The sequence below is a fragment of the Tiliqua scincoides genome, chromosome 3, assembly GCF_035046505.1.
Source record: "Tiliqua scincoides isolate rTilSci1 chromosome 3, rTilSci1.hap2, whole genome shotgun sequence".
Taxonomy (NCBI): domain Eukaryota; kingdom Metazoa; phylum Chordata; class Lepidosauria; order Squamata; family Scincidae; genus Tiliqua; species Tiliqua scincoides.
The window spans coordinates 135,250,207-135,322,295 of NC_089823.1; the positions used below are offsets into that span (position 1 = coordinate 135,250,207).

At 45.2% G+C, this 72,089-nt stretch overlaps 2 pseudogenes; both read left to right on the top strand.

Annotated features, from left to right (window-relative positions):
- Window positions 1–9,995: 9,995 nt before the first annotated feature.
- Window positions 9,996–10,109, top strand: LOC136646565 (5S ribosomal RNA; annotated as a pseudogene).
- Window positions 10,110–52,583: 42,474 nt separating this feature from the next.
- LOC136646882 (5S ribosomal RNA) lies at window positions 52,584–52,697 on the top strand (annotated as a pseudogene).
- The last annotated feature ends 19,392 nt before the right edge of the window (window positions 52,698–72,089 follow it).

Sequence of the window (72,089 nt, forward strand, 5' to 3'; positions counted from 1 at the left end):
CTCCATCCGTCCTAGTTGAACACACAATCCCTGCTAACTGGGTAAGAGGCACTGTTTCAAGTGGGTGCTCCTCTTTATAGCAGGGGGAGAGTAACTGGCCCACCTCACCCCAGCAGTGTCTTTTCTAGTGGCTGTCTGTTGATGTTCTTTTGCATCTTTTAGATTGTGAGCCCTTTTGGGACAGGGAGCCATTAGATATTTGATTTTCTCTGTAAACCGCTTTGTGAACTTTTTGTTGAAAAGCGGTATATAAATACTGTTATTATTATTATTATAACAGTAATAATAATTACTCCTCCAGGCAGGAGGTCTGGTCTAGAGGGTAGAGCCTCCATTTGCCTGAAGATAACATCCACAAGGTCACCAGTTCGAGGCCACCGGCACCGTGCGACCTTGAAGCAGCTGACAAGCTGAGCTGAGTTATTCCATCTGCTCTGAGCGTGGGAGGATGGAGGCCAGAATGTGAAACCAGATCAGAAAGAAACATCTGAATGTTGTGGTTCTTGAAAGATAGAACCTGCTTTCAATTGTTAAAATCCCTACGGGAATTTAAATAGCCTGCCTATGTAAACCGCCTTGAATAAAGTCTTGAATAAAGACCAAGAAAGGCGGTATATAAATACCTGTATTATTATTATTATTATTATTATTATTATTATTATTATTATTATTATTATTAATTTGTTTAATGAAGTCAGATGATTGTTCCATTCATCCCAGTACAGTCTGCCCTGATTGGCAAAGCTTCTCCACAGCCCTCCCAATCCCTCCCAACCCTATTACCTAGAATACCAAGGATTGAACCCAGGGTATTCTGCATTCAGAGCATATCCCGTAAGCGATACATTCTCTCACCCTGAGCTGTGGTTCTTCCTCTTGCCAGTGTCCCATGAGCTCCATTCTGTCTTTCTCACTCCTCCAGACTTCAGTACCATTTATCAGTTCAGGAAGTGACTCTAAATTGCCATGGGGAGAAATTGCTTCCAAAAGACATAATTGGTGGCTAATGAATCAAATGTGATTAATTTGATTAAATCTAAAGAAATTTGCATAACTGTTGTAATAGATTTGGGGTGAATTTGAATAGAATTTGGAATAGAATTTGGTAATAGATGTTTCTGTTGCAGTAGGGGTTCAGGAAACAGAACAGATCAGCTCTCTCTTTCTGTCATCACCCTTGTTTACTCCCCCCTGCCCACCCCTGTCACCTTTAACATGGAGAGCTGTAATGTTGTTAGGCACTTATCATTGGAACAGGCTAGATGGAGGTGTTTCATTTAGAAGAAACACATTTGGCTGGTTCTGCCTCTGTCAAGAAAGCTCTTTCCAGGATCAATTAGCAAGTGTTGCTTCCCAAGAAAGGAAATCTCAATACTCCATAGATGGCTTGCAGAACTCCTACAGAATTTCTCTGCTGAAACTGGAGCCTCAGTTTGGAGACAAGTCTGCAAATTAATAATTAGTGCTGCAAACATGGAGCAGTGCAGAGCAGCCTTGCTGCTCAGGGCAGCCAAGTTTCCTTAAGTCATTCTTCATTCATTACAAAAGAAATATGGAGATGTTTCAAGTGAAATCAGAGGCACGTGCAATTTCTTTTATTCAAGACTAACATTCATTTTTATAATTGGGGAGTGGCTTATGTGTAGCATGGCAGAGCAATGAGCTTCTTCCACCCTTTTGTTTAGCTATTGTTCCACCCTTTTGTTTAGTTTAAAAGCAGAGGTTTTTTTTTGGCAGGTGCCATTTTTTTTCATAGAATGTTCTGGGCATTGTATCATTCTGAGGGGGAAAAAGAAGGGGTGACTGCAATTTTTTTCCAAAAATGTCCTGGAAAAATGCAATATCTGGGACATTTCAGGGGGAGAAATGCCAAAATGAGCTCTGCCTCTCCTTTTAAACTTTTAATGGTTAAAACCAGTGCTTTTTTGTAAATAAATAAAAAAAAAAGGGGCAGGAACTCACAACTTGTTAATCTTTTATTTATTTATTTTTAAACCATTTTTTATTGGAGAAATAAAATATTTTTTATGTGCTTCCCCCCTAAAGATGAACTTACTTCTGAGTAGACATGCATAGGATTGGGCTGTCAATCTCCATATCCCCTTCCCCCTAGCTACTTTTTCTACACTGGGGAAAAATACTGTACAGGTGCACTTGTAGCGTGTAGTATGTAGTGTGGCACTACTTCAAGGAGAGGAAGCAGTGAATGGATTCCAAAAAATGGCTTACATGAGTTCCATGTAGTAAAATTACTCTAAGCAACTGTAGGAGTAAGAACAAAAAAGGAATTCTTACACGAGAGGGATCCTTAGGTGCACATAGAAACAGCTACATTTGCAAACAAGCGATTAAATATGGTTTAATTCAGGTATCAGAATACTCTGTGTCTTTGGGAAGGTGCTTGGCATGCAATTGTATGTTCTCTGCTGCCCTGAGTAGCTACTTTGCATTGCTGGAGAGGAGCTGCAAACGCTGGCTGGCGGATGGCATGCTTGTGGGGGAAGGACAAGGAAGATCTCTGGCAAGGCTGGACAGCACGTTGTGTACAATCCCTTTTCACCTGCCCTTAGCATGTGAAAACGGGTGCAGATATATATCTCTGCCAGGATTAAGAGCCCAATCCTAGGTATGTCTACTCTAAAGTAAGTCTCGTTCTAGTCAATGGAGCTTACTCCCAGGAAAGTGCCTAGGATTGCAGCCTAAGAGCCCAATCCTATGCATGTCTACTCAGAAGTTCACTTTAGTGAATGGGGCTTACTGTGGATAGGATGGCAGCCTTAGAGTCCAATCCTATGCCTGTCTACTCTCTGTTTTGCTCCCCCCCCTTCCTGGAATGCTTCTGAAGGGGAGGGGCCCCTGCAAAAAGGTGCCGGAACTCCGTCCCCTCACATTCCATTAGAAAAAAAGCCCTGGTTAAAACAAAGGGGAAAATAAAACCAACATTTTGCCATGCTACAGGTATAGCATCAGTTTAATCATGCAAATTATATTTAAATTAAAATTGAAAGATTCACAATCCAATCCTCTGCCCCCCCCCCAGGTAATCAAGCCAAAACAGCTTGCACTGTATCCTACAGGAGGAGAGTCCCTGAGGTCTCCTTTGGGTAAGGAAAAATTGTTCCCTTATCCAGGGGTAAGGCTCTGTGGTGCAGATGGATCTACTCGGACCTGTACCAGCAAAATTGCTGGCACAGATCCACATGGACCCAGGCCACATGGACCCAGGCCACATGGACCCACATGGCCACATGGACCCAGGCCACAGGATCCAGTCCAGGAAGGAGGCATGGATTCAACAGCAACCACTGCCACCAAACCACTGCCACCAAACCCACACCTTCCCAGACCTGATTTGCCCTCCACCCGACCCACATTGGTACATCAGTCCTCCTTTCCCCTACCCCATTCTAACCTCCCCTGCCCCATCCTTCCTCTGAACTACCTCGCTGAACTACCTAGGTCCGTAGGCCAATCTAGAGCCATTGCCATGTGCGAGGTCATTGTGGCATCCCTGAAGGATACCCTTTTGTGAGTGATGTAAGTCTGTTGCTACTGGCAGAACGCTTATTCTGCCAGTGGAAATGCCCAATAGGATTGGGCTGTTACTTGGGTTTAATGTTGTGAGTCCCACTGAGCCACAGCATGTGAGAAAAATGGAAAAAAAATAAAAGTAGTGCAGTAGAGAAACTGTAGCAGCAGCAGTGCGGATTCCGAGCCAACAGGTCCACCACTGATATGGTATTCTCCCTTAGACAACTGCAGGAGAAATGCAGGGAACAATGACAGCCACTCTTTATAGCCTTCATAGATCTCACAAAGGCTTTCGACCTGGTCAGCAGGGACGGCCTCTTCAAGATTCTCCCCAAGATCGGATGTCCACCCAGGCTACTCAGCATCATCAGGTCTTAACACAAGGACATGAAGGGCACTGTTGTCTTCAATGGATCCACATCAGACCCCTTTGACACCCGAAGCAGAGTGAAGCAGGGCTATGTTCTTGCACCAACCTTGTTTGGGATTTTCTTCACTGTCCTGCTGAAGCATGCCTTTGGAACTGCAACAGAAGGCATCTATCTCCGGACCAGATCAGATGGAAAGCTCTTCAACCTCTCCAGAATGAGAGCAAAGTCCAAAGTCCAGCTGAAATGTCTGTGTGACTTCCTCTTTGCCTACGATGCAGCTGTCACTACCCACTCTGCCAAAGATCTCGGGCAGCTCATGGATCGTTTTAGCAAGGCCTGCCAAGATTTTGGACTGATGATCAGCCTGAAGAAAACACAAGTCATGGTTCAGGATGTGGACTCACCTCCCTGCATTACAATTTCTACGCATGAACTGGAGGTTGTCCATGACTTTGCGTACCTTGGCTCAACGATCTCCGACACTCTTTCTCTCGATACTGAGCTAAACAAACGCATCGGTAAAGCAGCTACCACGTTTTCCAGACTCACAAAGAGAGTCTGGTCCAACAAGAAGCTGACAGAACATACCAAGATCCAGGTCTACAGAGCTTGCTTCCTGAGTACACTTCTGTACTGCAGCGAGTCATGGACTCTTCGCTCACAGCAGGAGAGGAAACTGAATGCTTTCCACATGCGTTGCCTCCGACGCATTCTTGGCATCACCTGGCAGGACAATGTTCCAAACAACACAGTCCTGGAACGTGCTGGAATCCCTAGCATGTATGCACTGCTGAAACAGAGACGCCTGCATTGGCTCGGTCATGTCGTGAGAATGGATGATGGGCGGATCCCAAAGGATCTCCTCTATGGAGAACTCGTGCAAGGAAAGCGCCCTACAGGTAGACCACAGCTGCGATACAAGGACATCTGCAAGAGGGATCTGAAGGCCTTAGGAGTGGACCTCAACAAATGGGAAACCCTGGCCTCTGAGCGGCCCTCTTGCAGGCAGGCTGTGCAGCATGGCCTTTCCCAGTTTGAGGAGACACTTGTCCAACAGACTGAGGCAAAGAGGCAAAGAAGGAAGGCCCATAGCCAGGGAGACAGACCAGGGACAGACTACACTTGCTCCCAGTGTGGAAGGGATTGTCGCTCCCGAATCGGCCTTTTCAGCCACACTAGATGCTGTTCCAAAACCACCATTCAGAGCGCGATACCATAGTCTTTCGGGACTGAAGGTTGCCAACTATCTATCTATCTAGAGAAACTGCTGCAACCCTATATACATTTACCTGAGAGTAAGCCCCACTGGACTCAATAACACTGAGTAGATGTATAGGATTGTGCTGGAAAACATTAAAAAAATAAATTTAAATGCAGGGATGGGAGAAGGGGAGTTCTATCTCTTTTGATTGTCAAGGCAGTATTCATTTAGGATGAAGAAAACCAGCTGGATGTTATGCCAAGCATTCATGCATCTGATACAGTGGACTCTAGCCCATGAAAGCTTGTGAAACAAATCATGTCACTTTTTAAGATGCTACAAGGCTCTTTGTTGTTGAAACAAGCTAAGAGGGCTACTTCTCTAGAAATAGAAGAGCAGTAAGAGACGTGGGTTCTTCATATATACTGCTGCCCCAGAAGGGCTAGAGTGCATCTTCTCTAAATATACATCAAAAGTAGTTTATATATCCCCTGAAGATGTCGACAGCAAGGATACCGGCAGACTCAAAGCTGAATGTGAGGAAGAGATGGCTGAGCTTGAACAACTACAAGAGATCCAAAGGGCCGGGCAACACTGCAAGGCAAGACATATGCTCCAAAGGATGCCAGCTGTCTGATGTAGCTATAGGAGGCTGATGGAGGCCCAAAAGCTTTGCCACAAGCCACAGGCTCAGGTGGAGCAGATGAGAAGAGGTTGCCAGGCTGAAGAACTCCACAACTAGTTGGTGAGAGGTAGCATTGTGCAGGTGGGAGGGAGAGAGCCCTGGTTGAATATTGGTTCTAGAATACTAAAATGCCTGATGAAAGCCATGGATGAATTTACCCAGGGAATAGAGAATTCTCTATCTCTTGCTCTTTAAAGTTGCTATTTCTCCTCTAGGCACAGTTTAGTCCAAACCTCCTGGTCCTGGAGTTCACAATGAGCCAAACAGCTTGTTCCTACATGGGAGGGCTGTAGTTTGCAAATGTTTATACCACAGGGGCAGAGCCAGATGGCAGTTCTGCAGGGTTGGGAGGGAATGTACGGTGTCCACCCCGTGATGGATGGACTGATGAAAACAAAAAACAGCAAGATTGGGGAAGAATGGGAGAAGGGGAGAGAAGAAAGACCCAAATCGAAACCGCCTTGCAGAGTTGTCAGCTGAATTTCACAAACTACTGAGAAATCAACGATGTACCTCATTATTCTAGGATAAAGGTACACTGCAAAATGGGAACTCGGCATCTGCCAGTACAAGGTCATAGCAAGTGCAAAACAGTTCCCTGCAGATGGAAAAGGGAAAATCTGCAGTAAAGACTTTGGCGGCCTGTTGGGTGACACTGGACAAACCGGATTCTATTGTTTCCTTTTCGATGTATAGTCTCTTTTAAGGGTCAGAGAAGGTACCACTGCCTCTCCTCCTTCATCATTGCTATCCCCATTTTAGGGATCGTTGGCTTCTGGTGACAGCCAACCTATTTGCCCATAGCCACACAGTGGCTGAGCTGAGACTTGAACTGGCCTAGTAGTGAGAATGGGCAGAAACAACAGAGAGACAAGTATCAGAAAAACATGGACTTAAAAAAAACAACACCACACACGTCATCCACTTTAATCACTGACACTGTGTCTACCACTCTTTCCATCTGGGGTATTTCTGAGTATTGAGTACTCTAGCAACCCATGTAGTATGTATGGAAATGGAAATGTACAAATGTGTGTGTTGAATGACCCAATCCTATTCTCAGCCAGCAAATACAGCAATACTGACATAGGCTTCACTGAATGTTATGGGCCAACCGGGGACTATGACACTATACAGTGGTAAATAATAGAAATTTTTACTTACCTACCCTGCAACTTCATGGTCCCCAATGGGTCTATTTAGATCTGTGCCAGCTCTTTGGCTGGCACAAGTCCAAATGGGCACAAGGGGGGCATGTCAAGGCTGGAAATTAGGCATAGAGTGTAGGTGGAGCTGCTGCTGCCGCCAATATCCAGCTTGGGGGTTCTCCTGGACTCGCAGCTACTCCTGGATGTCCAGGTGTCGGCTGTGACCAGGAGTGCCTTTGCCCAGCTTCGGCTGGTGTGCCAGCTGCGGCTGTACCTGTCTTGGGCAGATCTGGCCATGGTGGTCCATGCCATGGTGACATCAAGATTAATGCGCTCTACGTGGGAATACCCCTGAAGATGGTCCAAAAGCTACAGCTAATGCAGAATGTGGCGGTTCGTGTTGTTGCTGGAGGTCGGTGGTTTGTCATGCTGCTGCTCTGTCGACTGCACTTGCTGCCCATTTGTTTCTGGGCTAAATTCAAGATGCTGGTTATGACCTTTAAAGCCCTAAATGACTTGGGACCAGCATATTTGAGAGACCGCCTTCTTCCGTACGGTCCATTCTCTGAGGTCATCAGAAGGGGCCCTGTTGGTTGTGCCATCATTGAAAGTGGAGAAGGGGATGGTGGCCAGAAACAGGGCCTTTTCAGTGGTGGCAGCTGCACTATGAAATTCCCTCCCCTTTGAATTGAGGACAACTTCCTCGTTCTTAACGTTCCAGCGGGGCCTGAAGATTTTTATTCAGGAAAGTCTTCGAGGCCTTATAAGGGCTGCTTTTATAAATAATGTCTTTTACTGCGCGCTTTTAAACTGCCGCTGATACATATTTTATCTTGTTTTAATTGTTTTTAATTTTTTTTATTTTTAATGTTTATTTGTATTTTACTTTGTTTGTATATTAAATTTGATTGTTAGCCACCTTGGGTGCCCTTTGGGGAGAAAGACAGAATACAAATCCAGCAGGGAGTGGAGAGAGGGCAGGGGGAGGCGTGACAGGGAGGCAGGGAGCGGGGAGGGGGCAGGCAGGAGGTGTGCAGGGGGAGAGTGGGGAGGGAGAGAGGCGGGTACAGGTCTGCTCCACTGGATCCAAGGCATTCGTGTGGGGCTCGGCGTCCTACGTGAACGCCTTTACTTTATCACCAACCTTTTGGTCAGTAGTAAAGTGAGTAGCCCCATTGCGGGGCTGCTTCCCTTACCCGGGAGAAGGGGACAAAAGTCCTCTTTTCCCGAGGTGCTGCCTGTGGTAGCCAGAGGCGCACAGGAACTGGCGGCAGCTGTTCTCGGTGCTGCCAAGGCTGGTCGCCCCAGGCAGCTCAGGATTGGGCTGTAAGTTGACTGCTTTATGCATTTATTTATACTGGATATATATTTATATCCAGTATATACAAAGGGATCCAAAGTAGTGGGCAATACTCATTGAAAACCACCTTGTTATACCCTGAGGCTTCAGAACAACCTGATGGCCTCAGGCTTCATCACCCAGACACTACCATGTGCTCAGCCTATTGAAACTGGTTTCACCCATATTTATTTAATATACTTCCTGCCCACATCCATAGCCTCATCATACTCAACATATAGTGGACTGGACATGTTTGTATAATATAGATGTAGTGTTGGATCCCACAATTTCTCTCACACATAAAAAAAAAGAAACATGTTGAGGGGAGGGAGAAAAACATAAACTAAAATTGACCTGTGAAATTTCCTTGCATGGTATGTAGTCTAAGCTGAAGATCCAGTTCTTTCCTGCAGTCCCTCCTCTCAAACCATTTCCCCTTGTAGGGTTTATTTCTAGTCTCAGAGCTGACTGGAGGGAAAGCAAGGGGGGAGCTGTCTAGCGGAAGTGGTACAGCAAGGATAAACAGACAGGCAAAATGGTTAATACTTCCCCATCACCCTTGCTGGAAACACATTTTGTCCCCCACATTAGCAGAGGAGGGGAAAAGACAGGGAAGTTTGCCTCATAACATCTCGTTCTGCCCTTAGGGCTTCCATGAATGCTTGGAGTGTTGCACTGATAAACTAGGGGTGACAGCACAGAACAAAGCACTGTTATTAATCTGTGCTTTTTAAATGTCCTGAATCATCTGGCTCTCAACTGGCAAAAGAGTAGTGGACAAGATGGATCATCAGTCAATGCTAGTACGGTTCTTAATTTAAAATTAGAGCTGAGAAACAGGCTCCTTAGGAGAAAGTTCCAGGAGAAGAGCATTCTTGTGGACTTCCACCAGCACCCCATGCTTTTCAACCTCGAGTCAGAGTAGGGAATGTGGGTGGACTTATAGTAAGGCAGGTTGAGGACTTCCCATCTTGAGGGCTGTTTCACATGCAGCCACTTTCTGTCCAGGGCTACTTCATCTTCTCACCCAACAAACAAAATACCATATTGGTTCAATGTTTGAACTGCACATTTGAAACTATTACCATACATGGGATATGGATATTTTTTTCCCCCCAAAGTTAATTATGGGTAACAAGGAAGTATTCTTCTTGGATCTGGATCAAAGGGAGTCTAGTCATCTCTGGCATTTGAAAGGCCAACCTGCTACTCTTTAGTTACCATAAAGATGTTTGCCAGAAAGACAGGTGTCTAACAGGAGAGGCATTTGGGACACACTGCAAAGCAATCATGATTTCCTGTTTTCAGCAGAGCTGCTGCGATAGCACACGGACACTTTGGAAAAGCAAAATATAATTAGCCAAAGAAGGAAGCAGGTGTCAGGGACTCAAAACATGGGAGGGGAGTTGTTCTGGCTGAACAAGGGAACTGTAGCCTATGGCTCACAATAGCATCCACATAGCCTTGTTCAGAATGGTTGAGTTTTCACATCATGTTGGCCAGGAATTAACCTTCCAGGGTCATGCTGACAGATGGCATAGGCTTTGGTGGAGACTGCTGAAGGCGACCTTTCTAAGGGAACCAACTTTTGATTTCAAAAATATTGGTCTTCCATGGCAGGTCTAATGAACGGGGCCAGAGTAGGCAGAACCCAAGCAGAACCCAGCAGCTCAAGAATAGAGCCAGGATAGAATATGATGGTTGGATAAGGAGCAGCATCAACTGTTACCCTGCACATGCCCTATCACGTCTGATCTGGGAAGCTAAGCAGGGTCAGGCCTGGTTAGTACTTGGATGGGAGACCGCTTGGGAATACCAGGTGCTGTAGGCTTATACCATAGTCTTTCAAGACTGAAGGTTGCCAACCACAGTGGAAAGGGGTGGGATCTGGCAGAATCCAGTGTTTATTAGCTTTTCAGACAAGAGAGCAGGTTACCTGATTGAATGTGGTTTCAATGGTTGAACTGACCAAATAGGAACGGTTGTAACACTGTCGACTACTGATCTCTCCACCATGCTCAAGACCTGTTTGTATAGAAGTCTTGGTATTCTTTTCATTCAGTACTGACCCACATCTTCCAACTACGCTTAGTAAAGAGTGATACAGAGACTGAAAAACAATCCTTGGCTAAGTTGATGGTTTACAAATCGGCCTGGATATTTGGTTGACACTTCCTCAGTGGAAGTGAATGACAAGAGCCCTTCTCCTGAAGGTTAAGAAACTCCCTCCACCACAAGCTACAGCTTAGGGCCTTATAATCCATTAGGGCTTCAAAAGATTTTCAGAATTTTGGGGGGAGGGGTGGCTTAAAAAATTTATGTGAGCTAAATATAAAGTGTTTTTAAATGGCTTGTGCAGCAAATTTTGGTGTAATTTTTTTTCAGGAGGCCTCCCATTTTTTTTAACAAGGCACCTCCTAGCTTTATACAGTTTAGGGCCTCACCTAGCCTAAATTCGGCTCTAATCATCAGAGTTAGGGAAGATGATACTCTCCAGCAAGTAGGAGTGAGCAGAGAAATGGTCTGGACCCAGTGTTTGTGCTTTCCTTTTAGCGAAGAGATAGCTTCGGCTGAGACTTTAGCTGCTGTTAGCTAAACATTAAGGTGTCGCTTTAGAGGTGGGAGGCCTGCAACAGCTGTTCTCTGGGAATCTGATGCAGACTCAGCATATAAGACTGCCTGCTGCAGAAGACAATTTGCTTCCAGTGGGCTCCACTACTTGTAGATAAGACAAATCTGAGAAAAACACCATTAAATTTCCAGAACATTCTCATTCAAAGGGAACTGAATCCTGCAGCGTTGTCCCTTGAATATCTCGTTATATGGGGAAATGGGAAATGCTTATTGATACTTATCAGTACCACTTTATCCATATATGTACCAGCGAGTGAAGTATGCTCAGTGTGAATTTTAAATTGAGATATATGTGCTCCCAAACGACCTGTTTGGCTGATAGAATGTCACATTTCTTGCTCCAGTACTGGATTTAACAAATATATGCTGAATATGGAAACCAGGTAGATGAGGCTCGTCAGCCTGGGGAGGCAGCTCATCTGAGAGAAGGAAAACTCTGATCTCAAACCTCCACTGCCTTGTGGCTACATCCAGTTATGGAAAAGGCTTCAGGAGTCAACCTCGAGGCAAAATCCGGAGCCCCTGAGGCAGTTCATGGCTGAACACAGTCACGTTCTGGCAACTCCTGTGATGCCACTGGAACCAACCGTATTGGCTTCTGCCTTTCCATTGGACCATTTCAGCGATGTGGAGAGGGGGGATTTGCTGCATGGGTAGCAGTCTATCCTCCATATCTACATTACCCAGGCGTTGCGCACTGGAGAGGACACTCTGTTCCAGAACCACCATTCAGAGCGCAATACCATAGTCTTCCGAGACTGAAGGATGCCAACAGATGGAAACTCTAGAAAAATCTATTTTTGTGATCTAGATTTGTATAAAATGCTGTGTTGCTCCTACTAAAATCACCCAAATTCTCCATCAGAGCTGTGCCAGCCAAAAGATTCCATTAAACTAACAGCTCAATCCTATCCCCAACCATCTCCCACCATGCAGCAGGGCTGACAGAGCCCATGCCACACGCTTTGGTGTGTGTGTGTGCGTGTGTGTGATCAGTTGGCCAGCAAGAGAAAAGTAAAAATCTTTTTTACTTACCACTCAGTAAGCTGCCTGATCACCTATGGGTCTCCTTGAACCCACACCAGCTATTTTGCTGATGTAAGTTGGAGAGGAAGGGAGAAGGCTGGGTTGCCTTTGCTACCAAGATCCAACCCTCCAACCTAGTCCCTGTCCCCTCTCCCTACCCCTATACTCCCCCAAACCACCCACAAACTGCCCCCTCTGCTACCTTATTTGGGCCGGTGGAGCATCCTGGTGAATCTGGTATACACAGAGCCACTTGTCATTTCTGCCACCAGCTCCATCGCATGCAATGGTGGCATGACATTTGTGTCCTTGCATGGCCATTTACAATAGCAGATTAATAGATCTGTTGTCATGAATGGCCCATAGGACTAGGCTATAAATTTACTAGTTCTCTTCCCCTCAGATTGCCACAATTAATTTCTTGACAGCAACTTTGTGTCTGGCAGATTAAACAAAATCAGCAAATATAGTATAATTTCCTTTTACTGGATTCCCCTCACTGAGAGAAGCTGCATCTTCTGGATGTCTGCCTGTCATGTATCTGTTACAGGTGTAGAACATAAAACACTCCCATCCAGACAAAATGTCCCTAGTGGGTCACTCTTATAAATAAATAAAAAATTCCTTTCCCCCTAACAAACAGGAATTGGGAATTGGGAAAAGTGATTGGTTGAGTGAGCTAGTGATATCACAAGTGAAGCCATACATTGATCTAGCATCATCATAGCTGGGAAGGAACAATGGTTTTGAAGTGATCTGTTGGACTAATAAAGTCCCAAAGTCATAGCCGCATATACCAGGCAACAAATTTAGCTTAAGCCTAAAGAACAGGTCTGAATCTGGTTGGCACCTGGATGGTAGACTACCTGAGAACCCTTTGTACACCATCTTGGGTAGGCTTGGGTAGGATAGAAGAAAGGCAGGATATAAATGTAAGAAATAAAATGAAGAAATACATAAAAGTATAAATAAAATTAAAAATGGGGTGTTCAGAGTGGGGACAAAATCTCAGGCCACATTCAGTTTCCAAGAAACTACTGCAAAATGTATCACACAGTGGCTCTGACCCAGCTCTAACAGTGCTTTGTGACATGTAAATATTAACCCATCTGAGGGGACCAACCCATCTACACTAGACAGATCTGTCAAGTTCAGTGTGGACTAGATGTGCCCAGTGATCAGCCACACAGTACACTCATGGATTCCCCTTGCTGGATGGTTTGAAGATAATGATGTAATGAGACAGATAGGAGCACGTTTGTGACAGTGCGCACTGGCAGTAAGTCGGGGCACACTGTTCTGGACTGGGCCCAAAGTGGCATGTTTGGATATGGAAGGCTTAAGACAGATTCCCTGATTAGACCCTTTTTCCGGGCATATCATGTCCATCTCCCACCACCACAACTGCAGAGCTGAGCTGAACCTAGGCTTCCTTGTCTTTGTTCAGAGCCAACTGACAGTGGGATCCTCTTTTCTGCTATGACCAGAAACTACAACCTGCCACAATCTTTCCTTAGGAGAGGGAAAGGCAACTGGATTCTTTCTAGATCCAGTTTAGGGTCTTAAGATGGTTTTTGGTTAATGGAGAAAAGTGTGAGTTAAGGGATAGAAACTTCACATTTAATAATAGCTTCTTGGGGATGGGACTGTCTCCTCATTCCCATTTTGAAGGCAGATTTGTGTTCCCCGGTCTCTCTATTCTTTGCTAGGCTCAGCCGGCCTAGAAATTTTATTTTGGAGATTAGACCCAACTCCTTGCTGCTCCAGATAGGCATTCAACCAACTGCTATGGCTCCTGCCTGATGATAGCTCATTACTTACTGGTTGTATATACGGTAGGAGAGCACATTGCAGCTTATATTAGGAGGCCAATGGCGCCTCTATCAAATCTAAATGGTACAGTACATTCCCATTAATAACATTTCAAGGCTGTGTTCCTCAACTTGGGTGTATAGAAACAGCCTTCATACTGCAGAAACCAAAACACTGATTCCTTGGGAAAAATTGTGAGCTTTATGAAGACATGGCACTCTTTTTCTTTCTCTTATTAAAAGAGAGATGTTCCTGTCCTTACTATGAGTTGTCATTTGAGTTGTCTGCCATTATAACACTGATGTGATCAATGAGAGAGAGAGAGAGAGAGAGAGAGAGAGAGAGAGAGAGAGAGAGAGAGAGAGATTTCTGTCTACCTTGCTCACAAATGAGTTCAGTCATTTGCTCTTGGTAATTAATAAAACATACTTACAAAGAAGCTTCTGACGGCCCCCAAAAGTGTGAAAAAGAGCATCATAAGGCTCACAATCCTTCATTTGTAAACTTAGGCACCTCTTTGCAGAAGTATGACAACCACTTGTGCGATCTTGGTAGCTTGTGAAATCATGTCAAGGCAAATGGACACTGGGCAAACTGGTGTTCCTGACTGCAGGAACTGGCCTCTGGGAAGTTTAACTAGAATAAACTGAGGGGGAAAAAGCAAAAGATGGAATCCCCTAACAAACTGTAAAAAAGATGAGGATGGGGAGTGGAAGAGAAACTTCTGGGTCCCCCTAAATGAAAAGATGCCTGGCAAATTCAGTGTTATCCCAGGGACAAAAGACTCCAGCTCTGAATCTTAGGTCGGGGACTGGAAGACCCCTGCCTTTATCCTATCTTGTGATCACTGCCTATGGTTCATGGCTCAAACCAGCAGCCCAATCCTAACCTACACTAGAACAGGCAGACCACAGTGGCCTGCACACTATCCAATGTAGGTTAGGTGCGGTCTGGAGGTCTCCTTGGTGCAAGAGGATATTTTCCCCTTACTCCAACCATCCCTATGGTCTACTCAGCTCTGCACCTGTTAAATAGCAGGCATAAATCCGAGCAGCCCATGTAAGGCTGCTTGGGCCAGGGATGTGGGTTAGGATACTACCTGCACTGCCATGGCTGATCCTTCCTCCTCCTGGGCCCAATACACCTCCTGTTCCATCCTGCCCCCACCCAAAAACACCCCTCCCCACTTCGAGAATGCTGTCCTGCCACCCTCTCCCAACCCCCACACTGCCCAGTGCACACTTACCCTGTTTGGTCAGCACAGGGTCTGGATCTGGCTCAACCAACACTCAAGTCAGCTCAAATGTGCTTTACGACATGTTTGGAACACTCTGGAACTGGCACAAGGGGCCTGTGCCGGCTCAAGTGGTGCTCTGCATTGCGCCCCACAAGTATTTGCATATAATGGAAGACTTTTCATAGTTGATGAAAGGTCCCTAGCCTGCCTAGGTATGAAGGGGAGGATGAGGAACGCCTTGGCTGCCTTGGCTGCAAGGGGAAAGGCGGGGTAGAAGGATTCAGATAAATACACGAGTGCCATTCGTTTCCCTCATAAGGACTCAAGAGTTGGATTTCTGGTGTCCCAGAGAGATTAGTGTGGCTCCTTTAGCCTCCTCTCAAGTAATGGATTTTGTGTAATGGCAGATCAGTCAAAAGTCATGCCTAGCCCATATTAGGCCCACATACTACCAGCCATTGTCTGTCAACAACCTGACACATAGGGGATAGTCAGCAAGGTTAGCTCAATGGATTCCCTCCATGATGTGTTACCCTGAGTGAGGGAGTACTGCAGATCTTGGCACCAGAGCACTGGTGTTGCTAGGGGGTGCGGGGGGTGCGGGCTGCACCAGGTGACGTGCTAGAGGGTGACATGCCCTGGGGGTAGGATGCGCTAACATCGCGGGGTTAGGAGCTACCATGTTGTGCCATAGACCGTTGGATGTGGAATGGCCAGCGGAGTGCAATGCAAAAAAGAGAATTGCAATAGCGCCTTTTGTTCAAAAGTTATGGCCAAAAAACCAGAAGGGAAAAATGCATGGAGCCCTATGGAAAGTGAAAGTGAGCCGTATCGCACGTTTACTCGCGAGTAGGCCTACTTACCCTAGTCCGTTGGAAAGGGAAGGCTGAGAGGAATCCAATGACACCAGAATGGTCCTGATACAATGAACGCAGCCCCCCAAAAACACCCGAGAAGCTCCCCCCCAGCTGTGAGTCTGAGCCCGAAACAAAGTCACGTGGCCGCATTTATTCACAAGTAGGCAGACTTGCCTTAGTGGAGGCAGGCTGAGAGGCTCCAAGGACATCAGAATGGTCCTCATCCAATGAGTGCAGCCGCCAAAAATACCGGAGAAGGAGGTTCCTCCCTCCCAGCTGCCTCCCTCCCAGTCTATGGAGCCCTATGGAAAGCAAAGCAGCCTCACGTTGCGTTTCCTCGCGAGTAGGCAGACGTGCCTTGGCTGGTGGTCAGGCCAGGCAAAGGGGAATGTGAGGACACCAGAAGGGTCCTGATCCAATGGAGCTGCTCCAGAAGGCAGCCTCCCTCCCCCCCTAAAAAAGAACAAAAAAGAGGTTTGAATGATAAGGGGAAAGTTTTCTATTTTGCACTTGCAAAGACAGGTGGGTCTTTGTATTGATATACCTGAAACAAAAGAACTTTAAACTGGGCACTGGGGAGGGCTGGAAATCTCACTGATTCTTTTGGGGGGGTTGTTATTGCAGGCAGACTACAGAGTAAGCTCCATTGACCACTATGGAACTTACTTCAGAGTAGACATGCATAGGATTGGGCTCACAGGCTGCAATGCTACCCACACTTTCCTGAGAGTAAGCCCCATTGACCACTATGGGACTTACTTCAGAGTAGATTCACTTGGTGGAACAGGACTGGCTCCCCCTTATGTAATTATTTTATTTTAATGTAATTATTTATAATTATTTATTTTAATTTGCTTGATGATGTCACTTCTGGCCATGACATCACTTCCAATGGGTCCTGGACAGACTGTCATTCTAAAAAGTGGGTCCCAGTGCTAAAAGTTTGAGAACTGCTGCAATAAGGTGTTAGTAAGTTGACACGGGGTGTGTGTAAAAACACTACAAGTTTTCAAAATCACTAAAATCAGAGTCTGGAGGAATAAGACCATCATGTTATATATCCACCAATGCGTCATTTCATGCAGAATGCAGTGAAACAAACCACATGGAAATATCTGTGGTATAACAAAAGTTACAGCCAAAAAACTGGTGGGGGCGGGGCGATGGTACATCACCACACCCACCTGGGGCTTTGCCCCGCCCACTACATGGGGTGACGCACAGGACTCCCGCACCGGGTGACGCGAAACCTAGTGACGCCACTGCACCAGAGAGCAGGCAGTCACAAGATTGGTTTTCTGATATCCTCTGATTCCCAGCACTAGAGGCATTCTGGTCTACAGTGTTAATGTCCTAGCTTGAACTTCCTGCAGTCTCCTCCTCCAACCAGTGGGGAATTGGTGCCTGGCCCACAGGGCTCCTCATGTGAGCCCAGTGGTGACTGACACCACCCTAAGAATGTGTATCATTTTGTTTCTAGGCCTAATAAATTATCCGAGCCCCGAACGAGCATGCTTAAATTATACAGTGATTCATAGTATGGGATTTGTTAATAATTTAGAGAACTTAAAAAAAAAAACCCAAACAACTAAACGCTTTCTTTGGCATCCCCTAAAGCAAATTTAAGCCTCTGATGTTGATTGTTTTCACAGGTGTTGGCAACATATGAATTAAATGAAGGAAGCACGTATGACTCAGTAGACTGATGTCGTTTTTCTATCCTGTTCTAACAACTGCAAAGAAGGTATAATTTATGTTGGCTGCCAAATGCTGGTAAGTAACATTATATTTCATTGACACGCAGAGAGGACTATTCCAGATGACTGCTGTGGTCAACTTTTGTAGTGCTCAAATCTGAGATTTTTTGGTTTAAAGCTATTGGTATGTTTAAAAAAGCCAAAAAAAAAAAAAAAATGCAGGAATGTGGGGAGATACCAATATACTGTGGTTTCAAGGAGTTATGAAACATGTACCCATTTAGATCCATAATAATTGTCCCGTTCCTCACCAAAACATGAACATGTCCATCTTTCCTTGCTCTTTTTTCAGGGTAAACATTTGATATTTCCCAATTGTTTTGTAACGGAGTTCAAATATTTACATGAAAAAGTCAATGCTGGCAAGCCAGCGTCCAGAAGGAAAGTTGCCAATAAACAAGCATATCCAATGTCTCCAGTATTTTGGATTTCCTTTGCTGATGTTTGCTTTTCCTATTGTAAAATCCTGTCTTCATCATGGAATGCACACCTCATTTAATATAACAACTAATATTTCAACACGAAGGTTCATTTTCCCCTACAATACATATCAGGCTCAAGTAAGTGAGCAGCTGGCACCAGAATTTCAACAGCTTCCACCCTCTCCGTATACGTAAATGTCTTAAAAATTAGGGATGCCTTGACTAGTTGTGATTTTCACTCCCAAAGCAAAACCCACATGTTCACTGTTGCCATGAACAAACTGTCTGGAACACGCAGCAAGTCTGAGAATGTTAACACTGCACCTGCCACAGTGTGGGAGATTGTCAGTTGGATGTGAAAACTGTTGCACAATTAATCAGGTGCCCTTGCCGGAAGAAAGGTGGGATAGAAATCAAATAAATAAATATAGGGCACAATCCTAACCCCTTATGTCAGTGCCTTCCAGCACTGACATAAGGGCAATGCAGCTCTGAGGTAAGGGAACAAATATTCCCTTACTTTGAGGAGGCCTCCATGAGTGCCACCCAACTGCACGTCCCATTGGCACCGCTATGCCAGTGCTGGAAAGCACTGACATAAGGGGTTAGGATTACGCCCGTAGTCAAATTGCATATGCAAAGAATCATCTACATTATGGCTCTTTATTTCTGAATGGGTGCAGCGTAGATAATTGAATAGGCAATGTGCAGCTGTAATTCAGCTAGTCATTGCACCACATAGAAATGTATACTTTAAGTGGGAAATAGTGTGAAATAAACTACACATGTCATATACAAAAAAAAAAAAGCACAACCATGACCCCAAAAATGCAAAAGTCGCATAACTTCTTTTATCCAAGGACGTTGCAAACATGTGAAGATATTGCGAGGGACAGCCCAAATATCTGCAAAAATAAGCTACAGGTTTCGCATATACCCACCATGGGATTAGTAGGAGGCCTTTAAAAGCATTTGTATTCTGTAAAGTCTTCAAAGAAAGAGCTAATTGCTGATTTGTAACCTTGATACTATAGATGCTCTCTCTTCTTGGCTTACTGGTTTGATTGACAGCTTTAATGGCTAGCTTACTGCAGATGATCCATGCCTCAAGTTTTTCCTGCTGTGAATGAAAACTATTTTAACAGAAAATATTCCCAATTTGGGAGATATGCTACTTTGCTGCTATAACATTTTTGAAGCTGGTTATTACAGGCTGCCGAATTTAAACAATTGAAAGTTACCTTTTAAATCAATAAAACCTGATATCGGTTACCAGCAGGGATGGGCAAATCCAGCACAGCTTGAGTTGAGTCGTGAGTTTCTGCCCCCCGTGACTCTGCCCCCTTAACGGGCACACTTTCCAAGCCACCCAGTTTTCACGACTCAAAAATAGTCTTGAGTCTTTCCCCTTTAAAAAGCCAGTTGTGGTTCTGTGGAAAAAAAACAGGGCAGGTGCCAGGCTGTGTGTGTATTTCCAAGTTCTCTTTAAACACTCTCCTGCTGTTCCCGCTCATCCCATCCATCAACAAAAGCCATGGTGTGCAGGCAGCAGTGTGGAACGTGACAATCAGTTCCCTCTGTATGATCCCATCCCAGTTGTGATGAAATCCACCCCCCTTTGCATCATGGGCAGACCTGATGTTTCTGGCATCACACATGCAGAAGGTAAGGTAAGGGAAGACGCATCCCAGTTCAGCAACACAGGAGGGGATGGGAGGCAGTGGAGCGATCAAGATGAATGATGATGGAATGGGTGATGTCCCCATCCCATCTGTAAACAAGGTGGGAGGAGGTGGGAGGGACTGTGTGAAAGCAGGGACAGAAGCAGCAAAAGAGAGGAGAGTCATGGGCAGCAGCTGGGGGGGGCTTACCAGTATGACCCAATCCTTTGCAGCTCTAATCAGAAGCAGTCCCATTTGTGCCAGTCATTCAGTGAGGCTTCCTTCTCCCATGTAACAATGGAGCTTACAGGAGCCATGCAGTGGGAAAGTGTGATTGCTACAAACTGCCTTTCCCCAGCTTCCCCACCCCCTTTCTCTCCATTCCTGGTTCTCCAGCCAATTCTTAAGCAAGAACCCCGTTGGGATCTTCCTTCTGCCCTATCTCATCAAAAGAAAAAAATCAGACCACTCATCCTTTGCCCAATGATCATCAGTTCCTTCAGATATGGACAAGAGAGCCTGCTCCTGCCTGCCCCCTCCTGCTCAATGCAGAAGCAAAACTTTAACCCTTCCCTGCATCCTGACTGGACCTTCCCTGCTGCTGACCCAGTCAGAATGATGACCCCACAAGGTCTTTCATGCTGTGAAAAAAAATAAGCAAGCACAGCCACACAGAGTTGAGTCTGCATGCATGGGGACCACGTGCCAAATCAGTGGCCTCAGATGCGAGTCAATGCCAGAGTCATCGGCGCTGGTGACTTGAGTCTGCATGAGTCAGCGAAAAACATGCATTTTCATGACTCAGACTTGAGTCACTTGACTCGAGTTCCCATCCCTGGTTCTCAGTGAAATAGGTTTTCCAGTTTGATGTTAATTTCAATCTAAGCAGTCAGTCACTGAGTTCAGAGGTAGATTTATTACAAGAACCCAACATATAGGTGGAGCCCATTTATCCGCTGATTTTATATCCACAGATCTGGCCCAATGCAAGTCCCCCAGACACGCATTGGACTAGACTCGGCCCCACCTGAACCGTCCGAAGGAGTCCGGAGCTCTGCTCCAGTTGCCTCCAGAAGGCTTTCTGAAGTCCACAGAGGCAGCGCACATCCAATTTCCTGAGGGGAAACTGGAAGTGACGTTTTATGCCATATAAGGCATTCTTAAGCCTGGGAAAGCCCTCTGGGAGCTCATGCCTTATATGACAAAAAAAGTCACTTCCAGTTTTCTTAGGGAAATCGGAAGTGGTGCTTTTTCACCTCCAATCTGAAGCCCACAGAGGCAGTGGGCAGATGCACACTGCCTTTACAGGCTTCAGAAAGCCATCCAGAGGGGACTGTAGCTGTGCTCTGATTCCCTTTGGAGAGGTTAAGGGGATGAAGATCACAGATTTCATTTTCCATGTTTTTCAGTATCCATGGGGGGGTTCAAGAATGGATCCCCCACAGATACCGAGACCACACACCTGTATACATATACAGACTTGCGTCGCTTAACAATTGACCACTTAACGACAGACTGCTTTTTATGATGGTGGTCAAAACGCAACAAAGAGGCTCATAATGAGGCAATCACGTCTCCCATAGCCTGCAGCAGAGTGTCTGTTTACACAACAAAAAAAAAGAGGCTCTTAATGCAAAGAAGTGGCAGTCTCTAGTAGCTTGTACATTATTGTATCTGGCAGGGGGTATCTGTTTACAAAACAAAGGCACACACATCTATCTATCTATCTATCTATCTATCTGGCAGAATAATAATTGAACATGGCAGCAATCCTCTATATACTTACATGGAAATAATTAGTCCCATAGAACTTAGTGGGGCTTACTTCTGAGTATGCAGACATCTTATCTGGCATTTGTGAAAACTAGACCTATGTCAGCTGGATCAGACAGGTGAGTATTTTCAGTGGTGGTGCCCTGGTGGCAGAATTCCCTCCTCAGGGAACTCCTTTTGGGGACCTCCCACCCAAAACACTCTGCGTGAGATTTTAGAAAGTTAGTGAAGACCGTTTTATTTTGAAAAACTTTCCAGGCAGCGGCCTAAATTGTTTTAGTGTAATTTCTTTTTTAACCTGAGATGAGTGTTTTTGCTGCTGCTGGGACTTTATAACAATGTTCTTCAACATGGGGTTGTGAAGCCTCATAGGGGGTGGGGTCATGGCAACCTTTCAAAGCCTATGCAAGAAAGAGCTTGGATTTAATCTAATGATGGTACTACCTTATCAAAACCGAGTTTTTGATATAATCCCGCACAGTATTTTCTTGCTATTTTGCCCCACAGTTCCTAAGGCTGGCCCAATTCAGGCTGCTGCCTCACATAGGGTTGTTGTGAAGACACAAGAGGGAGGAGAAACTGGGTGGGTGGGGGCCAGGTAGATCAGGTCCCAGGAGGATTCGTTTCTTTGGGTTATGGCATGAGAAAGGTTGAAGACCACTGCTTTAGAGTCAATTCTTAGGTGTTTTCCTTTTTTTTGTTTTTGTGAGGTGTTCATCATTTCGATCAGGGGAGTGGAATTGTGCATTCTAAGCAGCTCTTAGGCTTCTACTCAGCCATGCGGTGAGTAGGAAATCCTCAAAACTAATTGCATACTTTTAAAATTGCACACTGTCGTTTATACTGAGTGCTTTTGTGACGTGAGACTCCGAAGTCTACCAGATCAGAGCTACACTGTCCTTCAGTTTCAGGGATCAAGTAAGTATGGCATGGAAGCCCCTGTGAAGGGTTTTCCAGTTTGATTTTCATGTTACTTTATTGCAGCCTCACAAGCATCATATTTGATAGTAGGAGCAGCAGGGTGGAAAGGGACCAAACACTCCCCTGTGGGAGTGCCCAATTTGCCCAAAAGGGGGGGGGGGAGGAGAGAAGTATATACACCTGATATGATTCCAAAGATTTGCTGAGAAAGCCGCTTGGGTGGAGGCATTTTGACAAGAAAAATGCCCCATGGGAAAGGGAGAAGCACCTCCACCCTCTCTGCTGCTCCTCTGATCAAACTCACAGTTCCCTGTGGTCACATTAAAGTTAAAAACAAAAACCAGAAGATAGTCCATATGTGTCTTGTGTCACAATTAAATTTTGCAATCAGAATATTGGATCAGAGAGGTCTCTTTTCAATTTACTCCTCCACCCAGTTAATTTGATGGGATAAAGCAGTTCCAGGGAACGATAATTGCATAGTATCTGTCATTGCAAGGAAGGCTTTTGGCCATGATCCTGCCAAAGCTGAACTCTTCAGTGGGTGCTATTTAAACCAGTGTCTAACAGCCCAATCCTATCCACACTTTCCTGGGAGTAAGACCAATTGACTCTAATGGGACTTACTTCTGAGTAGACATGCATAGGATTGGCCTCTAACTCTTTTATTGGAACCAATGAGGCTTTAAAGTACTTTGCCTGGATCATGCCCATTGGGGTATGAATGTGACTCTGCTTCCCCTATTGGTTAATAATAATATTACAGTACATAGCATTTATATACAGGTTGAGACTAATTATTCGTGTGGGTTCCGTTCCAAGCACTCATGTGGATGGCAAAAAACGCACTATAGCAAATCAATTTAAAAAACAAAGTTTCTTTGCTGCAGTGATTGAAAAAGAGCTTGCTGACCTTTTGACTCTAAGAGTCATTAAGAAGACAATCCATCAATCAGTCATCCTCCAAGGGCTTCACTCAGTCCCTCCCTCACCACTGCAAAGTGATCACCTTTCTTTCATGTGCTCAGGTGGAAGGGAGGGGTCCACTGGAGAGAGGAGGATTGATGGATTGTCAGCCAGCTGCCCTCTCCCTCTCTCATTAAGGAGGCTATTGTTAAAGGACTGTTCAGTTTTTTAAACTGATTTTAAAGGGGTGCATCTTCCCCTTCTCCAGGGATCAGCACATTCCTTCTCATTTGCAGGGGCCATTTGTGTTGAGTCAAATACGTGTATAAAAAATCTGTGTATAAATAGGCTGGACCTGTATGTGGTTTTCAACTTGTCAGGTTGAACTCCAAACACCTCAAACGCCAACCTGCACCTACCATGCCATCCAAGGGTAGGCCCAGTAATCTGCCACCAAAAAGAATGTTAGACTGACCCCTGAACCTTCAGAAGTAGTAGTAGTGGTGGTGGTCAGTGCGACATCAGGGGGGAACCAGTGCAGGGCTTTACTTCAGGGTCCCCAACAACCTGGTATCGGTGCTGCCCCTAGACCTTACTGCCAACATTCTGCAGGCCTGAGACTCAAAAGAAAATGGTGGCAGCAGCACTGCCACAACACAACTTGAGGTTGTGTCATGACATATCTGCACTCCAATCCACCTGTTGCAGGCCCCTCATTTATACAGTTCTTGGGGCATTTCAGTCACTTCACTTATGGCCCAATCTTACCTGAGCCTCACACTGACAGAACTTACACTCTGTCAGCACAAGGCCTAGGCCACCAACGCAGCAGCCACTGCTACTGCACACAGGCCAGGGCCACCAGCACAAACATCTCGCAGCTGTCCACATGTACCAACAGAGTTGCAAGCCCCTGCCCAAGCAGGTGGCTTAGTGGAGGATTGTGAGGACTGGAGTGGGATTGGGCCCGGGAGGGATATCAGTGACAATAGCAGTGCTAATATTCTGTGCCCCTGGCCCCAGCTTGATATGCCCCCCCTAGACCCACCTGGATTTATGCTGACCAAAGAGCTGGTGCAGAGCTGAGTAGGCCCACTGGGGACAAGGCAGCGGTGAAGCTGGTAAGTAAAATATCTTTACTTACTGCTCCATTGCTGCCTGGTCCTTGGCTGACCCATAGCATGTAGCACAGGCTGCGCCGGCACCACTACACATTCTGGGCAGCCCAGAATAGGATTGGGCCATCCCATTATCTTCTCGTAACGCTTACTGCAACCCTGTGAAGTGGATCAGTGTTATCTCTATATTTGGAGCAGTGGAGGGAGCGAGGATTGGGCCATCATATTATCTTCTCGTAAACCTTACAGCAACCCTGTGATGTAGGTCAGTGTTATCTCCATATTTGGAGCAGTAGAGGGAGCGAGGATTGGGCCATCACATTATCTTCTTGTAAACCTTACAAGCAACCTTGTGATTGACACAAAATTACTTGCCTGAGGCTATCTGCTCAGTTCAACATAGAGGTAAAGTTTAAACAAGGGATTTTCTGAGGCTAAGACTCTTGGCTGTTATGCAGTATCAGTCTTTTATTTACTTCTCATCTCTTTTGGAAACAAATGGAATATGGTGGGTTTTTTTTAAATATTGTGCAATAAAATTATATTGTGCTTGTGTAAGAGAATGTGCAAGTCATTAAGCAGAATAATGAAAGGCTGCAAGTTAAAACACTAAGCTTGGATGATTTAAGCTTTGTTCTATTTAAATGTGCAATATGTTTCCAAAAATGAATTGGTCTTCGGGGTTGAATAAATAGCAGAGATATCTAACCCCATTTTGAAAAGAAACCAATATTATCTGGGAACATATTTTTTTAAAACGCACGTAATTAGCTGGTCATTTTTGCTTATCAGCATGGAAGGCGGGGAGGGTTTAGTGTTGTGAATTGCTCAATAGGAGTACTAATTCCAGAGGGATAGCCATGTTGGAAGAAAAGCAACAAAGAATCTTGTGGCACTTTAAAGATTTATTAAATTTTGGCATCAGCTTGCATGGACTTGCTGTAGGTGAGGTTATGGCCCACTAGCTGAAGACTATGGCTTCTTGTGACGTGATTATTCCATTCACTCCTATTACCTCAGGATTGCCATTTTCTTTTTCTAACTGGGTCCCTGCACCTTGTACAGTTGCCTGTCAGGCAGAAATTCAGCTGGTGCCATTTTGTTCATCACTGCATCTCCATGCCTGGCTTCATACATTGAATGTCTGTCATGCAGCTATAAAGACACAGAAGCTCTGTTAGCAAAAAGTTAGCATACAATGGGGCCTAATGCAATAATTACAGTTGTTGAAGCATTGCTCATCAGTTCCTGGGACATGACCTTGCCTCAGTTGTACCAGCAGTGCCAAAACCAAGGGGTCATGAAGCTGCCCACTTCTCCTCCAAGGAGAACCCTAAGAGGTGCAAGGCGCCGGGAAGGAAGGGCGCCGTGACTACTGTAAGTCTGAGAACTGCTGATCTACAGAATAAAAATTAAAAGTAAGTCCAATGTTTCAGAATTGACTTCACAGTCTTTCCCAACATCCACTTCCCTCCTCATCTCAGGCTCATCTCAAGGATGAAGTTGGGTGCGGGCCACAAACGTAAGAGGAGTCTGTGCACCCTCTGTCTGTTGGCCGCCCACTCCAGCCTGCCACCAAAGGAGCCTTTCCAGTCAGCATTTCAAACTGCTTACTGTTTGCTGGAGACAAGAGGGCGGGGTCCAGACAGCAGCAGCCTCCTTCTTCCTCCAACATAGCTGGAGGAAGAAAAGGCTGAGGGAGTCTGCCGCAGCCTCCTCCCCATCACCCAGCTGCTTAGAAAGCAGCCAAGTTGGCCAGAAGATGGAGACCTGGATCCCCATTTCCCCTTCCCTTTGCTTCCCTTTCCTTATCACTGGCTGCTTTTGGCAGAGCTTCCTTGCTCTGCACTGCTCCTGTTTCAATGAACTAGAAAAGTGGAGCACGCTGAGAGGTCTGCGTTCCCCTTGTTCACTTGAAACAGCACTTGGTTCAGAAGCAGTCTGAACCAAGAGCTAGTGAATCAAGAAAAGGGAAAGGGAAGGGAGGGGCTTGGGCTACCCAGGGGGAAGTACATGTGAGTGATGTATCTATTAATAGGGGTCAGGGCAGCAAATCTGGGCTGTGCCTGATCACCAGCCAGACCTGCTCTTATGTCTCTAGTGGCCCAATCCCGTCCCCCACCACTGACAACAATGAAGCCACACCAGTGGGGCATGCGCTACATCCAGTGGTGGGGGAGGAGGCAATTAGAAGGCCTGCCAGAGGTAAGCAGAAATATTTTCTACTTGCTTTGCATGGGCCTCCTGGTGTCTAATGGGTCTACTCAGACCTATGCCAGCTATATTGCTGGCCACTATATAGTTGGCATAAGCCTGAAGGGAGAAAAGGGGCTGAGTGAATTTAAAAAGAGAGGATAGGATCCTGCCACACCCTCCCCACCCATGACATGCTCCTGCTATCGACTTACCAGAGTCAGCGCATCCCGGGCTCTGCAGTGGTAGGAATATGAAGGGGTATATTGTAAAAGGCCCACAGGATTGGGCCATTTGGTTATGAACCTTCAGGGGAGGGACCTGTTTCTCATGCTACATGAAGTGCTATGTCCATCAGTAATGCTGCATTAATCATCATAACCATCCTTGCATCATCTGATAGTGAGGAGGATAATGGACTAATTGGCATCCTTGGTAAAGGACCTTTATTTTTAGCCCAATCCTAACTGGACCTTATGCTGCTGAAACTCACATTGTGGCATCTTAAGGCCTTTTGTAGTGGTATGAAAGCTGAACCACCATCATGCGCTTCTAGGTCATTGCCACAGATAGGCAGAGGTGCATCCCATGCACCCAGGACTCCCAGAGGCTTCACCTGTCTTGGCAAGTTGGTAATCAAGGGAGGAGAAGGTTTGGGGACATTCCAGGGTGGGGAAGAGGGGGGCAAATGGCAGGAAGCAGGCTGGAAGCGGTGGATCTTGGCAGCAAGGACACACACCAGATTCTTTCCCCAATTTTTCAGCCTACCCTGCCCCCTTTCTCTCCTCAGACTTATGCCAGCTCCATAGCTGGCATGGGTCTGAGGAGACCCATAGGCGGCCAGGGGGCCTACCCAGAGATAAGTAGAAAAGTGTTGATTGCTTTGTCAGCACAGGAAGTGTCATCATCAATGGTGAGGGATGAGATTGGGCTGTTAGAGCCCAATCCTGAGCTCCGTGTACTGGCTTACCGCCAGCGCACACTGTCGTAAACGTACCGTAAGGCACATTTGTGAGCCCTAATGCTGAGCAAGCACTGGTGCTAGCTCAGCACTGGCCAACGCTGGGCTAGCACAGGCAGGCGACTGATCTCTGCTGCTCAGTGGTTGCACGGACCGCTGAGCAGCTGAGAGGTAAGCGGGGCTGTGGGGGGAGGTGGGGAGGAGGCGTTCCAGGGAGGGAGAGTCAGGCAGAGCGTGGGGAGAGGGTGGGAAGGAGGCATGACAGGAAGGTGGGGAGAGGGTGGGGGGAGGCATACTGGGGGAGGGAGGCAGGACCAGTGGAGCTTTGCTTCACCAGATCCAAAGCCTCTGTGTTGGGCTCGCTGCCTGATCCAGAGGCTTTTACCTCACCACCGACCTTTTGGTTGGCGGTGAATTGAGTAGCCCCATTGCAGGGCTACTGCACTTACCCAAGGAAAGGGGACAAAAGTCCCCTTCTCCCAAGGTGCCGCCAGCGGCTGCCTCGGGCATGCAGGATGTGGTGGCAGCCATTTTCTGTGCCGCCACAGCCACACATCCCGGGCAGCTCAGGACTGGGCTCTAAGTCTCCTCTCGGTCTCAACCCTTTGCAGCACGGTGCCTGTGAAGAAGACCTTAAGGCCCCACAGTCAAAGATTACATACTCCATAGAGCCATTAACACGTTCCCTGTTCTGTGTTCCCATAATCCCCGTACTGTCACTCCAAATGCTTTGCTGTTGCCTTAACCTCAAGCAGACTGTGTGCTGCTTTCTTTGAACTGTGGTGCCTGTGGTGCTGTTTCTGTGAGGAATGCTTTTGTGTGCAGGGACAGCAACCAGTGGAGGCCGCTGTTGTCTGTGTGTGCCCTGTGGAAGATTTGGCCCTGCTGACATCACAGCGGCAGTGACAGCCACAGAACTGTCAACATCACTGAGGGTATGTGAGGCATCTTGGCAGTTCCCCTCTTGAAGTCACTCAGGTAAGGATATCTGGCAACATGGAAGTCAAGTCAAAGAAATGCCGTCGCTTAAATGCTTTGAAGTTGACACTGTCGCCACGAAAAGGGAAGCCCATGGCTGAAGGAAAATTTTTAATACAAACAGAATGACATTAATATAACACTTTACCATAATGGGGGAGAGGGTCTTGTGGGGAGCCTTTTAAGCTCTCAGTGGCATCATTCTCTTCCTTCAAAGGAGGGGGGCAGAGGAGATATTAGAGTCTAGCTTTGCTTTATAGGGAAAAAAAGTGTCATGTTGATGGAACGGGGATTTCAGGAGTGAAGCGACTGAGAACAAAGCATGGAATCAGTTAGAGCCAGAATGTTACAAGCCACACCGTTACCCAAGCATTTATTCCAACCACTTCTGCAGTGGGCCTTTATTCAGCGAAAATGGGGTAGAGAGAGGGGGCTGAAACTCTTTAAAACAACATCAAGCAGTCAATGCAAACAGCATAGTTAAAAGACATTATCCAGGAACCCCAAATGCAAGTTTCCCTTCATAATATTTATTAGCAGAATGGATTTTTTTCCTCTTTCCTGAATGTGGTGATGGTTACACTGCATAGGCTCTACACAGAGTTCAGGCTGTCATGATAAAAGGGCATAAGCGTTGTAAATAATCATAGCTGGCACATGAAAGGGATGCTACACGGGTTGTTCTTTTGGGGGACCAACCGTCGGTTCTTTTGTACAGTTCAAAAACAGTTGTATAATTTCTTCCTACTTTTAAGAAAACCAGCCAGGGCTGTGGATGCCATGATTCCATGGAAGTACAGGAAAAGAAAGAAACAATAAGGTACTGCCCACAAAATTCAGCTTCCTAAGAATGTTTGCTGTCTTGTAAAAAAAACAAAAAACAAGCATGTTTCTAGCCCTTATGATTGTGGACATACGCTAGAAAGTGTATATACAATTCCTGTTGAAATCTCAGAAAGCAGAAGAGTTGCTGAATAAGGCTGTGTACAGGCATACCTGCAAACAGGGGTCAATGTAGGCATTTTTTCTACTTCTGGATTAACTTGGCCTCCCCTCTGCTTTTGCTCCTCAAATGACATATACACTTGCCTCCAAATCTACTGCTGATTTTCTCTTTGCGCCATCCCTTTACTTCAGGCAGGCCAGCTACCTTGCCATTTTCCTCTTTCTTTATGCACCTTCAAGTTTTCCTAAATTGGAAAAATGGCTCTGGGGAGAGGGGAGGAGGTGGCTTCATTATTGTCATAATGGTCAGCCAATGAGCACTGCCTCATCCCCTGCAAAAGGGAGCAGTGGCTCTCCTCCAAACTCAGTGCTTAAGGTAAGATTATGTGTCTGACCAAAACGGAATGAATGTAGCTTCACACAAGGAAGAAGCCGCATGCAAATTCATATAATGCAACTTTTCTTATCACAGAATTTGTGCTTACCTTTGGCACAAAAAAAACCCACAAAACCTAATGTGATGGATGGCAAATATTTACAACTGGTAAGTCTTGACTGAATTGGATTCTTGTGTTTTCAAATGTATTGCAATTATTATTTCTGGCTGATGTGCTCAGAATTAGAGTGATTGGCTCTGCCCATCAATTTCTATATGGTCTTCCATCACCTTGTCTCCGTTGGTCTTTCCTGGCTTTTTATCACAGTCAAAGGAATCAACAGTTCCATCATGCCTTGATTATCAACATCATGAAGCTTCTGGGGTTGGCATCATTTATCATATATACACACACACACATACCCTTCCCCAAAGAAAATCATACTTTTTACTGACACAGTGTTTTAATTCAAAAATTTTGATGGGCACAGCTCATATTTTTATTGAGCTACTCGGGCTATTGTATATAAGGGCAGTCAAACTTGTATAATCTGGCACGTGAGCACAAGGGTTGCAGGAGGCATGGTGAGGGAATTCAGAAGAGGAAAAGTGGGGCTTCTAAAGAGAAGCTCCGGCAGGGCACAGCGCAACTGCGGCAAGGACTGTATCTCTGTGCTTTGGTACCCCTTTTCCAGCAGCAACACCAGAAAGTCCTTATCTTTGACCCCACCTTAAAGGTTTTCCCTGTGCCACCTTATAGAATAAATCTGTCTGCCTCTCAAAAGATCACTGCTCATATTTAGCAGACAGTAGCAGAGCTAGAGAAGGGGGGCAAGCAGTAAATATTGCAAGTGCCACAATACCCCGTGTAAGCGGCCCCTCCCACTCACTGTCAGAGTCATTCTGGGCAGCAACGGCAATTTGCAGGAGATGCCATTTGGTTCAGGAAAATCAAGGGCTCAGATGACCCCCATTCCCAGTAGCCAGGTAAGGCCTGGTTAATAGCCACAGGGTATATAAAGGAGGACCATGCACTCCCCTTTGTGCATTTGCCCTGCCCTCTCATCCAAGCATTGGTTGCGCAGAAACGTTTGGTCCACCTGCCCAGCTCAGTATTATATAAGGACCAAAAGGATACAGTATAAGGATGGGTAGGGGAAGGGTAGGGGAGGTACTCAGTAAACTGTGTTAGTGTTTTGTTTTCTTTCCAGATTGCCTTTTAACCTGTATGCCATCCTTCGCCCAACCATCCAGCTAAACCTTCCTTTGTCGTTCTGTGCTTTAAGTGCCACATTTTTGCCTTTTCCTCTACCCCTTTGTTTTGATTTCTTTATTCTTTATTATAAAAATGAAACACTTTATGTTGTTAAATGGTTTAATTTGTCTGGTTCTCATCTCACTTGAGAGGAAGTTGGTTGCCCTGTCTTCCAACACATTCCTCCTTTGCTTGGCTTTTGAGGAGACCCTCAGGATCTGGGGGCTCTCATTCTTCCAGGATGGAGGTTTCCCAAAGGCAGCCTTTTATTGAGCCTTCTTCTGACTAGAAGAAGGTGATGACAACAAGAACTACCATCCCAGTATACACCCAGTATCAGGATGAGACAGGCTGGAAGTGGGTGTCAGTAGCTAGGCAGTGCACCCTGTGCATGCTTGTCTATCACACCCGCCAAAAAATTTGCAAAAAGAAAAGGGTCCCTTTTGATTATGATCACGTTTTGCTAAAACTGGCACCCTATTTTGGCTTAACACAAACTCAGTCTTAGCACAAACTCTTGTAAAGTGTATGATAAGTGAGACAAAGAAAGCAACTGCTAAAAACCATTTACAGGATGTTATTTTTCTGTTGGACTCCATGGCAGGTGGTCTGCATCACTTTACAGCTCTGGTAGTCTTTCAATGCAGCATCGTTTCGGCTCTTGTTTTTGGGCTGGATATGTAATGACAGATAGATTGGATCATGGTTACTAGATCCAAATAGTCCTCCAGAATGGGTGAGAACAGGTGAACAGAGAAGGGTCCAGTTTGCTCTCCCCATTACTTTTACGTAGACAAGGATGCACACCAGCGAATGTATTCTGGTGCCTTTACTCATCTTCTCTAATAGATTGAGCGAAGTACTTTACAGAGTAGATATATGATCTTCCCTTGTTATCCATCTTTTTTGTCCATCGATATCAAAATGGGCAGCAGCTTTGTGACTTGTTATAAACAAATGTTTCATTGCATTACAAACCATTTCTTTGCTAAAACACCCATGAAATCTGCCTCCTGACACAGTTGCTCCGGCAAACTAATCTGATTGTGATTGGCTGTGAATAAAATGGAAATGGGAAAATTCCACTAAGCACGCAAACATGCCGAACTGATTTTCAGCCAATTTGAAACCCAGGTTGGCTGAAGACCTTCCTCCGATAAACCCTGTAAGTGAAAAGCTGAAGTGCATCTGAATGTAAAAGCCAAAATCAATTTGATTTTAAATGATTTTCAACTGATTTTAAAAGGCAACGGTGCGGAACTTATATGGAAGGTTAAAAGGCTTCAATTTGATTCCCTTCAGATGAAGACAAGCTTATTTTTTCCCCCTTTATTCGATTTATTTTTTCCCCCTTAATCCTTCTGGTGTTTTTCAAGGTCCCTGCGATTGCTTAGCCAATTTTATTCAAGAATTACTGAACCAGCAATGCAAAGTATTTTTATGTTTGGAATAGAACACTAGATGGGACACTAACAATAGTATATGTATTTTTTTTCTTTCTTATGCAACAATGCTATTTTTTTCTGACAGCCTGGATCCAAAGAACTGTGGACTTGTGTTTTTTGAACTGCGGCCTCACCATATTCCACAGCAAACCTAAAACATTTTTTTCCCAACTATTTGTGATCTTGCATGGGCTGTGTGTGTGTGAGAGAGCGAGAGCGAGAGAGAAAGAGAGAACATTTATAACCCACCCCTTCTTCTAGGTCAGGGGTGTCCAAAGTTTTTGGCAGGAGGGCCACATCATCTCTCTGACACTGTGTCGGGGACTGAATTAATTTACATTTCAAATTTGAATAAATTTACATAAATGAATATATTAAAGATGAACTTATATGAATGAATGAAGGTCTTGCAATAGCTCAAGGCCTATAAAAGGCCTTGCACAAAGCAAGGCTGGCCTTTCCTTTGCTGCATCTACTGCATCACAGACGTGAAACAACAAGCAGTGGAGGGAGCCCTCATCCCACAGCTCACTCGAGAGCCCAAACAGTTGCCCTCACGCTGAGAGCAGTTGCATCAGGCCAGTGTGGGCTCCAACAAATCTCCAGAGGGCCAGAAGCTCATTGGAGACTAGGGGCTCCCTGAGGGCCGCATTGAGAGGCCTTGAGGGCTGCAAGTGGCCCCAGGGCCAGGGTTTGGGCACCCCTGTTCTAGGTAACTGAGGTAGCATACGTTGTTCTTATCCTCCCATTTTATTGTCCATTCTATCCACAGCCCTGCTAGGTTGGTTAGGCTGAGAAGAGCCTGCAACTAAGCCACTTCAGATTTGAATCTGAGGTTCCCCATCCAACAGTAGCCCTTTGCCTGCTTCACCAAATTGGCTCTCACTACAAGTCCAAATGTAAATACTACAAATGCGCTTTACCGTTTTTGTTGGTGTAGTCACACAGACCAGCTTTCTCCACAGCAATCACAGAGTGATTTCACTGAGCCAAGGACTAGTCAGGTCAAAGGCATCACATCCAGCCATGAGGTATCCAGCTATAATGAGCGTTTCTGTGGTACATTAGAGCCCTTATTGACAACTAGTGCTCATACTGCGAGTAGCAGGTAATTTGGAAAGACGTATGATCCCATGAATTAATTGGATATTTCCTTCCTCATCTTCCCCAAATTCTTTGGGTCCATCTTCCCCAAATTCTGTGGGTCCAGAAGCCAGGTGGCAATTTTCAGGAGTGAGCCCTCATTCTCCCACCCCATTTTCTATTGCTTGCCTCCTCACACTTGACAATCCAGCCACCCCCACTCCTATGGTTTGGGGGGGAAAAAACTAGTAGGTCAACTGGCAAAAAGGAAGTGAGGAGACAATGGCAGATTAAGTAGCATCACCAAAGATGGTAGTGAGGGGTTGTGGCCAGCAAACATTCCTTGCTGCTGGAGCAACCCCAGAAGTAGCAGCTGCCATCTGTTCCACCATCACTGAAGCAACAACACTGTTGGCCATCACCTCCACTGTTGCTGGAGCAGAGGGTTCCAAAGTCACTGCTGCCGCCTTCAGTCAGGGGGAGAGAAAGTCAGGGAAGGGAGCTCTGGGGCATGGGATGCTTTGTGCTTCCAGAAATTTTTGAATGAGGGGGAGAAAAGGGGGCAGGGCTTCAGGGCCTGATCCCAGGCAGCGAAAGAGCTTGGACCTCGCTTGTCTAATGCAACAGATTGAGTCACAACTTTGACAAAGGTACCAAGTACCTGCCCAAGACCTGCTGGCACCTAGGGCAGGGTGCCAAATAGCTTCCCCCATCTGGTAATATGCCAGCTTTAGCTTCTCCAGCTTTCTAATCCACCGCTCTTCTCCCCTCCACACCTCTGCTCTGTCGCCCTCATCCTTTTCCAAACTGTTCATTTCAAATGAAAAGACATCTCTTCTCCAAAGCAATTCCTGAAGCACTGATTGGATCTATGGTTACAAATCCCCATGCTCTGGCACCAATGGCAGAATGTTTAGTCTACAAAGAAAGGAGGGAGGAAACTGTTTCCGGACCACCTTAATTAATCACTCAGCTTCACATCCTGTTGTCAGATCCCTGGCATGCTTTGAGAACCTGCATGCACACATGATGTCAGATGTCCTGGAACACAGTGTGAGAAGATGATAACGCCTGGAGACAAACAACAGGCTTTTCTCTGAGAGTTGGAGGTGGTGTGTTAGAGGCATTGCCACTCATGGTATGCATCCTCATTCCATAGTCACCTTCAGTAAATGAATTCTGAAGGGTTTCGTACTGCCTCAAAAAAAAACCTGTAAAAACCTGTTAAAACTGTTTGACCAATGACAGCAGTCAGTTTATTTTTTTTAAAGGCAGGTGTACCATGGGAAGTAGAGCCGCCCCCCCCCTTAAACCATTTTCAGTTCTCCTTAAATGTCTTGTTTATTTACAGCCAAAATTGAGTCACAAGACAAGGCGTACTCTTCAATGAAAAGCATGATCCTCATTAGCTTCCACACTGCGCATGTGGCAATGAACAGCTGAGCCATGCTCTGGGGGAAATTGGCACTAGCAGTTACGCAACAAGTTACCCATGCATCTTGAGTGGGAAGCAGTCTTCTTGGACTGAATGATGGACAGTTGCTTGCTTTCCCACTATCACACCATCCAAGGGCTGATGCTCTGCTAGCAGGGGGAATACCCTTGTGCCAATGCAACATGAGAGAAACACATCTAAAAGATCCTTATTGCATGCGGAGCTTCACTAGCCTCTGGAAATGGCCATGCTGCTGCGTTAGTGTTGCATGCTCCAGTTACTGTGTATGTAGAGCTTCTAATGAATCATTCCCTGAGTGCAGCATCAGCACAAGCAAAGGCTCTCTGGCTAGCTATATAATGTTTAAGATTGGCTCCAAATGTCCCACATATTCAGTGCGGCATTTGAAAATAAACCATTTCAGATGACTTGTGTGAACTGTCACAGTGGACCAGCTTGACGCTTGCATGTTATTTGTGGTCAGTGAGGTAGTTCTATCATACATATTGGCTGAAGGGAAAGATGGGGGGGGGGGTTTGGTGGTAGACAGAAAGGGTACAGGACTTATGCCTTGCAGCTAGCACCTATCTCCCTGTTGCACACTTTGCCCAGAGTTAAACTGGGATGGCAGTTAACACTGCCACCATGCAAGACTGTGGAAGAATCACACAGAAGTAGGCTGCCTTGGTGACATTTCCTCCCAATGTGATGAAGAGCCTGGTCTCGGGCTGGTCTTTTAAATGCCTGGTGGTAGTTGAGATGGGTGGTCTAGGAAGACCGGGCAACCAGCTCCCTCCTGAGAGACCAGCCAGGTGGAACTGTGAAATATAAAAGGTTGGTCAAAGAATCACTACACATACTTAAAAGGGGGGGGGGGAGTTAAAGGCAAGGAAATAAGGCACGTTTGAGAATCATGCAATGGTAATAGGATAACCAGATGGAAATGTTGGGGCAAAAATTGGCATGAAGTTTAAAATGCAAGCTGAAGCCATGGCAGACGCATCTGTCTGGGTACTTTATCCTATACTGTATATGCACCCTAGGCCAGGAGATTGGTTCCTATACCCTTATCCAGTTGGGGGAGCAGACAACCCTCACCTATCCATTTGAGACTCTGGATGAAAGAGCAGGGTAAGTGCACAATGGGGATTGCCTTAGTTTAATTTTTATAATGAGAATGCTGGGGGTAATAGAATGACATCTGCATCAATGTCATGGAGATAGTTACTATCATTATTCATTTAAGTAGGCATTCATGGGTATTGCACCGTCAATGGACAAGACACATGAAAGAGCAGCATAAGCGAAAGAGAGGCCACTGCTCCAAGGAGCTAGCAATCTGGATTTTTATTGCGAGGAAGATAACACAAGGATGAAAGGACTGGTCATTTAAAAGAGCAGTGGGGGGGGGGCATTTAAGATTTTGTGTGTGTGTGATGAGAAAGAGGAACAGATTTGTGTCTGAAAGGTGTTTCTATGTACAGGGTAGGTTGGTTTGGGGCAACTGGATATAGTATGTGCTACAAAAACCTGAAACATCCTCTGTGTATACATTGTTCCTTGAAAGGGGGGGGGGGAAAAACCCATCTTAATGTCAGAGAAATGTTCCTGTGGTTTCCTTGCCATTATTTTATTTTTAGTGCAAGTTTTGCATTATGGTGCCTTGAGTTTTACTTAAATTAAATGTCAACTATAATTTGGCATTCCCCAGAATGAATTATGTGCCTGCTCTTAGAGAGTATGGGAAAGCTCAAGTTTTGTGTGTTCTTAAATTGGTATCTGCCTTTAAAGTGAAGGGAAGGAGGCTAATTGATTAGGCCCAACAAGATGCCTTCTTGTGTATTCGGCACAATTCCACAGCATCTTTTGGGAAAGGAGAACATTAGTCCTTGAGACACAAAGTGGAGAGAAAGGGTGGTGTACAACTCAGTGTTATAGGAGGCAGACTGCTGTGCATTGAGCAGCAAACCACGTTCAAGGGCTGAATAGATCAAGTATCACATTTCTCTACAACACAACTTTTCAGACTGTGTTCTGGGAAATGTTGTGGTTTCTCAGAAGCTTATCAAGGATCTACAATGAGTAGATCAATGACAGTGTACAAGTATCATGGACCCTCCATATGCACAGGTCCCGTACCTGCAGATTTAACCATCTACAGAGGGCCCATATGGGTGCCTCTGGAGACTCCCTGCAGTTCCTTACCCGGAACCTCCAGATGCCTCTCCTGAGTTGCATTGGGCTGGCAACCCACACTATTTGCCTCCATGGGCCTCAGAATGGCCCACCGAAACCTCCAGAAGCGACTTCTGAACTTTGTAGTCAAACTTCCGGTTTGACTGGAAGTAATCTCTGGAGGCTTCTGGAGGCCATTTTGAGGCCCATGGAGACCAGAAGAGGCCTCCAGAGTCTCCAGGTAAGCAATTGTGGAAGCTTCTGGAGTGGACCCCAGTATCTTGGGAATTATTTGTCCATCGGTGGGGGTTTTGAACCAAACCCCCACAGATAAGGAGGGCCCACTGTATCTCTAAAGACAGCTGCACAGGCTGCAATGTGAAGCCACACAAGAATGTTGGATGTGTTCCAGAATGTGCTCTCAGTTCCTGTGGGGCAATGATGAGGTCCAACTGGCCTGGCCAGTACCCTGCAGGAGCTCAATGCACCCCCAGAACACATTCTAGAATCATCTGCAAAGTGTAAGGCATGGCATGCATGGCAGACCAGCATTCCCTGAAGGTAAAAAAGTTTGCTAACCACTGCTGTGCAAGATGGTTCTATGTGATTTACACAGGAGATGAATATTTTCCAAGACCACTAGCTGCATTTATCTCTCAAAAGAACCCAGGATGACAGAGTACCAATTTAGCTCATTTGCAGAAGGTAATACATTTTAATCAGCGATAATATATGAAGAAGGACAAACCATACACTGGAAAAGTCGTTAGCTTTGCACCTTTGTGAAGCCCTTCCTCTCAGAGGCGAGTGGGGTAGCTTTCTTTCCTCGGAAAGGGCAAGTCGCCATAGGACAAAGCAACATATTGCGAAGTAAACAAAGTCTGTGTTTCTTGTAGTCACCCTTTCTGCATAGTCTGGGTTTAATTTTCTGTTAAGTAGGGAGTTGTGTCAGGGGCTCTGGGAGCATGGGAGTAGGAGGGGGGCGAAGTTTGAAGTTCTAATGTAGTCAGGCTGGAATCTGTCACTCAGTTTATTACATGTTGATGACTCAGTGCCGTCTCAGCCGTAAGCAGCCCATGATTTATGGACATCAAGTGAACTCCTGCGGCAAAAACGCAGCCATGAGATCAGAGAAGCAATAGGGACTTTTTTCCCCCCTTTTTGGCAGGAGACAGTGCCTGCATTTTTCTCATTCATGCCAAACTGCTTTGCACGGCAATTAGCTGTGTCCTCATTTAGTCTCCAGTCCCAAAGGGTAATGAAAGTCATATATCATCTTCAAGGCTGCTAATTATCCAGCTCAGTTACAGGTAGGCTTTGTAACTCTGAGAAGGGCTTGTCGGCTTGATATTTATTGCTCTTCCAATAAGCAAGCAAAGGAGAAGACTTGGAAGGGGGGGGTTGAAGGGAGGTGCAGGCCAAGAAACTTTTCTCTTGAAAGGCTGCCTGTGCCCCTTTCCCTCAGATCGTTGACATATCTTCTGCAAATGTGCTGGTCAAAGGGGAAATATCTTCATTCCTCAACTCCATTTTTCATGCTGTAACTGAAATGTCCAGCAGGAGTGGAAAGCCAGCATTTGAAACATGAGAGAACATGCATGTGGGGAGCGGAGAAGTCAGGTTCCTGATGCATGGTTACCAGGAAAGGTAACACTTCGATGGAGAGACTGAGGAGACAAAGCAAAAAAAAGGCACAGAATGAAATTTGTCCCCTTGTTATTGGAAATGCACAACTAGCTCCCCCAACTATTTACGTAATTTGCCTCCCTTCTAAAGTGTTCTACTTCACCCCCATGCTCCAGACACAACAACCAATTCTCTGCTCCATAGGTTTGTGCAATTCTCAATATGCATGAAAAGATATGTGGGTTGGGAGTCCTAATCCAACTCTGGCTTTAGGAGAGGACTAGAAGAAGTGGCTATTTCTGAGACCTTTTCAAAGCCATAAACTATCACTGGAGCAAAGCAATAGCTCTAAGCTTCTTTTTTCCCCCAACCTGGGTTGAGATGATGGAATAGCGGGAATGCCGTCACCACCAATGTGGAGCATTGTGGTTCAGTGAGGGTTCTCCACAAGGTGGCGCCCAACCCATTAAGGTGACCTGATGGCAGAAAAAAGTTCCACCCAACTCAGGATCCCTTCCTGTCCAGGAATTTCATGCCCATCCCTTCTAGTGTTCCAGGCACCACAAGGGGGGTCCACGACTTGGTCTGAAAATGACTGGGTTGCTTGAAGAAGGACATGTATATAACCTTTCAATTTGTAAATAGTGTGCAAGTTGACTTACATAGGGTCAAAAAAATTAACAATTCAACAGACTTTCAGCCCAATCCTATTAGGGCCTTAAGCCACCAGAGCAAGTGTTGTGGCAGTATAAGACCCTTTACAGCTGTCACAAAATTCAATGCAGCCTGGGCACTGCCACAAGTAGCAAGTGGCTGCATCCATGTGCCAGAGGCCAGAGGATACTCCGACACTAGTAAGTGAGCACAGGGGATAGGAGGGAGGTGGGGAAGGGGTACAGCGGGGCAAGGAGGGGGAGGTATAGGGTGGAGAGGTGGGGAGGAGGGTGGATCAAGGCCAGGAAACAGGTGGTATTGGGAGCAGTGGTGATACAAGCAGTACAGTAAGCTACTGTCAGCAGTCTAGCCACTTAATTTGGAGAGAGTTTAATGTTCCCTTCAGGTAGTCTTCAGGGACAGCCGGATGTACAGAATATTGCAGTAGTCTAGACAGTAGTCGAGTCAAAGTGTGGATAACTGTGGCCAGATTATCTCTTTCCATAAGGGAACACGGAAAGTGCAGCAAGTTGGTAAAAGACACTTCAAGGAAGTCATTTGAGCCTCCAGAAACAAAGCCTGGATCTAAAAGCACCCCTTAGCTGTGAACATCATCCTTAAGGGGAAGTGTAATTTCATCCCAAACTGGTTGAATGCCATACCTCCATGGTATGATGAATTGCCTTCGCACAGTATCTCCATCTTGCCTAGATTGAGCTTCAGTTCATTAGTCCTCACCCAGGCTATTATAAACTTCAAGCACCTATTCAGAACATTCATTTTCTCACCTGGATTAGATTAAAAACGAAAGCAGACTTGAGTGTCATCTCCATACTTATGATACCTCACTCTAAATCCTCAGATAATCTTACCCAGTAATTTCATGTAGAAGTTAAATAGCAAGGGATAAAACAGCCCAGCAGAATAGCACAGAACAAAGACCATGAAGCAGAGCAATTACTCCATGGTAGCACCTTCTTGTATTTATCAGTCAGTTGGGAGTGGCACCACTGAAACATGGTGCTTCCAACACCTATCCCAGACAAGTGATCCCGTAAGATACCATGCTCCGGAATACATCTGTACCCAAACAAGCACATTAAAAGGTCTTTGGCCATTGGTCATGGTGCACTAAAGGTGAATTGATACTTTTGGGGTGAGGGTAGAAGAGAGAGAATCCAAAAACACAGTTAATTAAGGATTGTTGTGAGATTCACAATAAATGCAGTGTGAGAGGCAAAATAACCAAAACAAGGTAAACAAATGCAAAAGGCAAAACAACATTGCAAATAAATAAGCAGGCTTATACCATTTTGTAAAAGGTCAATAATACTCAAGTCTTCTCAGGCCTGGGAGAATCAACAGAATCACACCCTCCTGGTCTTTCTCCTGGGAAGGTTTTTAATCAGGGTGACTAAGAGCCCAATCCTGAGCTCTGCACGCCAGCTTCCCGCTGGCATGCACTGTTGCAATCATGCCATAAGGCACGTTTGCAGGGGGTAGTGCTGGCCCAGCACCAGAGCCATCCCATTGCAAGCCCATGTTGGGCCAGTACTGGTGAGAGGCTGGTGATCCACCGCTCAGCAGTCACTCAGACCACCTGGCAGTGGAGAGATCAGTGGGGATGTGGGGGGAAATGGGGAGGAGGCGTTCTGGGGCGGAGGGAGGCAGGGGGAGGTGGGCAGATGGTGAGTGGAGGAGAGGAGGCGTGGTGGGGGAAAGAATGGGGAGGGAGGGGGTGCGACTGGTGAAACTTGGCTCCACCATATTCAGAGCTCTGCATCAAGCTTCTCGGCTCGACACAGAACTCTGTTTGCACCTGCTCGATAGCGATTGCAAAATCAAGTAGCCCCCCATAGTGGGGCTACTTTCCTTATGCAGGGGAAGGGGGCGAAAGTCCCCTTCTCCCAAGGAGGTAGCCGTGGCTGCCTGAGGCATGTTGGATGCCACAGCTGCCATTTTGGCACCGTGGCAACCCTATGTTCCGAGTTGCTCAGGAGTGGGCTGTAAAACTTCCTGAACCCGGGCAAGAGGCCAAGTTGAGATGGGTCTGGGAATGACTGGAGCTGACCAAACATTCTCCTGTCCAGCATATAGTCCTAAGAGAGGAGATAATTCCAAAACTCAGCAGTGTCCAAAGGATTGTTCGTAGTTCCACTTCCTTGAAGGAGGCAGGGATTGGCCCCCACTCCAAAGGAGAAAATGCAAAATCCTCAATCCAGTTAAGACACCCCTTCTTACATGTTATTTATTTACCATATTTTTATCCTTCGAAGGGGGAGATAGGGGATAGCCCCCTAAGGTTATCAACCATGATGAGTAAGGGTTGAGCACACAGATGGTAGGCCAAGCCTCTTCAAACAACCTGTCTGTTTCCTCAGCTGCAACAACTGAAATTCATCTAAATAAAGTGTACCAGATATAAGAAGACATTTGGTGTTCGCACTGCCCTGAACATGGCATCAAGACAGATGTGAGCAATTCTACCTGGAAAGTGCTAGCAAAAAGATCACAGTGAGCTCCTGAGTGTCCACAATTATTCTTCTGGGATCTCACTTCAAGAAGGTCCCTCAACATTTGGAAGAGCTCCACAGGATGATGCTGCATTAATGAAATGTTGATGAGAAAGTGTTTTAACGCAGCTGACTGGAAGTTGGGGCGCACATGATGTGCATCTGATCTGTACGGTGTGCGCTGACAATAAGCAGGAATCATTCAGTTTAGGAAAGATACAAATCTCCTAGTTTCAATATACTTAAGTTGTTTGCATGTCACTGAACACTGAGACTTGCTTAACCTTGTCTGGTTCATGGTTTGGATGTCCCCTTTGGGGCAAAAGGCATGTGTGTGCTAGGTTTGAGCTAAAATACAAACACATCAAGTTTGATTGGCATGTAGGAATGGCAGTCACTTTAGAAGATAAAGATATCATTAGTGATCAGCTGTTAATTGGTTGTTTGCAAGAAATGAGCATTATAAACAATGGGGTTTTATCACTTCAAGTTACAGGTTGTCAAAAGAGGCTCCTGAGCGTGGTATCAGCATTCAGTACAGTGTCTCTGTCTTTCATCTTCTTTTTTAAAAAAATTATATGAATTTCTGTTAGATTGTTCTCAACAAATATAAATGATAACCCAGTCATATAAAAATAACACATGAAGATTGGTTTAATACAACCAAACAATAAAATTAACAAGAAAGAAGAAAACACCATAAACAGCATTGCCATAGATTTTCATATGTCATCAGGTTATCAACAATACAAAGATAAACCCAGAGCAGTGTAGCATTCTTTAATGAGGCTCTTTCAGAACAAATGTTAGGATGTCATCTTTACAATACAGTACTTACATAGTACTTTCAGAGCATTCAAAACTCTTTCCATCCATTACTTTTCATATATATTATGTTGCAATCCTTACAGCAACCATGCTACATAGGTCAGTAGTACTAGCTCCCAGTGTTGGAAACTTGAGTCAGGTGACTCAGACTTTAGTCATGAAGACGCATGATTTTGGGTGACTCTGAGACTTGTGAGTTGCACGCTTGGAAGACTCTGAAAAAGACTTGAGACAGGACCCCCCTGACTCGGCACTCGTCCCCATGCATGCTGACTGAGGTCTGCCTGTGTCTGGGGGTGCTTACTTACTGTTTTTGCTGCTTGGAAAACCTCGTAGGGCCATAATTCTGACCGGTGAGCAGTAGGGAGTTCCAGCGGGGAGGCAGGAAAGGGTTAATGTGAGCTGGAGCAGTGAGGTGGAACTGGGCTCACTTTTCCCATCTCTGATGGGAACAAAGGAATGGATGTTCACTGAACAAAGGATGGGCATTCTCATCTTTCCATTGACCTAGAGAGGGCAGGAGGTGGAGCAGGGGTTGGGCAACCCTCATTGAATGACCGGCTATAGTGGAACTACTTCTGAGTAGGGCTGCTAAGGATCGGGTCCTCCTGTTAAGCCTCCCAGCTGCTGCTCGTGACCCTCCTCCCTCTCACCGCTTCTGTCCTGGCTCATTCACTCCCTCCCACCCCTCCTGCCCTGTTTACGGATGCGTGCGGACAGCAGGGGAGTGTTCAAAGATAACTCCAACACACACACACTCCAAAGCAGCAGTCGCGTTTCTTCCACGTGGGCTTTTTAATGGGGGGAGGGAATGACTCAACTCTAGCCCATTAGTGTCACTAATAGGTGACTCAGAGAATTGGAAAGTGCCCCTGTTATGACCTTTTTTCGAGTCCTGGGGGGCAGTGACTCCGCAACTCTACTCGAGTCAAGATGTACTGGGTTTTCCCATCTCTGCTACCTGCATATTCCAAATGCAGAGGCTGAAATTGAGGGAGCGGCTTGCCTAAGGCCACACTGATCATGAGTATATTGCAGTGGTAAGATTTCAACTGGGGACTTCCTGCTTCAGAGCTCAGTCTCCACACTACACCACTCAAAGTATGACATCAGGAAAATGAAGGCAGGGGTCTGACTTTTTGGCTTATATTGCTCTGTAAAGTGCCAGGTACAGAGTTCATAATATGTAAATAAAAATGGCTAAAAGAGGTATTATTGAAGCATTCTGTCATAAAAGTCTTTAGGGTTGTTGCTCTCTCAGATTTTCTAATGAAGCCAGACCAAGAGAACTGGTAGTATCACCTACAGTGCAATCCTAAGATGCTCTGGCACAGCCAGGCTGCATGGCCTGCACTGCATCAAATGCAGCTTAGGAAGTGACTGGAGGTCTCCTTAGGGTAAAGGAGTATTTTCCCCCTTACTCTGAGCAACACCCCAGCTACTCCATGGGGCTTCTCAGATCCGTGTCAGCTATATAATAGGGCTGCCTGGCTCGGGAGCAGGGATTAAGATTCAGCAGAGGAGGCCTCTATCAACCTCAAACCCTTTCTGGGCCTGATTGTCTCACCACCCAAAAATGCCCCGTCTCTACCTCCAAACCGCTGCCCGGCCAACCTGTTCCAGCCCCCACGCTGCCCAGTGCGAACTTACCTGATGGAACATTTGCTACACTCTGAGCCTGCATGGGAACGTCCACGCCGGCTCAAAGCCAGCATTTGGATTGTGTCATTAGGAGTTTGTTGTGCTGTCTTCTTTCCAGTCTTCCCAAGTCTAAGGAAACAGCTTTTTCCCATCCTGGTCCCGGTGATGACTGGGTGGGATGAAAATGGATAGGGAGTTGTCATGCCTCTGTAGCTGTTTCCACTTCCTTTTCTTCTTTTACAGGTCTTTGAAGTATGGTGGTGGGAGTAGCTTAGCCATATATACGGTACTTGCATTTTTCTGAGCAGGAAACAAGTGATGAGAAAGCATACCTAGCTCTAAAATTTTACACCAAGCGAATTCAAAGCAAATTTCAGGGGTCCTATCAAGGTGAAACATCTGAGGATTTTCAAGGGAAGCCGCATCAGTTTCTGGAAGGCAAGTGAAATTTCTTAAGGGATTTCTTCACATCTTTGCTTTTTGCTGCATCGCTAAAGGAAACAGGAGAGATTCCTTTTCTCCCCCACTGTGCATGCATGCGGTTTACGCTTTGTAGCAAAAGTGCACTTCTGGAAACCTGTATGGAAACAAAATGTAACAGGCTATTCTACTGTCAGCTACAGGCCTCAATGCATTGGGCAAACAAAAGAGTCTGGAGGCCTTGAGGAAGTTCAAGCCATTGCACCTTTTATTCAGATACATTTTGGATTCTAGGCATTCAACTGGAGCTCTGAAATTGGAATAATTTCATATATAATAATAAATAATAAAACCTCCCCACATCTAGCACCCTAAGGGATTGTGTGTCGTTTGTGAACATTTACCCTTGAGGGTTTTATGACCCCAAACATGATTTGCCTTGTGATAATAAAATGTTATGGGTGCTGTAAACAATTGCCTTTTTTAAAAGAATTCAAATACCCCCCTATGTCATTTGAACTTGTACACATTACCACTTGGAAATGCAGTGGTGGAGTACCTGTTCTGCATGCAGAAAATCTCATATTCAATCTTGAGTGACTCCAGTTAGGGTAGATAAAATTTCCCCTCTGAAACCCTGGTCAAGCTACTTCCAGTCTGTGTTGACAATACTGAACTAGGTGGGCCAATGGTCTGAACCACTATAAGGCACCTGTTAAGTTCCATCACGTCTAGTGGAGTGGTGGAGACATTTGCACTATATGGGATTTTGTGAGTAGTTCTGTATTCATTCTGGTTGCAAGGAAATTTTGCAGGAGGCCTAATCCTGACCAAGCGACATTTTTCATACAATTTGTATGCAGTGCGCTTTGGGAGGCAATCGTTAAAGCTGAAGATACTTTGGGAGCTGGAATTGCCCCAATGGCAGTTTGTTTTACGTAAATAGAAGGTCATTCAATAGGAAAAAATTTCATTCAAATCACTCTTCTGTCTCAAAAAGCCTTTGCCCTTGCAAGGACAATCTTGCCTGTAGAGTTTTCTCTTCTCATTCCCTCATTCTTCTCTTTTACTTTCTTGGTCAATTCTTTTCCTTCTATCGTTCACCCACCCACCCCCAGCAATGAAATGGGAGGAGGCCTGATGACAAGGCCATGTGAATCTTACAACAAGAAGCAAACTGGCGTTGTGCTGAAGTCGTTTCCCACAGATATCTAAAGTCACTGCCTAAAAGGATTTGTTTAATTTAAGCACAACAATGTGTCAGTTAATTGCAGGCTTTGAAAAGTATTCTTGAGCATAAGTTCATTAAACTGCCATGGGAAACTTGTTATGCTCATTCCCTGTGGCAAAACCCTGTTGCAATCAGCCTTCACTTCAACATGTTGGATGCTCGGAGCATTCCAAATGGTTCCTGGGAAATTTTCCATTTGGCTGTGTGAAATCTCTCCCCAGAGCCTTCAGGTCTTAAAAAGAGGAGATTAAACACTGGCTTGGTTGTAAAATTGACAGAGCTGGTGTCGTGTAGGTATGTGTATGTTTGGAGAGAAGCGAAGGGGTGGGGAACAGGCTTTGCTCCCTTCAGGTGACTTTAATTTCTGTTGTTTGGACCACTTCGCTCACGATGCAGAAGTCAAATCTGGATGTCCCAACAAGTGTACACTCCATAAGGAATTACAACCAGACATGGCTTCCTGGCAAGTGTACTGGCAGTGCTGGAATTGTGGGGAAGGCAGCAGGCCCCTAAATGAAATCCACAAGCCCACTCCCTGACCCTTCCTAATTTTAGCCACATCATATTCCCATATAACCTTCTAAAAAATAATAGCTGAGGGATCTGGGCCCTCACACGCCCCAGCCCCTCCATAATTTGAGCACTGTGTATTGCAGTGGTATTCACATTTACTATGCTATGAAAGGCCACTGGCTACTGGCTGACCAAGAAAAGCAAGGCAAACATCTAATTACGGCAGGACCTCTTTATCCGCAAATTAGGAACTTGCAGATTTGAGCCACAGAAGTTTGGATTTGAGTCACCAGAGGTTTGCGTACGGGAGGTTGCATCTGCCCTGCCCCCTGTCCTGTTCTGCCCATTCCCCGCCTCCCCCCACCCTGAAAATACTCATTGAGCTCCAATATTGGTGCTGAGCTCCCAGTACTGGAGGCCCCTCATCTCCAGGTGCAGCGGACATGCCTTACGGCATGTTTACAAAACCCAGCGCCAGCACTGGAGCTCAGCGCTGGTGCTGAGCTGACATAGGATTGGACCCTAAAGCATCTTAGCTGTATACCTAAAAAAGATAATGTGTAAAGTGACCCACAGGGATGTGCAGTGCAGGTGTGGCAGGTGAGGCAGAATCACCCCATTGTAGTCCATGGAAAAGCAGCACGGCTGCCTTGCTTGCTTAGACCTGAGAAGGCTCTCCTTACACCAGCTTTCTCAGGTGTAAGGAGAGCCTCCTCAGGTGTAAGCAGGCAGGGCAGCTGTGCTGCTTTTCCATGGACTACAATGGGGTGATTCTGCCTCACCTGCCACACCAGCACTGCATGTCCCTGGAGACCCAAAATCAGAATGGGCCACTGTAGGGATGCTTCTAAAATTCGCTTCATCTGAATTATCCCCTCCTCTCATTCTGGAGTTTAAAATCCCAAAATGGAACTGATATATGAAGGAATTCTCTACCATGTCATATTTTGGTTTCTGATTTTTCTACAGAAAAATGGTCTGTTTTTTTCCCCTCTTCTACATTACTAATGTGCAAGTGCACATTAATGAAACATACAAAAAAGGCTGCATCAGCGGAGGGTGGGATTTACTTTGGATTGTAACTAATTATACTTCAAATCCATCTGAATAGTACTGAAACCATGAGAGATAGGCCTTATTCAAGGAAGTACCCCGTGATGAATATATTTGTGTTGTGAACCAATTCCAAGCAAGGAAGTTCTTCTTGTGAAAAACATGAAGAAGTTACTTCAGGTGGATGATTCAAGAGGAGGCACCAAGTTCCTGAATCCATTCTTCCTCTCCTTATGACGTTAAAAATAGAAGCTCCAGTTCCGAGGAAGGAAGGATATCCCTTTGAATGCTCACACAGGTGTAACCATATTTTTTTCTGACCTTAACCAGAAGTTCTATGAAGCAGTTGCTTCTAGTGGAACATACCAGGAAGTGGGTGCCATTTTTATGCTTCCAAACCCATTGAATTTAATGTTTTATTGTTCATATCTCACACATACAGGTTGTCACAGATTGATAGCTTTTTTCATTTCTGTTTATGGCCATTCTGAGATGGTAGAGTGATTTAAGAATTGTGGTAACAAATGTGAATCTGGTCTGCTGGCACTAGTTGTGTGATTAACTCAAGTTGAAACTCTGAGTAAACACAGAGCATAGAACATTGGAGCAAACCTACACCTGAGAGCAAGTTAGGACACAAAGTTACTACAAACTTAAGGGTGCAATCCTAACCCCTTATGTCGGTGCTTTCTAGCACCAACATAAGGCAATGCAGCTCTGAGGTAAGGGAGCAAACATTCCCTTACTTTAAGGAGGCCTCCGTGAGTGACACCCAACTGCAAGATGCAGCACACGTCCCATTGGCACTGCTATGCCAGTGCTGGAAAGCACTGACATAAGGGGTTAGGATTGCACCCTAAGTCTTTGAATTAATTTACTCAGGACTCTAAGGGGCAAAGGTGTGTACACACACACACACACACACACACCCCAATTCCCAGGACTGTGGGAGGGGAGGGGGTGCCATGATAGCCAAGGTGGTATAAAAACCAATATTCATTCTTGAGTAGATAGAGTCTGCCCGATACTATCAAGATTGCTATAATTCACTGGTTCCCAAACTGTGAGCCGTGGCTTCCCAGGGAGCCATGGAAACTAGCCAGGAGAGCCATGAAATCTTTGTGATAAAAACCCCACCGCCCTGTCCAATATATAGGATTGTAGACCTAGGGCCCAATCCTATCCAATTTTCCAGTGCTGGTGCAGGTGTGCCAGTGGAGTGTGTGCTGCATCCTGTGGTGGAGGGGCAGTCACTGAGACCTTCTCAAGGTATGGGAACATTTGTTTCCATGGGGCTGCATTGTAGCTACACCAGAGATGGAAAGTTGGATAGGATTGGGCCCCTAATGGGGAGCTGCGGCCAATGGCCCAGTAGGTCAAGAGAGCTGCCACTCAAAAAAAATCTGGGAACCACTGCTATAATTGATTCTATTTTATGTTCATCTATGGACAATTTTTTAAAATCTTTTAGTTAAAGGAGTTTTACAGTGGTTTCCATAGATGTTCAGTTGGTTTTCTGATACAAGGTTTTTTGTGGGGGGAGAGGTGAAGGCACTTTGTAAGCAGTATGAATTATCATTTTGCAGTGTTTATAAACCAAAATCCAGTATAATAGCTTTAGGCATTGCTTGGTGGTCCATGATATCTATTTGAGTGGACATGTGTATAGAATTGCACTGAGCTTGGGATCCATCTGAGTTGAGTTTGCTCTAAAAATATTATCTGTCCCATAACTGGTCAGAAAGAATGTGCTTGAGGAAGGAAGTATGGAGGGGGGTAGAGGAAGGTTAAGGTTCATTCTGCCTTTTTTTGACTCAGGTGTGAAAACATCCAAGGCCACCACTGACACTTCCTTTTCTATTTTTTATTTAAAATATACATTTCTATCCTGCCTTTCCACTAAAAAGTACCCAAAGCATCTAATATCCATCCCCCAAAATGAAAAAAAAAACATAAAATCAGAAAAACATCAACAATGAAATATTGATTAAAAATACGGAAAGAAATTCCCAAGAGTTAGCCATGTTGGACCATTGCAGCAAAAACAGCAGAGAGTCCCGCAGCACCTGATGGACAGGCAGCCCAATTCTGAGCTGCTCAGAGCTGCAGGACCCGGCGCCTCCACAGAGGGCTCCCGCCGGATCCAGCGCCTCCTGTGCTACTGCAATAGGGCTACTCGCTTTAGTGGCGACTGTTTAGTCAGTGCTAAAGTGAAGGCACTCGTGTAGGGCGAGCAGCCCTGCCTGATTGCCTTGGATCCTGCGGAGCTCGGCTCCATGGATCCACCTCTCCCCCGCCCCCGACACACCTCCCCCACACCCCCGGCCATGCTTCCCCCTCCCCAGAATGCCTCCTCCACGCCCACGCCTCCAACTCCCATCCCGCAGCCCAGCAGTCATGGAGACCGCCGAGCCACGGAACCCGGGTACCCACCGCATGCTGGCTCAGCTCTGGCAGGAGCCCGGCGGTAAGCCCCGCAAAAGTGCCTTATGGCATGTTTGTGACTGTGGTCCGCGCCACATAGGCGCGGGTGCAGACCACAAGATCGGGCTCTGACACATTTATTTCAGCACAAGCTTTTGTGGATGATAGTCCATGAATGCACCTAATGAAATGGTCTCTCACCCCTAAAGATGTGGAATGTGCTGAAATAAATATGTTGGTTCTTAAGATGCTATAAGGTTCTTGGTTGTTTTGACAGAAAACAAATGAACAAATTATCTCCTTGAGCCCCTTAGCCCTCTCCTCTTTCAAAAGGGTGCCTATACAAAATGTTTTGCCATCTTCTGTCCAAAGTCTAGGTTCCATGTCTCTGCTCAGGTCACATCTCTGGTCACAACCTACCTAGCAGGAGGGACACCTGGGCTGGGTCTCTGATGGGACTCTCAGCACATGGGCAGATTCGTATGAAGATAGATGGTTCTTTAGGTGTTGGTCCCACCAGACAATTAGGGCTTCCAGGGTCAAAACCAGCAATGTCCACAAACAAAGTGGAAGCCAATGAGAAGATTTTAGCAGACGTGTAGTATACTAGATGAGGCAGTTCCTAGCAATCTGGCTACACTATGGATCAGCAGCTGCTCAGAATGCTTTTCAAATGCATTTTTGTTTGTTGAAGGAAATTTCTACCCATTGTGGCAGAGAGGGAAAAAATCAACCAGCAAAGCAAACTGTCTTACTGGTTTTGAGACTTGATTCATGAGCCGATGGGAATCACTCCTTCCATCTTCACACAGCTGCACCCTGTTTCACTTTCTCTAGAGCACATATAAAGATTTGGTATTTAATTAGTTTATTTCACACAGGTGTTGTTCTTTTTTTACAAGGCTTCACACTGTAACTGTGCCTCCAGTTTTTGCATAGCCCCAACCATTGCCAACTTGTGCGTGTGTGGCTTCTGCCTGCTTATCTTAACTAATTGGTTGAAGTTCCATTTGCACTACTATCTTGAAGCCCAATAAACTGGAAAGGATGATTAGGGAGATATTTTCATTTTATTGTTTGTTACATTTTAACTTATTATACAAGTTCAGGAAAGCAACACGGCCCCTTCTTTTTATCTTCATAACAACCCTGTGAAGTAGGTTAGGATGAGAGGCAATGACCGATCCCCTTCCAAATGTTGTATGGCTGAGAAGGGTCTCTCAAATCTATTATGTTATTATGTTATGTTATCTATTATTTTATTTTATGCTCATCAGAGTTCAAATAATTTTTTTTTCCATTCAAAAATTATGCCTCACCTTGGATCAGCACATCCCATAGGGGACTTGAAAGTATTTCATGGGGAAACAGGCCAAAAATCTTTTGCAGCCCCTTTTCCTTGTTCCATTCAAATGAATGGAATGAATGGCTTTCATTCTATTTAAGTATGGAATGACAGAAACAGGGTTACATTCAGTGTGGGCTACGATGAGGGGACAATGAGGTTATCTAAGGCAGGGTTCTTCAAACCCCGGCCTGGGGGCCAGAAGCAGCCCACAGCGAGTCTCTATCTGGCCTGCGGCCAGCCTCTTGTCCCCTGAAAGTCTCTGGCACACTCGACTGAACATGACCAGAGCTGTGCTCTGATTACATCTGGAGGGTGTTCTGAGGGCCGGAGAGGCTGAGTGAATGAGCCCTCTCATTCATTCATTCAAGTTCCATCTCTAATTCATTTATTTAAATTTTATATTTAAATTTTTTCCCGGCCCTCAGCACTGCAACAAATATTTCATGCGGCCCACTGGCCAAAAAGTTTGGAGACCTCTGGTCTAAGGGTTGGAGAGAGTGTGGTGGTGGGGTGTTTTCCCTGGAGGGTTTTTCAGGTTTCCCTGGAATTCCTAGAATTTTGCCACTTATGCAGCTGCTTTTATTGTGTAGGCTGTTCGATATTTGAATTACAGCATAATAGAAAAGGGGTAGGGGCATCTAACAACAAGTGGCAGCATTTGTTTATTAAAAGGCACCAGTTCTGAGAAGCTGGCTATATACACATTTCTTTAAACTATATTGATTTATTGATCCGGTGTTAAAAAGCAAATTATTCTACAGTCTTCTGTAAGTGTTTTCCACATGTGATGGAAGTGTCCAACCATAGTGATACCTTTTGATAAAATACAAAGAAGTAAAACTTAAGATGATTTATAACTTACCTTTGGTTCCATTGCCTATCTTATTTGAAATATATGAAGTGGTGAGTGATGAACACCATACTACTTAATCTTTCATTTGCAGCCAATAGTTAGGATCATTGCTAGCCAAAAATGGCCTGGCCTAGTGCAAAAACTCCAGCAATATGGGAGTTTACCAAAGCATGCATTGTACATTAGATGTAATTAAATAGATATGCTTAGAGAAGGAAGAGGAAAAATAGCAACTACTGTTACCCTGCACATGCCCGATCTCGTCTGATCTCGGAAGCTAAGCAGGGTCAGGCCTGGTTAGTACTTGGATGGGAGACCACTTGGGAATACCAGGTGCTGTAGGCTTATACCATAGTCTTTCGAGACTGAAGGTTGCCAACCACCAGAAGGATAAAGGTGTTAGGATTCAATCCTATCCAATTTTTCAGGGCTGATGCAGCCATGCCAACAGGCCTTGCACTGCATCCTGTGGTGGGAGGGCAGTCATGGAGGCCTCCTCAAGGTAAGAGAACATTTGTTCTCTTATCTTGGAACTGCGTTGTGGCTGCATCATTTGGATAGGGTTGGGCCCTCAACAACAAATAGCCTTGTGGCAACTTCCATAGAAACACAGTGACCACTTACTGGTTTTGTTTATGAGGGAGGGACTTCAAGCACAGTACATTGACACCATCGTTATTTTTCCGCTTTGTAGTATAATTGTATTCCTTTCTACGTTGTCCGTAAAGTAGGATTTTGTTCAGGTTTTTTTTTTTCCAATTTTAAAAAATAATTCATTTGTAAATAAAAAAGGAATTGATGATCATTTTAAAAACCTTGGTGACCTGCTGTTGGTTCATTATTTATTTATTTATTTATTTATTTATTTAACTATAATAAACATAAAATACATAAACAAATACATAAACAATATTCTAATGGTGTAGCAAGAGCAAGAGAAAGAAAAAATGAAGTTTTATTTTTGTATATGATAAGCGCTGCCAGAATACTTTATGCTCAAAATTGGAAGACTATAAACATACCCTCGATAGAAGAATGGTGGACAAAACTTATGAACTTTGCAGAGATGGACAAACTCACAACTTTACTTAAGGAGAACTCAACAAAAAACATCTTGAAAAATTGGAAACCAATTATTGATTTTTTTGAAACAGAGAGAAGACAATGATTTGATGTATTATGGATTTGAAGATTGGTTTTGAAGGATTAGATAGTGGTATAGACTACCATTTGTTAATGTTTGGACTTTATGTATCTAAAATATAACTAGTAGGAATTTTTTGGTTTCGCTCTTGCTGTTGGTTTAAAGAAATGTATTTAATATTCCGTTCCTGTAAGCCAGTTCTTGTTATTTCAAAGAAACAGAATGTCTCATACAGCACAATCATATTCGTGATTACTCAGAAGTAAGTCTCACTGTGTTCATTGGGAGTTACACCCATATAAGTGTGCATAAGATTGAATCCTTAATATACCTCTGTAATAGTTCTGTTATGCTGTAGGTCAGCAACGAGAGGCAGACTTGCTTCCTTCCCCTTAATAAGCTTACACACTGTAGCATGTGATCGGATTATGCTTATTTATTTATTTTTTTGATATATGTTCCCCAGGTGTACAGTGTGCTGGCTTTTGCATTTTTTCAGGATGAATTTCATTTGGTTATTTCCTGTCCATATTTCTAAACTCTCTCTAAGTCCCTTTATGCATTTTTTCCGCCTCTCACACTCTCTGCTCCTTGGGATTTCCAGTTTAGTATCATCTGCAAAGTTAGTTAACGTACTGGTTATTCATACATACAGATGACATTTGAGAATATTAGACCAGAGCGATTGCAATTTACTGCTGTCTTATAGTTAGAACTACCAATAGGACCACTGTTGAGGACACTCTTCGCCTGCAAAAGTTTAATGTTAAATCTGGAGTGGAAGATACAGCATGGGAGAATTTCATGTTAAAGAACCAATATAGATCATTTGGGGATTCAAAATAATTACACCTGTTTTCCTGAACACAAGTACTTGGATAGAGGGTGCATTCCCCAGTGTTGCACCTTGCATGCTCACTGAATCTGATTGGTAATCTGTATCTGGGTTTCTTCTGAATCATAAGCCAAGCTGATGATCATCATTTCAACCATGGATAAATTCAGCATCTGCCTGACTTGCTTGTGTTCAGTTCCTCACTGCAGTAAACTGTGGATGAGTACCAAGCCGGTAAGGCTAATTACTTTTTTAGAAAGAAAGAAAAAACTCTCCCAGAAGTCTGTGGGTCAAACCACACATTATACAACTTCAAGACATGGAACGTTGAGCAGATGATTGGCAAGGGGGAGGGGCTGGTTAACCTTTTCCCTGCCAACTGTGTGTTCATTCAGAATTGCTGTTTGGAAGCTGCTTTCCTATTTGCAAGGGAAAAGATGCATCATGCAAGATGCAGAGAGAAAAGAATTTGGGGGGGGGGCATTTTGGGCAGACAAACAGCCAGTGGGGAAAGGATTAAATAGCACCTACCAATACTTTGGTAGTACTTTGGTAGTACCAACCAGTACTCCTACCAGTACTTTGCTCCACGTTGAAGCCATCCATGACTACTTTGCATTAGAAGAACTAAATTAGAAATAGGAACTGTGGAACTACACTTAGCATGGAATTTGGCCTGTCATGCCAGTAAAAGTTCCACGGGGTTAAAAAAAATGAACGCCAAACTGGCCCATGAGGGCCTCACTGACAAGAATGAGCAATCTCCCACATGTCCAGCTGTGTCTGCTCTTATGCTTCATGCTCCATGATTTCAAATATTTCCAAGAGATCTAATGATCAGTAGGACACTATTCCCCCCTATGTCTCCAGGCAAAGATAGCCACCCAAAGCCACAAACGCTGTCCCAGTAGTGTATCCACCTGAAAAGCAAAGCAGGCACAAGTCTAGAAAGCTGATCCTGCCTCTGAAGCTACACAGCAATCACCTTCTTAGCAATCTTTCAGCACATTCCTATGTCTACTTAGGAGGACAGCCCATTAATTTCACTAGGGCTTACTTTCAAGTAAGTGTGATTAGGACTGCAGCCTTTGTTGACAATGAAATATTGAAAAATGGAGGCCAATGTTCTGGAATTAGCGTTGTAAGTTTTGGCTTTGCACTGTGCAACCTCAGATCTGCTACCTGTCACTAGTGTCTATTCTGAACTTCAGTTTTGAACTTTAAATTTTAAGGAAAAGTTAAACTTGTCATTCAGCAAAAGAACTTTTTTTAAGGGGAAAAAACCGTACGCAAAAACTTGCAAGCTCTTGGCAACTTGTCAGTGTCAAAGATTCAAATAGTAGCATAGCATGTTTGTTTGTGTAATTGTATACTGCATCCCTTTGATTATCAAAGTCTAATTCTATGCATTGCCCTTCTGCACGCGCGCACACACACACACCCATAACCCAATTCCTTGCCAAAGTACTTTGAAAGCCTGAATCTTGTACACCTAATAAATCATGCAAAATGCTCAAATCTGTGCCAACAATCTTTCGTTTACATGGCTTGTTCTCTGCCCAGGATTGTTCATTGGTGCCTAATGAAGGGAAACACACCAAAGTTTTCTTTATATATTCCTTTCCTATGTTTTGGAACAAAAAGAGAGGCCTATCTCTAACACGAGAGGACAGTTCTTCCAGTAGTGTGTAGTGTGATGCTACAGCTACACACAAACCTCATCTCCCTATAAGAAATTTGAAAATGCCTGTTTTTAAAGTTTTCACTAAGTACCCTACTCCCGTCCTTCAGAGAGGCAAGGAGGCATTTGCCATCAGTCAATTGAAGAACACCGATGCACTGCTCACCTGCAAATTATTCCTTGTCCCATGCTAGCATTATCTAGCAAACACATCTTTTGGAGTACATGTTTACAGGACTGTACCAGCACCACAGGGCAGGCCAGCTTGGGCTCATTCCAGGAGCCTACGCTTTCCCAGAGCCCCCACGGCTGCCACAAGAGTTGCAACAGAATAAAAGTGCACTTTTAAAATTAAGAGTCATGCAGGAGTTGTAGATTTGCTTCAGCTATGTCTGACTTTTAAAAAATCTAGAGTCACAATGTGATGCTCACTTTTGAAAGTGCACACTTTGGCTGCCACGTCCTCCAGCAGGCAATGGGTTTCTCCCAGGGGCACTTTAGGATCCCTTGGAACAGAATCATATTGAGTTCTTGAGGAGTGGAGGAAGTGTCCTGGACACAGACACCCTCCCTCCTCTCCCCGATAGCCAATAGCTCCCAAGTGATGATCGCAATGCCTGGAAGAATTGCTAGGCAGGGAGTTGGAAGGGGGAGGAACTGCCTCCACTCATCCACCTTCTGAGAACCTGCCATGCAGCCTAACCCCAGGTAAAGGGGGAGGGAGGAGAAAGATGACCTGAAGAGAGGTGACTGGTGAGTTAGGGGGAGACAAAATGGGGTACAAGACACATGTGAGAAAGGGGGTCCAGAACAGGGCCATGCCCTGGTGTCCAGCAGCCTCTGGCACTGACCCTAATGTGCAATTCAGCCTGAAAACTGAAATTGCTGCATAGATTAATAAGAGACTAGAATTGCCATTTGGCACTTGTGAACTGTTTTTCCATCGCAGTATTTAGTTGTAAAAATAACTAAAATTGTGTGACTAGATAGTCATCGTTATACTGTATTCCCTGATGTCCAATTTCTTTTGCCTGGTGAATCAGTCGAACTGTCCATAATTTACCAGCTGATAAACTGGCAACCTTGATGAAAACATGTTGCCTGATACCAGTGGATTGCGAAACCTCCTCAACTTCTGGGTCTGTTGTTGATGCCATTGCTCAGAAAACATTTGGCATGTCTCAAGAAAGAACTCGTGTGCTTTGCAATTATAAAACAACAAAAAGTTGAACAATTTCTTCCTCCATGTTGTTTCCAACCCCTATTCTTGTGCTTTTTCAAAATGCATGTTCTGTATGCACATTCTGTAATCATTGGCGGGGACAGTGGGTTGGACAAAGCTAAGCCTTGTGTGAGTGAACTTCTTCATTTACTGCCATGAAAGGGCTCCCCCATAACAACCATAATCGACTCTACTATCGAGTATGTAGAACAGATTGTGCTTTTTCCCCCTTCTTCAGTACAGTAATATAGTTGGAGAGCAAATGAGGCCATGCATGTCTCTGGGATGTCAAATGAACTCTGCTTCTTGGTGTCACTTTTCTTTCTGGTATTTCTTTGCTCTTTTACCTTCACCTCTTCCAGCAGAGAAGTTGGCAGCTATAGCTACACACACCGGACATACGCTGACAGCAGCAAAGCACAGATGCCAGGCTCTGGAATATATTACTTCAGCAGGACCCTCCAGGGCTGAAGCTGACTTTTCTGTTCTTTCAGACGGAAGTAGCAAAGCCACCTCAGGGTTGGCCTGATTCTCACTGATGTGAAGACCCCTCTGTATCCTTCGGTGTTTTAGTGTGGGTGCGGCAATCATTCCCTCCATGCCTTGGTAAGGAGCCAGTGCTACAGCCTTGGAATCCCTGTGGCTTTTTTTGGTTTGAGTTTTCTTTCAATAGTATTTGAGATTTAAAATGACTTGGCCATTGAATGGTTCAAAATCCCAGCTTCTGAATCATCCAATTTTAATGCCCTTGATCACGATCTGCATCTATTTGGATTTGGTGAAATTTGCTATTTCCTTTACATAGGAAATATAAATGAGAAGTGAGGATTGGCACCCCTCCAACAAGAAAATAACAATAACTGGACATGCTGCAAATAAAGTTACATGTGCACTTTAAAATATTGCAAATATTAATTGATTTGCAGGTAGACAAGTGTGAATTGCCCATTACATACATAGGGACTAAGCTTTCAAGAATAATGTGCACATCACCCATCCCCACACACACATATGAAGTAAGGGAGCAAAACTAAGACACGTCACATCATTTTTGAAAGTGATTTGAACATTTTGTAGGAATTACATAAGAACATAAGAACATAAGAACATAAGAACAGCCCCACTGGATCAGGCCATAGGCCCATCTAGTCCAGCTTCCTGTATCTCACAGCAGCCCACCAAATGCCCCAGGGAGCACACCAGATAACAAGAGACCTCATCCTGGTGCTCTCTCCTACATCTGGCATTCTGACTTAACCCATTCCTAAAATCAGGAGGTTGCGCATACACATCATGGCTTGTACCCCATAATGGATTTTTCCTCCAGAAACTCGTCCAATCCCCTTTTAAAGGCGTCTAGGCTAGACGCCAGCACCACATCCTGTGGCAAGGAGTTCCACAGACCGACCACGCGCTGAGTAAAGAAAAATTTTCTTTTGTCTGTCCTAACCCGCCCAACACTCAATTTTAGTGGATGTCCCCTGGTTCTGGTATTATGTGAGAGTGTAAAGAGCATCTCCCTATCCACTCTGTCCATCCCCTGCATAATTTTGTATGTCTCAATCATGTCCCCCCTCAAGCGTCTCTTTTCTAGGCTGAAGAGGCCCAAACGCCGTAGCCTTTCCTCATAAGGAAGGTGCCCCAGCCCCGTAATCATCTTAGTCGCTCTCTTTTGCACCTTTTCCATTTCCACTATGTCTTTTTTGAGATGCGGCGACCAGAACTGGACACAATACTCCAGGTATGGCCTTACCATAGATGTGTACAACGGCATTATAATACTAACCGTTTTGTTCTCAATACCCTTCCTAATGATCCCAAGCATAGAATTGGCCTTCTTCACTGCTGCCGCACATTGGGTCGACACTTTCATCGACCTGTCCACCACCACCCCAAGATCTCTCTCCTGATCTGTCACAGACAGCTCAGAACCCATCAGCCTATATCTAAAGTTTTGATTTTTTGCCCCAATGTGCATGACTTTACACTTACTGACATTGAAGCGCATCTGCCATTTTGCTGCCCATTCTGCCAGTCTGGAGAGATCCTTCTGGAGCTCCTCACAATCACTTCTGGTCTTTACCACTCGGAAAAGTTTGGTGTCATCTGCAAACTTAGCCACTTCACTGCTCAACCCTGTCTCCAGGTCATTTATGAAGAGGTTGAAAAGCACCGGTCCCAGGACAGATCCTTGGGGCACACCGCTTTTCACCTCTCTCCATTGTGAAAATTGCCCATTGACACCCACTCTCTGCTTCCTGGCCTCCAACCAGTTCTCAATCCAGGAGAGGACCTGTCCTCTAATTCCCTGACTGTGGAGTTTTTTCAGTAGCCTTTGGTGAGGGACCGTGTCAAACGCCTTCTGAAAGTCCAGATATATAATGTCCACGGGTTCTCCCGCATCCACATGCCTGTTGACCTTTTCAAAGAATTCTATAAGGTTCATGAGGCAAGACTTACCCTTACAGAAGCCATGCTGACTCTCCCTCAGCAAGGCCTGTTCGTCTATGTGTTTTGAGATCCTATCTTTGATGAGGCATTCCACCATCTTACCCGGTATAGATGTTAGGCTGACCGGCCTATAGTTTCCCGGGTCCCCCCTCTTTCCCTTTTTAAAAATAGGCGTGACATTTGCTATCCTCCAATCTTCTGGCACCGTGGCCATTTTGAGGGACAAGTTGCATACCTAAGTCAAGAGATCTGCAACTTCATTCTTCAATTCCTTAATAACCCTTGGGTGTATGCCATCAGGGCCCGGTGACTTATTGATCTTTAATTTATCAATGAGGTCTGAAACATCTTCTCTTTTAACCTCTATCTGACTTAACTCCTCGGTTAGGAGGGGCCGTTCGGGCAGCGGTATCTGCCCGAGTTCTTCTGCCGTGAAGACAGATGCAAAGAACTCATTTAATTTCTCTGCCATCTCTAAGTCTCCTTTTATCTCCCCTTTCCCTCCCTCACCATCCAGAGGGCCAACCGCTTCTCTGGCGGGTTTCCTGCTTCTAACATATTTGAAGAAGCTTTTATTATTCCCCTTAATGTTGCTGGCCATGCGTTCCTCATAGTCTCGCTTGGCCTCCCCTATCACCTTCTTACATTTCTTTTGCCACAGTTTATGTTCCTTTTTATTCTCCTCATTAGGGCAAGACTTCCATTTACGGAAGGAAGCTTCCTTGCCCTTCACAGCCTCTCTAACTTGGCTGGTTAGCCATGCGGGCACTCTCCTGGATTTAGTGGAACCCTTCTTTCTTTGCGGTATACACCTCTGCTGGGCCTCTATTACTGTTGTTTTAAGCAGCCTCCATGCATTCTGGAGAGACTGGACTCTTTTTACCCTCCCTTTCAACCTCCTTCTAACCAGCCTCCTCATTTGAGGGAAGTCCGCCCGTCGGAAGTCAAGGGTTTTTGTTAGAGATTTGCCTGGTATTCTTCCCCCAACGTGCACGTCATAATTTGTGTTATATGCAGTGATCAACATGCAATAACTTATACATTCCTCCAGGGTCATGGTAGGACTATGACTTTATGTAGTATCAATTTGCAATGGCTGCAGTGAGATTCTTGAAGACTGGATGGAGCAGGTTCAACTGGATGCTTGTGATCAGAGTGTAATCTTTAGTAAGGCTTCCGACTGTCCCAGAGTCCAGCCCTGTAAGGTCAACTTTGCTACATTAGATTATCTCAATAATTCCACCTCTACAAATCATGTGTATAATGGGGATTTCTAACAGCTTTGGGTTCACGGTCCTTCTCCTAGGCTTTTGGTGATGGTACATTGTTTTCCTGTCTTGAGTTATGCTTGCAGGTGTCTTCATATATGCCCAATGTTTTTACATTACAACACTTGAAGCTACTGCTTTTACCTCTTACTCATTGCAGGTCAAACACCCTCCCTTTTAGGTTACAGTGATAAACCATTCAGGCATCATTTGCATCTTGGAAAGAACTACACTTTTCTTTTTATCCTATTGAATAGACGAGACCTAGATACTGATCTGTGACTGAATTATTCCTCTGTGGTATTTTTGAAAGAAAATAAACACATAAGAAAAGTACCCAATATTATATAACCTCTTTCCCAAATGATTCAAGAAGGCAAGTCAATGCTGTATTCTCAACCGGATGAGAGGATGGTGTCCTGCTTCAGTCTCATGCAAAGACCCACAAGGCATCTTAAGACAATTGGAGGTACAAGGACCCTGGAGAACCTTGAACCAATGCAGCACCATCTGAGTTCTTTTAAACCTCTTGGCTTGAACTACCCTTCCCAGGCTCCACCCCCCACTGCTTCAGAGTGAGGATCTTTAAAGGATCTGAGTATGCCACTGCTTCCCAGTCACCTCTATCCTGACCTGTTCCCTATGTTGACAAGCAGGCAGCAAAGTGTGAGAGGTTGCCCATAAGTCAGGATCTGCTTGGTTCAGATACCCAGGTATCCTCACTGTCTGGCTCCCCCTACTCTTAGGGACTGGGTCCTGCACTTCAGCAGGCAGTGTCAATTCCTCCCCCTCCAAGTCCAAGCCCTGATCACTCAGAGTCAGGATCATGACAGATGGTGATCTGGTGGGAGAACTACTTTTTTGCATCGTCTTTGAAAACCTGCTGGTAAGGTTTAGATTGGCAGTGACTACGTGCCTCTGCACAAGTGGTAAATCTATTAAAATGGTCTGCCTCCAGAGGCTAGTGGAATCTGAGGGATTCCTGAGAGTCCGCAGGAAATTTCCAGTTGGCACACTTGCCTGCCACACCTGTCAACACCCTAGCTGCACTGTGGGAGGCTGAGATGATTCAGGCAATTGATACAATCTTGCCTAAGTGACTGATTTATCAGGGAACCTGGAGCTATGAAGCAGGTACAGGACTGCTTGAACGCAAGTGCTGAAAAATTTGATGCCAGTCTAACCAAAGAGAGGCAAGCACTCAATACAAAGCCTACTCTGTAATAGTGATGACGGCAAATAAACAATAGTTTCCCTCCACCATTGCATCCTTGCAGTGGTATCCAGAAGAGCTCTGAATGTGCAGATCCACTCCAGTGTGAACCTGAATGAAATCCAAAGGAATTGGGGAGGGGGCTGTTGCTGGATGTACTTGCAAAGCACTTCAAGGATTAAAATCACTCACATTCACTTCACATGATTTGGTCCGGGTTTTTTGGGTTGAATTTCAGTTACTGTGACCCGAAGCGTGTGGACAAGGTGCTTGGGCATCTGCAGCATACCATCTGGGCCCATGACTCTGAGGCCAATCCTGAGCTCAGTGCACCAGCTCACCACCGGTTTGCACTGTCACAAACATGCCGTAAGGCACATTTGCAGGCCCTAGCACTGGGTGAGTGCCGGCGGTAGCCCAGTGCTGGCTGGTGCAGGGCTACTGCTGGGGGGGGGGCACCTGACCTCTGCAGCTTGGCAGTAATGCGAACTGCCGAGCAACAGAGAGGTAAGTGGGGGCATGGGGGAAGGTGGGGAGGAGGTGTTCCGGGGAAGGGGGAGGCCGACAGAGGGCTGAGAGAGGGCAGGGAGGAGGTGTTCTGGGGAGGCGGGAAGCGGGGAGAGGAGGAGGTGTTCCAGGGGAGGGAGGGAGGCTGGACCAGTGAAACGACGCTCCACCAGATCCAAAGCCTCTATGCTGGACTCACCACCCAACACAGAGGCTTTTGATTCACCACTGACCTCTTCGTTGGCAGTGAATCAAGTAGCCCCACAATGGGGCTACTCTCTTTATCCGGGGGAAAGAGACAAAAGCCCCCTTCTCCGTAGGAGCCACTGGCAGCTGCCCAAAGCACGGAGGATGCAGCGGCAGCCATTTTTGGTGCCGCTACAGCCCAACGCACCAGACAGCTCAGGATTGGACTGTCCATTGGCTCATAAGTAGAGATGTGATTTTTTTTTCAGTGATAACAAAACACATAACACCACTTTTCTGCACTTCTCTTTTTACAACAATGACCCAAAATCTGCAAAAAAAAATAAATGAGGAAATATGTGAAAATAAACCAAAAAATAAATAATGGGCTGGAGTGGGACGGAGTGCATGGGAAATGACTGTGGCTGCATCTGCTGACACTATACCACCTATATCACCTACCTAGTACACTTTTAAAGCAATTCTAATTTATAATCATAATTTATCAAAATGTACCCTTGGAATAAAAATGCATAACACTACTTTCTGCACTTTTCCTCCATGGGAAAAAATGAAATTCGCAAAAAAAAAAAAAAAAATGTTTAAGAACACCTCTACTCATAAGATAGAATAGGAAGGAATTGACTCACGGAGTCCAGTAGACAGTGCATGTCTCTTAACAAGACAGAGAGGTTTGTGGTTTTAGCCTTTTGGAAAGGGGAGTTGTGAGAACTCTCCTGAAGAAGCCCTTCTTGCACCGGGAAGATTACAATAACTGCTAGCCAGTCACAAATCTGCTCCTCCTGGAGAATGTGCTAAAGGGGATGGTTACCTACAATTCCAGGAACATTGGAATGATTGTCTGGGTCCATTTCAGTCAGGTTTCATGCTTGGTTTTGGGAAAGAAACTGCCTTGGCTAGCCTGATGGATGACTTCCACTCAGAGGACAAAGATAGCTCAACCCTGTTAATTCTCACAGGCCTCTCAGCTGTCTTTATTACCATCCGTGATGGTATGTGTGCTTCTGGATATGTGCTCTGGGCTAGGAATTGGGAGAACTCTGTTTCAGTGCTTTTGTTTCTACCTGGAGGACTGATCCCAAAAGGCAATCCCAAAAGGGAACTATTGCTCAATCTGGTGGCATTTGTGCTATCCTGTCTTGCAGGGCTCCATCTTCTCCTCCACATTTTTAAACATCTACCTGAAACCACTGAGTGACAACACCTGGGTATTGCTGGCACAAGTCCATGTTGCTCCATAAAGGTGGATCAGTCACAAGAAGGGGCTCAGGATTCGGCATGTGCTGCTACCGATCCCACCCCCCTCCCAGGACTGCTAACAAATAGGGGTACAATTGTATGCTTAGTTAAACACTCCTCATGCTTCCCTCCTACATCCTCCCCCCACTTTTCTTTACCCATTGTTCTATGAGGGAGCTCCAGGACTGAAAACAACCCTATCAGAAGAAAAACAGCTAAGAAAAAGTAGTTTGGGACGAGAGATTGTGGGAGGGGGGGGGAAGCAGATCCTACCCACCTACACTGCACTTGAAATTATCCCCCGCTGCATTTTATAATAGGAATTGGGCAGGGCATCAAGTTTGGTTTGGATCTTTCCACCATCATATCTTAGTTGTGCCCTTAGCCTAAAAAGTGGAATGACCAGCTAAAAGAGGGAGGGGTGTGCATGTACATGCATGCGTGTGTGTGTGTGTGTGTGTGTGTGTGTGTGTGTGTGTGTGTCCCTGCACAAAGATCAGTTGTTGTTTTTTTTAATTGGGAGGGAAAAATAAGCATAAAATGTAAACAGAACTTGTACTCTGAGTATTTGTACTGACAGATGCTGTAGCCGATAGGACACAAAATGTATATTCTGTTCTCCTAAAGGGAAACGTGGAAGTCCACCAAATAAACTTTCTCTTGGCATGTTTTATTTTTCAAATGAAAGAAGAGAGAATGATATTTCTGAGGGCCCTCTGTGTGTGCTGTTTTTCCTGTTCTGGCATACCAGAAATATGATCATGGCAGATAAGCTCAGCAAAAAATAAAAAATAAAATAAAATATGAAAGAGAAATCAAATAAATAAAGGAAGAGAGAAAGGGAGAAAGAGCAGAGTGGGGGGAAAGGTTATTTCAAGTATCAGAGAGGGGGCTAATTGTCAAGGTTATATCTCCACAGATGATTGATGTGAGGCTGGGTTTTTCTGTCAGCCTGTCACAAGGCAGGAATGTTTAATGTTCTCATTATTGGTTACGCTGTTGTGTATATTTCTCTGTCAGCACTGTGGACCCATCTGAACTGCCAAGGCACTTCAAAGCCCTGCAGGTCATTTATCATCCTCCTGACGCTGCAAATGTTCAGCCTCAGCTGAGTGCCAGAGATTTGTTATGACTTGAGAGCCGGCTGACAGGCAGGCCTGCCGCACTAAAAGGATTCCTCTTTGTCACACTGCGAAAACATCAATGTTCCTATAATGGCCTACAACTGTCAAAGGGGACTGCCACCTGACAATTGTGTGGTCTCACTAATTTGAAGCCTGGCTACTTGTTTCCATGAATTTTTCCGCTCCGTTTTGGTGTCACATACAAACAGCTCTCCATCTGTGGTCTACTGCCAGGGAACTGGGGATCCCCACAGTTTGGGAGCGCAGGGGCCGGGACCGAGATGAGGGAGTGGGTGATAGTATAGGCACAACAGGTCAATGAATGGACGAGAAATGGCTATGCCCACACAAAGCACGTCTTTATTGCCCTAGTGTGTTTGGGGCGTGTGTACCTCTTAAAAGTTGCAATGAAAATGGAGACGCGGGCGGGGGGGCAGAAAAGAACTTGCAAACAGCCAGAGAGAGAGAGAGAGAGAGAGAGAGAGAATATCAGGGCTTTTGTTTCCTTTCCCAGGCCATGACATGATTAATCGTTTTCTTCTGATCTAATTTTGGAACATGAAAAACAGCACATTTGTCTTGAAGAAAAATGATGTGCCGTACTGCCGCAGATGGAAATTTCGAGCAATGAAAAAGATTAAAGTGAAATTCCACTCCTTAGACCTAATCATGAGTTGTAGATTATTCTGTCGTTCTAACCAGATGGTAGGCTTGATTCTGCAGCCCCCTTCTTATATTAATGAATTCTAGACTGTTATATTTGACTTAGGTAAGTGAAATGTCTATCAACCCTAATGGACTGCCAGCCAGCATAACACATGTTGTACCACTGAGGGTCCTTGCTTCATTTTTCATGTTTTATACTAATGTAGAACATTTTTGTTTCCCCCTGTTTTCCATCATTGTCATTGTTTGCTAAATATTTTCACATTGTGGGGGAGAAGAGAGTTTAAAAAAAAAAAAAAAAAGTTGTGTCCAGAGCTTAATATCCTCACATTGGTTGCAGCTATAATTCTACAAGTAAAACAGTCACCCGGAGCAATGCATACAAGAACTCAATAGTAACTTGATTAAGTTCCCAGTCAACAAGACTGCACTGGGCCGTACGTTCACAAACCTAATTATAGGCAACACAATGATAAATTGTGCAAGATGTGTGGAGCACATCTCTGAGGTCATGTCTTGAAAAACAAGTTTTGCTCCCTGAGGGGACAGGAGATAGGGTGCCACGGCCAATGAAGGGCTCATGGAGGCTTGCTCTTGGGCCGTCTTTCACTTATTGACAAACACTCGCCTTCTGGACGTATCCGGAAAGATCAGTGGAAGAATCAAAACTACAAAAGAGCAGAAAAGGGTATGAGAAGAGAGAGCACTCTGGTTTTTAACCTTGGTGAAGCCCAAACTTCTGTGGCCCTGTAATTTATTTTTAAAACAAAGCGGATTACACCATAACAGATGTTTGAAACTGATCAAAGTAACCAAACAAAAGCACAATTAAAGCAATCAAATATGACACAACAGTACAATTGTCATCTTCTCCTAAGGCTAGCCTTGTTAGAGCTAGTATGATCTTGGTCATATGACAGGATGCGTTGCTGAGCCTTAGGGATGGGTGTAAGGAGTTGCTTGGGATTTCTGCTGTTAGGCTGGAGCAGCAGGGAAATTATTTGTCCTTCAACAGGAAAAGAATATGAGGGAGAATCGTGCCTCATAGATGTTGGGTTAGCTGAATTATAAGGCAAGCAGGCTAATGGCCTGATCCCATCAAGGCCTTATGGTGGCAGGTCTCATGATCCGCCACTGTAAGTCCTGGAATGATAGTGCAAAAGTTGTCCAGATGTCTGTGGGCCGGGCATTGCAGCACAAACAGCCAGAGGCCAAGCTCAGGCGCCGCCAGGCCACAGAACTGCCTCCACCCTCCACTGGAGCAGACGGACTGGCAGAAGGGGTGGTTTGAGAAAAGACTGGGGGTGGAATGTGGTGGGGAGCAGCCTGGGCTGGTGGCAGGGTGTGCAAGATGGGGAGGATCTCTACAGCAGTCATATGTGTTGAGATCCAATCCCGCCCTTTACTGGCCCAGACCCACCCCCCAGGAGTCTCCTGAGACCAACATCAGCTAAATAGCTGGCATAGGTCCAAGGACCAAATTGGGGGGGACAGGCGGCCTATGGAGAGGTGAGTAAAAAATATTTATATTTACCTCTCCTGGGTCACCTGGTGTGTGTCCACCCAACCTACAGCATCCCGTACACACTCCATCAGTGGTGCTGTGAGCTAGGAGCTAGTGGGGAATAGCTGTTGTGCAGTTAGGGAGTGGAGTGCTCAAGAACAGTGAGTTCTTTAAATCAATCAATCAATGAATCATGGGTAGTTCTACGTCGTTGTATGCTATTCAGGAGTTTATCGTGTCCACAGCAACCAGTCACATTCTTTTCAATATTTTAATTATTACATTAAGAGTTGAAAATCCACTCTCATTACAGCCCTCGATGCAACAATTTCAGAGTGGTTATTTATGACAGACACCCCATACTACCTGCACACTAATGCCCCCCACTTCTAAAAGCATCTATTTTGAGAAACCAATGTGGGATTAAGTAGTGCCTGTTTGGAAAGGCAATTTAGGCTTTGATTTTGAAAAACTGACATAAGTCTATACCAGTGTTTCTATTTGTTATGGACCCAAACTATGAACCATCCATAAAATGATGCATCAGAAAACAGCCCTGTTAGGAACTGTCTCTTTCTCTTTCTTTGCCACTTTTTGGCTTGCTCTGTAAAAATGAACTATCCTACTGCTTCGTCCAAGGGATTAGCCATTTTTAAAAGCAGCAAATCCAAAATGGAATCTCACAACCACATTTGAACGTAGAACTGACCAGAGGTGACCAACTGTGGTAACAGGTTTATTGTTGTACTGAATTGTTAAAAGAGAAACTTAGTTGAAAAGAATGTTCCCCCCCACACACACACACAAACATTATTTATTTAAAAAATTGAATCCCTCCCTTTCTTCTCAAGAGCTCAGCTACAGTTGATTTTCATTCCACATGGGTGTGTCATAGGATGCTGTCTCCCCCAATCATGTCCTCAGAGTAAGGATGGGGAGGGGTTCTACCGCACCCACAACTTCTTCCACCCTGGGTCCAGAGTGCCTTCACCAAGCTGGGGCAGCCTGAAGACTCCAATTGTGTTCCTCAGCTTTCCATTCTCCCCTTCATTTCAGGTCTTGAGTGCAATCCTAACCCACTTCCCAGCACTGGCATAGCTGTACCAGTGGGACATGTGCTGCATCCTGCAGTTGGGGGTTAGTCATGGAGGCCTCCTCAACGTTAGGCAATGTTTGTTCCCTTACCTCAGAGTTGCATGGCCCTTATGTCGGTGCTGGAAAGTGGGTTAGGATTGTGCCCCTTGTCTTATAAATACTCAGAATGGTCCCAGGGACCCTTCTTCTTCCTGCCCTACCCCCTTCTTCTTCCCTATCTTCCTCTTTGAGAGCATGGGGGGCATCCAGACCCCCATCATACTGTTCAGTGTGTTGGCCACTTGCATCCTCCATAGGGCCGGCAAGTCCTGGCCCTTCCGCCAAAAGGCTTTAGGCAGCACTCATGGTGACATGTTTTTAACCTGCTCTGGTTGGGTAGGGCTCGGCTTATCAACATCATGAGCCCAGGAGCTCCCCTGCAGCCATCTTACAGTGGCCACCACCATTCTCAACACCTGCCTATTATGGGTTAGGAGCCCTCATTGCCACCGCTGATCCAGAGCCATGGTAAATGTGGTACCAGACAAATACAGTATAAACATCTGAGCTGCCTTCATCCAGAGGGTCAGTGCTGAATAGTTGGGACCAGTGGTAGTGATGTTCAGATTGCTTGCACAGTGGTTTCATTTTCCTCAATTTTGGCTAACGGTAGGGCAATTCTCTGGCAGGGCAACTACCTCTGTCAGAATAGGAGCCTCCACAATTGTAGCAGGGGACCTGTGCTCAATTTGCCAAGTTTTGGGACACTGATTGTCACCTTGAAGATATGTTTCTTGGTTCCTGTTGGAATGCTTCTGGAGTGCATATGTAGTTTTGTTTTGTTTTCCTTGAAGAACTTCCTTGCTCAATTAGCTGGGCATGTCTTTCATTTGCTCAAGCAGTGCCCGGTATTTTGATATGAGTTGTCTGGGGTTCTCATAAGATGTATCACCTGAGTTTTATTTGTGTTCTTGTATTATTTGTGCTCTTATCTCATAATCCATTTTTTTTTTCCAAATTCACTTGATTGTTCCAAGAGGTGTAAGCGGGTGCAATAGACATCAGTACTTCCTCCTTCCCTTTGGGCATGCTTGCTGAAAATATATTATTCAAAGTCTACTTTTATGCATAGCTTTAACTACCTGGTAAGTGCTGGCATTGTTTTGCCATAATCATTGCTGTCGACTGGCATCGCTAGGGGGTGTGGGTCGCACCAAGCGACGCACACAGGGGGATGACACCACTTGGTGTTTTTGAATAGTATCATCATGTTACATATCATTCTATGTGTAATTTCATGCAGAATGCAATGAAACAAACTTTGTTGAAATTTCTGCATTCTATCAAAAGTTACCACCAAAAAACCAGAGGGGGTGGGGCACTTGTGCATCACCACACCCACTGCCCAGGGTGTTGCCCCGCCCACTGCATTGGAGGAGGTCCATCATGAAGGTGATGCACTGGCCTCATGCACCAGGTGATGCAAACACTGGTGAGACCACTATTGCTGTCTCCTGTGTCGAATAAAGTTTGGAAAATCTCATGTACTCTGCTGCCTGAAAAATGGAGCAACTTTGCTTCTTTGGTTGTGTGCCCATCTTCTTTCATGGCAAGAAATAAATTCTCCAATCTTTCAAGCCTCTGATCCCACCTGGGCCTCAAGGCACAGCGAGATTCATGTACAGGAAATGTGTTGAAGGCAAACTCACAACTTGGCAGATTTTTTAAAAAAATCTTTATTAAATTAACTCTTGTGAAAGTTTCAGATGGTGTGAGAAGGTTATGCCACCCTTTTGATTTAAGGCTTTTGGAAATGAAACTCAGAACGGCTGCTGCCACACCTCTTTAAGATTATGCAGAGTGTAAAATTGCTGCTGTACTTGGAATGCTTGAGCAGCCATATAGGTGAGCTTTATGGATAGAAAGTGCAAATAACTCAAATGAAAGGAAATCCTGTTTAGTGTATGTTGACAAACTAAGGCCCGAGATTCCTTTATCCAGCACTCACTGTGATTCTGTAGCCAGTGAGGCAAATGAAATGAATGCTATTCTTGTTGTTGCGTTCACACAATTGTGACCTTTTTGGGGAGAGCTGTACAAACAAACAAATAAAACAAAGTGTGCTTTCTCCTGTCTTTTGCTTGCTTGTTTTGTTTGTTTTGTGGTCTATCTCTGTCTGGGTCTCTTGATCAGTTTTGCCACCAGAGTAGTAGCGTGAGACTGGGTACACAGCTCAATCTTCACAAAATGCAGAGTTTATTATTGCAGATCTCTGCAGTTGGCCACAAACCAGTGGTGGACCTGCCATTAGCGAAAAGGGGCAAATGCTACAGACGCGGAGCCTCGCGTGTCTCTAGGACCACATGGAAGCCTCTCTGAGACTCCCGATGCAGTTGGAAACTGTGCTTCTGGTTTTCCCCGGTTTGTCTGCGGGGAGGTGCCATCGCGAACCTTTGCCATTGGCAAGAGGCGTGGGGCTGGGGAGGTCTACCACTGCCACAAACAGACTGCCATCCACTCCTTTTTAGACTCTTCCTTGCCACTTCGGCACAGTGTAGGTCATGGAATGGGCTGCTAGTCCATGACTAACTCAGGACGCTCCCAATAATATAGTCTTGGCCAAGGAATGGCTTAGTTAAAAACACAACAATACCTAAATGGATTACCTGGATGAAAAGTATGTCAGCTAAATTAATGTTAGTTGAGGAATTCTGAAAGGTTGAAGTTTCAGTATTCATTGAATTTCAAAAGGCTGTGACATTGCCTTGTAGCAGGGTGAGATTTCATCTACAATCCCCCCTCATCTTCTATTAGAGTTGCATTCCCAATCCAGCGCAAATTCCCCCACGCCAATGCAGCAGGGCCAGTGTGGGTTGCACCACATCTCGTTGTTAATTTAGCAAGCCTGAATTTAACAGGAAATTTAGCAGGCATGAGCTCTCCACAGAGTAGGGGGACATTCACCCCCTTGCCCCAGGAAAAGCCCTAAACTGCCTAGTGAGTCCACTTGAACCTGTGCGAGCAATATGGCTGACACAAGTCTGTGTGCACCCAAGTTGGCGGATCAGGCACAAGAGGGATAGGATGCAGCATGCTCTGGCACTGTCAATCCCACCCCTTCCAGGGTTGATTTGCCCACCCCCGCCCAAACCTGCAGGGACTTACCTGCTTCAACAGGTGTCCTCCACTGTGCCAGCATGCTCACGAAGGCCTTGGCCATCACAAAGCGCTATACAGCACTTTTGCAACACGCAGAGACCTGGCACACCAGCGCAGCATAAGCTATGTTGGTGCGCCAGTTAGGTAGGATCAGGCCCCAAATTGCCTTGCAAAACCCCTTACATCCAGAAAATAGATCCTATCTCTTTAAAAATTATGAGAGACAGGTGGGAGTTGAGGCTGAGGGAGGGGACCAGCAGCTTCATTCTCCAATCTCATGCTCAAGCATGTATTCAGTAAATGGAATGGTGGGCGGACTCACTCGCACTATTTATACTGCTGGGGGGTTGTTCTAGTTGGGTTTGCCGACTGCATGAAGTGGAAAGCATGCAAGTCTATGACACCTAAAATAAGGGGTGACTGTACTTCTTCACAGCTAGGTG